Source organism: Canis aureus, chromosome 1, assembly GCF_053574225.1.
Source record: "Canis aureus isolate CA01 chromosome 1, VMU_Caureus_v.1.0, whole genome shotgun sequence".
In the NCBI taxonomy this organism is placed as follows: Eukaryota; Metazoa; Chordata; class Mammalia; order Carnivora; family Canidae; genus Canis; species Canis aureus.
In genome coordinates, this window is record NC_135611.1 from 65,499,818 (window position 1) to 65,571,906 (window position 72,089).

Consider the following 72,089-nt stretch of genomic DNA (forward strand, 5'->3'; position numbering starts at 1 on the left):
TTCTTTTAAGGAGGTAGCGGTCATTCAAACATAAAGATATAGTTTCTTAGAATAAGTTTTTCCCCCTTCCCCTTAACATGTGTCCCAGATCATCTCTTTTTTTCCTACCTCAGATACCCCCTACACTTTTTAATATTAAATGTCTCAATAACAAAAGTAAGCCTCATGTTATTTATGGAAACTGCACAATATTAACTTTGCTAATTACATGGTTGCTCACTTTCCCAGGACCAGATCACCTCCCATTTGTTTCCAACCTCTATGGCCACCATGTGTTTACGAGTAAGACAGAAATAATAAGCTGCAGGTTTCCAAAGTAATCGCGTTATTTCTGCAGCTCACACGGGGAGTTTGCCATCGGGGTTGAAGGGCACATCCTCCCAAGATAGAGAGGAGTGAATTGGGCTTTCCCCATCACCTGTCCATGTGACCATTTGGGAAAATTTGAGGCCAGAATGACCCAAGTTCAGACAGACACCTGATACAGCAGCTTCCCAAATATATGAAATTTTCTGCAAGCAATTTCTCTGCCTCTTGGTTCTTTGTACATAAATTAGGGCGAAGCCCTCATTTCTAGCATGGCTCTGAATCTTTTTTTTTTTTAATTTTTTTTTAAATTTATTTATGGTAGTCACACACACACACACACAGAGAGAGAGAGAGAGAGAGAGAGGCAGAGGGAGAAGCAGGCTCCATGCACCGGGAGCCCAACGTGGGATTCGATCTCGGGTCTCCAGGATCACGCCCTGGGCCAAAGGCAGGCGCTAAACTGCTGCGCCACCCAGGGATCCCATGGCTCTGAATCTTAAATGAGATGATACAAGATGATACTTGGCCTGGGGTCGGTTGCTACTGAATGATGCTTCTAAGTTTCTTTCCACTCCATTTCATGCTCTTCTAAACTCCTAAATACTAAGCTGAGAAGGCCTAAAAGATGGCATTCCTGCGAGGCTTGCTGTAAATTCAGAGTAGAAAGTTCAAGCTGGGCTAAGTTCTGCCACGGGATTTGCTGGCTTCTGGAAGCTACTTTTTGCCCAGTGCTAGCCTATCCTCCTGTCCCTCCTGGGTTAGTGAGCTGGTGCCACCACCTGCTTATTGGTGAGCTGGCATGTTTGCTGGATCCTTGAGCTGGGTTTGAATAAACTCATGTCGCTCAGCAACCCTTTATTGGTATTTATTAGAAGTGGCAGGAGAGGTCAGTCCTTTGTGAAATAATTCCTGTGGTTTCATCAACCACATAGGCCCCTGGATCTATAGATTCTTTCTGCCTCCTCCTCCTCCCCCTCCTCCTCTTCTTCTCCTTCTTCTTCTTCCTCCTTCTCCTTCTCCTCCCCTCTTCCCCCACTTCCCCTTTCCCCTCCTCCTCCCCTCCTCCCCTCCTCCTCCCCTCCTCCTTCTTCTTCCTCCTCCTTCTCCCCTCCTCCTCCTTCTCCCCTCCTCCTCCTCTTTCTTCTTCTTCTTCTTCTTCTTCTTCTTCTTCTTCTTCTTCTTCTTCTTCTTCTTCTTTTTCTCCTTCTCCTTCTTCTTCTTCTTCTTCTTCTTCTTCTTCTTCTCCTTCTCCTTCTTCTTCTTCTTCCTTCTCCGCTCCTCCCCCCTCCTCCTCTTCTCCTCCTCCTCTCCCACTCCCCCTCCCCTTCCCCCTCTTCCTCTTCCTCCTCCTCCCCTCCTCCTTCCTCCTCCTCCTCCTTCTTCTTCTTCCTCTTCCTCCGCCTCCCCTCCTCCTCCCCCTCCTCCTCCTCTCCCCCTCCCCCTCCCCTTCCCCTTCCTCCTCCTCCCCTCCTCCCTTCTCCCCCCCCTCCTCCTCCTCCTCCTAAGGGTTCTCTACTTGGATGCTGTTTCACCTCAAACAGCCAGTTCTGTTCAGACATAGTGGAGATACGGAGCTTCCCTCAACTGACATGGCTTGGCTAGATGCCAGCCAAGAGCTCCTCTAGGATATTTTGGCTGTGGGATAAGTTACAGAGAGTCTGGCCTTGTTATCTTCAGTGATCATTTGTTGTAGTAATAATAACAATACTGGGTGCATAATTGGCTGTTTAAAAACATGAACTTTATTAATTATCCTACATTTCTCCTTGGCTGCTGGCAACTCCGTCTAGACTCTATCTCTTAGCATTCTCTCATCTGTCATTTCTACCGCAAACCCTCCACTGATCTCTAGCTGCCCACTTTCCTCTATATCACTGTGTTTCTTTGAGCTACTGACTTTTGCTATGACTTTTTCACTAAACTAGAGATTTTAATGTCTTTCTCAGCGGTGAGGAAGAGAAACTGAATCCTAAGTGTCTCTCTGTGTCTTCTGTTTTTCTGTGTCAGCTGTAGCCCAGATAGCCTCTTACTGACTGGGGTAGGTTGTGTGTTTCTAGACTCCTGAATCCACTCAACACACCCTTGGTGAACTGACGAACTGGTCAGGCTGCAGGCTGGTCACTGGAGACACAGGTGAAACCCTGTCCCTGCCCTCTGTGAGCTCACATTCCAGATGGGAAGGTAGGCATTTAAACAAACACGCATGGTACAATGTGCTGACTGCTATAGCTAAAGTATAAACAAAATGACTTCTGGGGTATGATTTTGCCTCACCTGTACCTGAAGCAAGCTCTAGTATCTTGACGTCTTCTAGAGTAACAATTTATGTCTGCCCAGACAGTTCCGGTTTTTTAATAGGGCCCTCTGTCATTCTTGGTGTTTCTGTTTGAATGACAAATTGCCTACTTCCTTTTTACAAATTAAGGACTCATACTTGAGGTTAGGTTGATTTGGGGACAATTACATTTCAATTCATCAAAAATTTTTGTGTTGCTGGCTTTACATGAGTGGTTGAGGCAGTGGCACAGGTTCCTGATCTGATTCACCTTTTTCATCAGCAGTAATGATTGTACTTTTTCAGATCACATCAAAGGTAGGGTGACAATCCTTTGCTCCAACACATTTGTGTTTTTTAGTAAATAAGCTCAAAAATAATGTGAGTTATGAAAGGCATTTTTCCTCAGTAATTTGAGTTTTAAAATAACTCCCCAAGGAGTTGGCTAAATATCGGGGGGGGTGGGCGGAGAAGAAAGATCCAAACCTGCATTTTATCATTCTAAGTCTCCTGTACCACTTTGCCCTGGTGGATGGTAGGGAGAAGTGCTTGCAAATATTCCTCATAGTTTAGCTTCAGTGTGAAGGTGGAAGCAAATGCTGATCATGAAGAAATCTAGATCTGAATCCTGTGATTCTAAAGAATCTAAGTTTAAGTTAGCATATGCATGAGATATTGGTTCTGTAGCCTAAATAGAATTCATTAGTTCATTCATTTATCCATCTGCTGAATGATTAAAAGCCACACCAGTTGGCTTTCTTGTGCTGAGTATATGCCCGTCATTCTATGAGGCACACAAAATACAGTGATGATTTATGCAGACATTTCTCTGCTCCCGAGGAACTTGCAGAGGTTGAAACTCTAAAGGTGATTTTCATTTCAACCACCTGGCATTCAGTAGGACCCAGGTCCATTCGTTAACTTAAAAAAGATTATGGATGGGCTACCTGTAATCCTATCATGTGATTAGGAAAATGAAACAATGACAGTAAAGCCCTTTAAAATGCATGTCACCATGAAGCAGTGATGAATAGGAGAAAGATCACTGAAAATTAACTCAGGAAATGTAGATTCTAGTCACAACACTAGCCCTTATTAGCTCTATGACCACGGGGATGTCACTTAGCCTCCCTGAACCTTCACTTCCCATTCTATCATGCAAAATGTGAGTTTTCATAGGCATTGTGTCCATCTCACAGATGAACTCTCTAGGGCCTGGAAATTCCCCAACTCTTCTGTTCAGGTTGACTTTCTGGAAAAGTGCTTTATTCTTAGAGGATTTGATTATTGAGTTATCTTTATATTCTGCTGCTGTCAGTAGATTTACCATAAATGTTTCCTGAGAGTCTCTCTCTTGAAGAGATTCAGGCCCCAGTTAAGTTCATCCCAATTAAAAATAGAACCCTGAGATGCAGCAGCTGTAGCACCTCTTCAACCTCTTCAAATAACATTGAACGACTAAGTGCCTGCTACTGTGGAGATAGTGCCCACGGAACCAGCAGCAGGCCCTCTCAGAAAATGATAACACTCTAAGTGGCTGTCAGTCCTCAGTAATTTCTAGTAGTTCGGGGGCTGTTACCTTATCTTCTAAGAGTTCTAAATGTTCCTGGTAGAAAAAAAAATGCACATCCTTTATTTAAAACAAAAAAAAAAAAACAAAAAAACAAAAAACGCAACCTGCGATCCACAACAACAAAATCCTCCAGAACAATAAAGACAAACAGGAGTGCTGTGGTCTTGCTGGTGGCTAGCAGGTTTGGGGTAAAAGGCCAAGGAAGCAATTACATTTAGAAAATAAGTATTGATTCCTCAGGATGTAGAAGAATTTACTTCTTTTCTTCTCATTTCTTAAAGAAGTGACCAGCTTTCAAAAACATGACTCAGAAATGGAATTTGGCTCTCACGTATTGTCTTTTACTTTGTTTCTTATTTTCTTTCAATTCTTTAAAGAGCGTTTGAAAACCTTCCTTAGCCTCTCCGTAATTCGACTACTAAGAAATTGCCAAATGAAAAATTATGAAAGGTACTTTGTACGTGAGACAAAACTCAGGAAGACCTTGGTATCACATTTCAGCAGCCACTCGCTGTGGGGACATCTTTTCCCCTTTCTAGATTACATGTATCACTATTCATTAATAAGCAGAATGACAGCTATTTAGATTGCCACATCTCTTTATAAACATTTTCTTAGGTGGGTGGGATTTTTATACACTTTCCCAAAGGGCCGAGTTAACAGAAATGGACTTTTGCTTTATTTCCACCGAGCTCTGGATCCAAATCCCTAGGTCAAAATATATGTTATTCACTTCCTACACTTGGTTGTGTGATCCCCATGAAGGCCAGCCCAAGGGAGTCCTTTCTGATGAGACTTTCAGCATGGCCATTAGTCACGAGATAAGCATGTGACCATGGGCCCTTTGCAAAATGAAACCCTGACTAGAGGCTTGTCCTTTACAATAAGAACAGGACCATTTTTCCTCAGAAGCTCATGGCTGCCTGCATGGTGTGATTTGAGAAACCTTAAGCCCTTTGTCCCACATATTTTCCCTGTTGAGCCCCTACATTTTCACTCATAGCATATCACTCCTGTGGGTTAAATCTTTCCAGGCCATTCTCTTTAAAATATGTCTATAGCTCTGGGAAAGGTCCTAAGACTTTGGTGCGTTTGACTTTGTAAATTCCTTTTTCCTTTGACAAAAGAAACAGGGTAGGATGAGAAAACTAGGTAACTGGCAGGAAAAGGGTGTTGAAAGGAGAAAATCATGCACATAATGGAAGATGAAGTGCCAATGTGCCAATGAGAGTCAGCCTGGTTCTATTTATGAGTAGGGATTCAATGTGTCCATGCACTGTGTTAGCTTTTGGAATGTTCCCATGAGCCTCCAGCTGAGTGCAAATGGAGAATATCTTTCTGGAAAAACAAGTTGGAAAGATTTATCAAGGTGATAAAGAGTACTTATATAGAGAGAACCGATAACTTCAATTGCAGTGTTTATTCTAAAACAATAATCAGCAATGAGCAAATTTGGATCCAAAGATGTTCACTGGGACATTATTTATAATTGTACAAATAATGGAACAAGTTAAATGTTTATTATTATTATTTTAAAAAATATTTATTTATTCATGAGAGAGACAGAGAGAGAGGCAGAGACACAGGCAGAGGGAGAAGCAGGCCCCATGCAGGGAGCCCGACGCGGGACTCGATCCCGGGTTTCCAGGATCATGCCCTGGGCCAAAAGCAGACGCTCAACCACTGAGCCACCCAGGCATCCCTAAATGTTTATTAATAGGAGAGTTAATACTATGGGAATCCATTTATTATAAAAGTAACTAATCCATTATTATAAAAGTAACTAAAACAGTATACATGATAAACTAATAAAACTAATAAACTAATAATATGATCTCAGGCATACAAAATATATATGTATAGATAGAAGAATAGAATCTTATTTAGTGGTTGTCTGTAAATGGTTATTTTTCTGTAGTCCTTTATGTATTTTCCAATTTTCCACAGTGGTCATTTATTATATTTAGATACAGAAAAAAGGATTATTAAAAATCTCGTCCAAGAGCAAATGTTTGGGTGAAGGTTATAAGCCTAAAATATGGGTGTCCTTTGAGGAGGTTGACTGTTGCTGTTTAGCAGTTTCCCAGTGGATAATTAAAGATCTGTCAGACTTTTCCTTATGTATGGGTCTTTTATGGTCAAGGGCTTTAATTCTACATAAAGATGTCTACAAAGGATGACATTTGGCACCTGATGTTTGATTTTGGATAGCATTGTAGCTTGCTGTGTCCAAATCTGAGACGAAAACAAGTTGGATGGAGTTTAGCATAGGGAGATGTGTTCTAAAACTTTTCCTTAGAATTGGACAGTGGCAGATTCACGCAGGAGGCAGGGGAAGCCTTCGTATGAGTCCCTCTCAGCCCAAAGGCACAGGTAACAATTTTATCTCCTCACTGGACACACACCTGGCTCATCAAACTCTTCTTCCCAAGTTTGGTTTGCTTTCCATGTTTCATCCGACATATCTGAAGAGAGTATCTGGACTTGCTGTCTGGGTACCATTTTCCTGGTTTTTCTCCACCCGGAATGCATTTCACACTTACCTCCTCTCATGTTCTTTTGGCCCATATTAGTTCCTGGAAGCAGTTCCTGGAAGCCTCTGTTGCTGTCCTCAATGAGTGTGATCTCCCCCTCCTTTGAGCCTCCATGGTACACAGACTTGGAATTTTTTTTTTTTTTTACATCAACTTTCTATTAGATTGTCAATTTCTTTTTTTTTCTTTTTTCTTTTTTTAGATTGTCAATTTCTTAAGCACAAGGGCTGCTATGTCTTCTGTCCCCCATTCTTGCCCATGTGGGCAGAATTGAGCTTATTTGTTTATTTTTTTAAATAAATTAGCTGTTAATTTGGCTGGCCCACAGTCTGCTTCCTTTTCTTCATGCAACTTAGGTATGATTCCCATCATTTAGCTCAAAAAGATCACTGCAAGTAAAGGTAACAGTAAAAATTTCAAAACTTCTCAATGGGGTTATCTTTCTAGAGTAAACTATCTGCAGATGGAAAACATAGAACACAGAACTACAAACTACTCCTGGTTTAATTTACTCTGGCTCTCCACCATGGTTTAACTTTAGTAGTTGGAAAGAACCACATGGGCTTTTGTGTTAGAGAGAACTGCCACTAACCCTTGAACCTAACCTTGACACTTTTTTGATAAATGATTTCTCTCCTTCACACCTCAGTTTCCTCATTTTCTAATATGTGGAATTAATTAATGGCTGTCTCCCAACGTTGTTGTGAGGATTTTATAAAGTGATGCATGAGAACACTTAAGATAGAGCCTGGCACACAGATTTCCATCTCTGTGCTTATAAGGACAGAAGATTCATCATGTACTGGACAATTTATGCCCTCTGAGAAAGCCAGAGCCAAGCACCCTAGACTTCGCAGGGCAGTATTTACTTAATTTCTGGCCTATTGCTCTGAAATCACTGATCTCTTCATGCAACACAGTCCCCCAAACAGTGGCTCCTTTGAAAAATTTGAGGGACTACTGGGCTGGATTATTGAATACATTTCTACAGCAAAAGCTGATCTGGTTAGAATATATAATCTCTGAATCTTTTATGTACTCAAAGCAGGAGAGTTTAGCAGGCTCCAGAGCTACACCGCATGGGTTAAAGAGCCTCTGCCATACCTAATCTCTGTTTCCAAGACAGGTTCTTATCTGTAACTTGGAATGATGGTAATGATAATGATGCTAATAATAACAGTAATAGTAATACCTGCCATATAGAGCTGCTTTGAGCCACTTATGAAAATAAGCTTATGTCTGCCAAGCACTTAGAGCAGTGCCTGGCACGTAGTAGGCAGCTGAACCAAGCTAGAGACCCCTAATAAATTGATTTAAAAGGCGGGGCTCTCATGAATAAGTAAATGCAATCTTTAAAAATAAATAAATAAAAGGCGGGGCTCTTCAAGGGCCATGTTGAGCCAAGCATTCCAATACCAAGGTGAAGCTCCTACTGTAGACCTGGTGCCATCTCTGTGGGGAGGAAGGGAGCTTACACGTTGGAGACTTGTGCCTCACAGTGGTTTGCATTTGTTAACAGCACGAGCCAAGGAACACAGTGTGCTGAAAAAAAATTTGCCAGACGCCAAATGAGATAAGGAGCGTCCTGTGAGCAGGGACAGATGTGGACAGGCCCGCAGATAGACGAGGGAAGCCATGGCTCTTCCTAAGAAGTCTTGTCCTTCAACTCTGACACCACAGATTTCTTTCCCCCTTCAGATGCTGCTGAAACCATATAAATAAACACAGGAACTTCCCGATAATGGAATGTCTTTATTTTCTGATGGAATTTCTACCTCTGCTCACAACACGGGTATTTAAGACGGTGGAAATGAAATGGTGTGTCTGAGCGGATAATCCCATAATTAGATTTTCTGATATTAAGAAACGATTGAAATGTGTACTTTCTTCTGGTTCTATGATCTGTTCGATTTTTTTCTTTCTCTCCTTATGTCCCATCTCTTTTGTCCTTCCTTTGAGGCTTTTTTTTAAGCTTAAACTTCTAATCCTTTGATTGAATAGCTATTTCAGCTATAATAGTTTATGATTTTCAGATGATTTAACAGGTTTTTAAGATTTCCTCTGCTCCCTGCTTTCTTTTTTCTTGGCTTTTTGTTTGTTTGTTTCTGCCTTTCGTGTTAGATTTCCTCAACTGTCTGGCGAACCGAAGTGGTTTATTCATAATTATAAAGTGAGGTGCGAGGAAGGTATCACTGTACCTCCCAGATTAACAAGGGGTAAGTCGGATTTCTCATGGGATGGGGTTCCCCAAATATCTGAATCTTAGTTCTCCCCTGGGTCCATCGGTTTCTCTGGGGAGGACTGTAGACCATGGGGAGGTGTGAGGTCAGATGCTGGTGTTCTCCGGGCTGAACGTGGGCATGGAGTGGGGGAGTCTCACTGCACCCTCTTCCGACTGCCACTTAACTGCCCTCTTTTTTAGGACAAGTGGGACCGGTTGCAGTAAGAGTGCCAGTTCTTCACATCTCTCTGTAGGCCTTTGTCATGCGACTCGGCAGTTTTTCTCACCTCAGTGTAGAGTCTTCTTCTCCCACAGTGGAATCTGGGCTGGTTTGGTACTTATTTTGGGCAATAGGATATGACACAACTGACAGTGTGTCAAGTCCAAGACTTGGACTTCAAAAGCCTCACGTGGTCTGGCTTCCTCTCTCATGATAGTCAGTGGCTTGAGAACATTTTGAACCCTCGTGCTGGGAGTGAGAGGCTTATGGGTCAGAGTGGAGTCACCTAGTCACCCTAGCCGAAGGGAGCCCGGATCAGCCAACCATACTCCCAACCCCCAACTCCAGCTGACCCCTCATTCATAAGCGACCCGTTGTTATTGTTGGACACCATTGTGGTTTCATGGTTGGTTGTGACAAAGCGTTATTGCCATAATGCTTCACCCTCTTCCTCGGGCTGCAAGCCTCTTCAGAACTAACCTCCCATCCTCTGCCACTGGAGAGAAGTCAGCACTGTATGAGGTAGAAGATGGACTGGGTCAACCAACTGAACCTTATGCTAATCTTCAACCAGCCCTCTTTTGAGTCACACCTTGGCCCCCATTCAGAGCTTTTCCAGGGCTCTGTGTCCTAGTTAGTTTGTTTCCTTTTTAATCTTTCTCTGTAGGCTCCAGGTTTTGGCCTTTTCCTATTGGCTAGGCCATCTGCCCATTCACTTTCCAGTGTCTGAATTTTATTGCTTACTTCTCTCTACCGTCATATCCTGCTTGATTCACCTTGTCCTTGGGGGCTTGGGCCCCGTAATTTAATTCTTTCTCTCTCAGATACAAGGATCTTAGGATGGAATAGGGGAGTAGGGATGAACATGTGTTTCAATATTCCATGTTTAACCAGATGACTGTTTTCCCCAATTATTTGTATTTTCTCTCTTATTCTAAGTTCTTAGTCTTTGTGTGTGTGTGTGTGTGTGTGTGTGTGTGTGTATGTGTTTGTGAATGTTTGATAGAGATGATTTACTTCAGGTTTTTAGATAACATGTTTATAAATATCTCTCTGAATAACTTAATGATAACTGACTCCTCTACCAATGCTTTCTCTATTCTGTGTTGACTTTCATATATTAATTCACCCGGTGGCTTTTTATCAAGGATCTACTACAGACCAAGTATTGTACCAATACTGGCGAAACAGTGTGGAACTAAATGTTTTTCCTCTCCTCAAGAAAACTACAATATGAAAAAAAAAGTAAAACTACAATATGGAGATCTATCAGCAGTCTTCCCTAAGCACTTCTTTCTGTGTTGTCCTTGTAAATATTGTTGAGGCCACCAAGCAGCTACCTCCATTGTCCACTGGGGTTTATAATGTGGTCATCCAGTTTAAGGGTGGAGTCACATGGTTGTCAGCTTAAACATTGGGTAGTAACTTAACCTCTGTAAGCCTTGGGATCTTTGGTACAGTTGGAGTACTTAAAAAAAAATCTTGTCAATATTGAAAAATCAAGATCAAAAAAAAAAAAAAGAAAAATCAAGATCACTCTCCTCTTTCTCTCTAATGCGTATTACACCTGCATAAGTGTGCATGCGTGCACATGTACACACATTCTGATTCCTTATGAAAAATCCAAAGACACTACAACATTGGGCCACCTTCCTGCATGGAAGTAAGGGCCTACTAGTCTACTACTACTACTACTTCTCCTCCTCCCTCCTCCTCCTCCTCCCTCCTCCTCCTCCTCCCTCCTCCTCCTCCCTCCTCCTCCTCCTCCTCCTCCTCCTCCTCCTTCTTCTTCTTCTTCTTCTTCTTCTTCTTCTTCTTCTTCTTCTTCTTCTTCTTCTTCTTCTTCTCCTCCTCCTCCTCCTCCTCCTCCTCCTCCTCCTCCTCCTTCTCCTTCTCCTCCTCCTCCTCCTCCTCCTCCTCCTTCTTCTACTGGGAAAATACCTTTATTTTGTTTGTAGGCATGGGCAGATATCTAGTCTGAGAATCTGGAATTGCTCTTTGGTGCCACCTTGGTGACCTTGAGCACACTGAAGTGCACAGTTCTGCTCAAGGGCTGGCACCCACTGTGACAGTTTCACCAATCCTGACATCCTTGAAGCAGGGGAACAGGAACACGGACACGTTCTTGAAGCAGCTGTACTTGGATGTAGTAGAGGTAGTCATGGGAGATGACCGTGGTCCTCTGCATTTTCACTTTGGTCACCATGCCGGACCAAATCCACCCTTGGATGGAGACATTACCAGAAAAGGAGAATTTCTTGTCAATATAAGTAGCCTCAGTGGCATCCTGAAGCCCAGACCAAGATTTTTGTAGTATTGCCAGAGCTTCTGCTTGCCAGTTTCTCCAAGCAGGAGGGGCTGACTTCTTTAGATGGAGCATGATCTGTGCCATTTGCCCAGCACTTCCTGTTGTAGTAGAGCCAGCTGATTTACACATTTACGCTATTCGTCTGGCCTTGTGTGCATTTGAGGTTTTCACTTGCTCTAGAGATTAGGAAATTGGAATCCTATTTTAAAATAATTTTTAAGGAATATTTAGTTAATCTGTGACTTTCAAAGATACAAAATATTCTAATTCTTTGCCCAGAGAATAATGTTCCTTTTCTATTATTAACAAGATATCCCTAAATATGAATGTGTTTGTTTGTATGTGTATTTTAACATATTTCCTATTTTTAAAAAATATTTTATTTATTTATTCATGATAGACACACACAGAGAGAGGCAGAGACACAGGCAGAAGGAGAAGCAGGCTCCATGCAGGGAGCCCAATGCGGGACTTGATCCTGGGACTCCAGGATCACGCCCTGGGCCAAAGGCAGGCACTAAACCACTGAGCCACCCAGGGATCCCCATACTTCCTATTTTTAAATGTATTTCAATATTTGTTTCACCAGTATTGGTGAATGTCTGGGTTGCAGATTCTGAACAGATTTTTGTCCTTCTTAGGTATTTAAATCTGTGAAATCCCTCATCTTTCTGATTTCCAGCCCCCCCCCCTTTTTTTTCCCATATCCTTGTACCCGACTACCCTGGTCTTTAGTCTTCTCCAAATTGTTTCTGACCTGTTTTTATTTTCATTAAGTCTCCACAGAGTTCTGAATTCATGACTCCATTTATCCAACCTTGTGCTCTCCCTTCAAAACCAGTCTTCATATTTGCTCTCCATGGCATTTGGGCTGTGGGAATCCCTTAAAGACCCCAGGGTGAATTATTCTTCCAGTCTTAGTACTTCCATCACTTTAGTGGTTCAACAAAACCACTCTGCATCTCTGAAGACCTTGGACTGGTCTAGCCCAGCTGAGGCCCACCCCTCCTAAGATCAGAAAATGGTTTCAGACATCCTGTAACCCTAGAGTCCTATGCTAGTTATCATATTGAGCAGAACACTCATAAGATATTAAGATTGATTTGAGCACTTGAAATGAATTTTACAATTGGCTTCCACCTATGGAAACCCATGAATAAGGGTTGATTTTCCTCACCTGCTTATGAAAAGAATAATAAATCTTTGTGTTTTAGGTACTATATGGTGCCTTTATTCCTATTCTTCAAGGGACATGAGGCTAATGAAAGCAAATATGATTCTTGGGCATTGTGGTAAGAGAAGAAGGAGGTTGATGGGTGGTCTCATTCTTCCTTGCAGTGTTCAGTCCACTTCTGAACATTGTGTTTCAACCTGTGTACCCACCAAAGCAGGGGGATGTAGAAAAGCTAGAGGCTGTCTAGAGGAGAACCTTCAGAGTGGGTTGAGAAGTCTGGAAAGAGTAAGCTTGGAGAAGAGAAGCCTTGGGGGTGGCTGAGAGAGGACAAGGGATGTAGTTATCATCAGAATCACCAAATTGTCATGTGGAAGAAAGAACAGATGACTCCAAGGGGTTGGAGTTGATTCAATGGGTAGGAACCCCAGAAAGACATGATGGGCTCTTTTAAAAAAAAGAATAGTGTAGAGCTGAAATATACTGCTCAGGGAGAAAATTCTGGGCCTCTAGGCAACCAAGCATAAAGTGGATGACCACTTGGTGGGGATGTTGTAGAAGAGATTGACTCATTGATGGGATGATCTGACCAGATGATCTTTAAGGTTTCCTTTTATCCTGAGATTCTAGAATATTTGAAATTGTCATGACAGGAGATTCCAGCACATTACAAACACTCAAATCACAATACAGTGCATGTTTTTAGGTAATCTAGGAATCGATTTATTTCTATTATAATGGTAAGGAAATATTAATGTGTGGGTATGTTCTGTTTACTCATACAGCAAATTAGACCTCTTTTTTCATCAACAAGCGCTATTGAATATTGTTGAAATAAATCTGGCTGCTTTTCCACAAATTAATCACTTGGGCTCAATTAAGATAAGAACTTAACAGATGTCAGCTCCAGCCCCAATTTCTGGGTTAAAAGTATTTATCTCTTTTCCTTTTTCCTTTGCTTCTTCCAAATTAGTAGAGAAAGGATATACATATTATATTATCACTGACGCTTCAGACTATGGTAAATCTGGAAACTCCAGTTAGGAGGACCTATTATTGAGTAAGTCAGTCTCATTTCTTTCATATGCGCTGAATCTCAGCTTTATTAATTTCTCTCCCCATAGCCTTACTTACTCTTCTCAGTCTGAGTTCTTTCCATTTATCTGTGTCCCTGTACCACTTCCTGTATTTGACTGGAGATTGGTTATTTGTGAGCATATTTGTTTTTCCCGATGGATGGCAAGAAGGAATCTATCTTGTATGTTGTTGTAATCCCCACAACACCTATTGCCCTCTCCTGGATAAGGTGATTCTCAATTGATGTTTGCGGTTTCAAATGATTTCTATCATGAGCTGCTTCTGTTTATTTACCACAGGTCTGGTCTAGCAGTTAATATGCCAGCCCTCGTTAAATATCCCCTGTGAGATTGCGATGAACTTGTTTTAGAAGTTATAGGTCACTCCCATTATGTGAGAAGATGACAAACCTGGTGGCTCTGAGCATAGAGGAGAACGACAGAAAAGAAAGTGCATTTGACAGGTTTGTTTAGCCTTGGTTTTTAAGTGGGGATGGCCTTCTCCTGTGGTCTAGAGCCACTAGTTCCCAGTGCTCAGACCGAATTGTAAGCGAGCAGAGAACACCTGGATCTAGTCCCAGCTCTCCCACCAATTAGCAGTGTGGTGTTGGGTCAAGCACGGAGTCTTTCTTGTCTCCATCTGTAAAAACAAGGGAAGTGAAACTCACTGGATTTGCAGCTTCTGACAGTAAATAGAGAGATTCCCCATATCTCTGCTATTGCACCCTCTCCCTCTACTCCTTACGATGTGTGCAACTTTAGACAAGTTCTTTATCTGAGTGGCTCAGCTTCCTAACTTATAAAATGGGGGATTCCCATTTCTTGATGCTGTGATCAGGATCCATGGGTTGATGCATGTGAAGTGTTCAAACAGTGTCTGATGCAGAAACAGCACCAACTTAATGTTAGCTCTTTTATTTTGCTACTTTGCTAAAATATGTCTGTAAGTCCATCCCCTGTTGTTAAAATTACAAACTAATGCCTGGCATAGGGAGTCTTTCCAATGCTGGTTTTAAATCTATTATTTATTCCTCTTTCAAAGGAGCATTATATAAAGTTGTATTCAGATCATCTTGATCACTCACTTACTCTGGTCCCAGGTTGCTATCCTTAATTTGTACTCTACAGTGGTCAGTGTGTCTCAACCTGTCTTTGGGTTCTGACCTCATTGTCCCATGTCCTGAGACCATGGAGAGACTTAGACCTTGCCGTTTCCATGTTCATAGGACTCATGAGTAGTATGTAGAGACAACTGGCACACAGATATAATGTCTAAGGATCTCGGAGTCTAATATTCTAGTGGAAGGCTCAGCATCAGAATGCTCTGATCTTCCAGAACTTTTATTTTGGCTTGGGCATGATGTTACATGGACATGACTGAAAATGACATGGTCATTTCAGTTCAATAGATTAGAAGCTTAACTATATCTATTTAGCATTTTGATCTGTGATAAATTCTGTTCTAGTTTTGTGGATATGAGGAAATATATTTCATAAAGGTAGGGGAGAGAAAGATATGAAGGAAACAACAGTGGGGTCTTGAGTCTTAAGGAGTTTGCACTCTTATTTGATGTTCTAGGCTTTCTGAGTTCAGTATGCCTTAGAAAATGTTGCTGACACAAAGAAACTCATTGCATACAAAATCCTTTTGCATATGTAATACCCTTCATGCCTTATTGCTGTTATTTGATTTTTTTTTTAATCTCAGGGTCAACTAAATTTCAGAGAGGTTAAATACCACGCCAGCAGGTAGCCAAGCCAGAAATTGGACTTGGGTCTTCGGACTCTGGGGTATGAACTCCAGGGTGTTCAGAGAGGAGGATGTGATGCTGTTTCTGCCAAATAAGTCTTGGGTAAAATGCAGAGGCTCCTTGTACGTTGTGCTTGTTTTATTATTGTTAGCCTGTAGTAACATCTCTGATTGTCCAAAGTGGTTCACAATTTTCCAACTTTAAATTTTTGACAGAGTCATGATTGAAAGCTGCAAGCATATGATTATGAGATGGTGGTTCTCGACATTTACCACAACCTCCCTGCTAAACCGCACAGCAGCCAACTCTCAAGATTTCCTCTGGGGTAGAGGGATTTTTCTCCCCACATGCAGTCCAGCTCCATGGGAAAACATTAGCAGTGACAAATGACTCTCCGAACCAATGCTCGAATCTGAGGTAAATGTGAACCTTTGTTCTTCCACAAGAGGAAGCCACCACCAGAGTATTCTCTATGAATACATTTGAAAGACATCATCTGAACACTTTCGGTCACTGTCTATTAGCCTTCAGGAGAATTGCTGTAGTTACTTAGCATGCAGTGGGAAGTGGTGTATCTTGGAGCCGAGTCTGTGTACATTGATCTTTATAGATATTTATGTTTATTTCTTTTGGCAGGCATGGACAAAGACATTTTTAAAAAATATTTCAAGTCTGTGGAAAAACAAAGCAGAATATATTTTTAAAAATCTACCACAGAAAGGATAATAATAGCTTCCTTGACTGAAGACAACAGACAGGCATAAAATATAAGGGAATTATTTTATCCTGGACAAGAGAATTGCTGCTACAGCAAATTTTGACCTTGTCACAATCTGGATAACTCTTAGGTTTAAAACTTCCACGCCCACAGACCCCGGTCCACAGAGGAGATAACTGATCTGGGGCTTAGCAGTATTGGCAAGGTGGTGCATTATGGGATTTAGCTATAGAGTGTTTGCTCCCCAAGGAGAGAACTGCAGGAATTTTAAGAACTTGCATCAATTCCCTTGTGTAGAAGCAGTATGTCTAAGTATATTTCATGTAAATCCTCAACTCAACACATAAAGCTGTAGTTCCACCACGCCTTTAAAAGGAAATTAGAGCACAGGAATGAGGCCAGACTGACCTTCATCCACCGTTTATCTCTTCAATTGCCCTGTCAGTCCATTTCAGTCACATGTTAGAGAGGCTTTCTGTCTCCCTGAGAGTGCTTTCACCTCCCCTCCCACCCACCCCACTACCTCATCAGTGTGAGGTTCTCGATTTTTCTTTTAGGCCCCTAGCAGGATAGCAATCTGGATTGTTTCTTTAGACATTGTTTCTCTAGCAAATAGATGCATTTCACAACTCTTCTTATGACAAGTTTTTCAATACTCATTGATCATTTCTCTCTCTCTCTCTCTCTTTCCTCCCTTCCTTCCTTCCTTCCTACCTACCTTCCTTCCTTCCTTCCTTCCTTCCTTCTGAAGGTAGATTTGATCTCGTGAGTAGAAGGTAGAACCTCAGTCCTTGACGAGTGGCCCCAAATGCTAATAAGGATGTAGAGAGGAAAGGGAACCCTAGTGCCTGTTGGTAGGAATGTAACCTGGGACAGCCACTACAGAAAGCAGTATGGTGGTTTCTCAAAAAGTTGATGGAAGTACCATATTGTCCAGTATCATATTGTATTCTACTTCTGGGATTACATCTGATGGAAATAAAAATCTATGTTGAAGAGATACCTACCTGTGCCCCCATTTATAGCAGCATTATTGACAAAAACCTATGACATGAAAACAGCATAAGTGTCCATTGATAGATGAATGAAAAAAAATGTGATATCCATGCTTATATCTATATAGTGGGATATTATTCAGCTATAAAAATCCTGCTTCTGACAACACGGATAGACTTTGAGGACATTATATTAAACAAAACAAGTCAGACAGAGAAAGACAAATACTGTGTGATCTTACTTACATGTGGAATATAAAAATAACAAAACAAAAAATCAGAATCATATGTAAAGAAATCAGATTTGTGGTAACCACAGGTGAGAGATGAGGGAAATGGTGGAAGGTGGTCAAAAGGTCCAAACTTCCAGTTAAGATGAATAAGTACTAGGAGTGTGAAGTACAATGTGATGACTGTAGTTAACACTGCTGTAGGAGATATGTGAACATTGTTAAGAGAGTAAATCCTAATGGTTCATGTGGAAAAAAACAGGATAGCAATACAAATAATTTCACAAACTCATAAAGCTAACGGTTTATCTATTTGATACCTACAATTTTTATTAATTTTAACCCCAATCACATGTTAGAAATAAATGTCATTGCTTGTAGAGTTTAATGATAACATTACCATCTGTGTGTGTTTTGGGGGGGCGACTTTGAAGACAAACATAAGGCATGGATGGCATAGGACCTAGGACCTGTCAGTTGTTGGACTCAGTCCTGGGTTGGCCATTTGCTTTTGCTTCTAGTCATCTGCATCAAATAAGTACATTTTGAAATATTCCAAGCAGGTCAAAATTATCTGACATTGTTCAGGTTGTGCTTTGGTGTTCTCCTGTTGACCTTTTGTCTGTTACTTGACTTGGGTTAAGTAGGGAGTCACAACATGGATATCCTGTCATTTCATATTCTGGCCAGGTCTTATATTTATCTCAGTGTTTTTCTGTAATGTAGTCTAACTGTCTGATAGGGGCTGCTAGTGATAAATATATATTATGAGTTTAAAACGAAAACTATTTTTATTTTTGTGGAGTGATGATCAATAAACCATTCAATCTATTTGACTGAAACTGATCACAGTAGTAGGTTATGGTCTCTTCAACACGGTACTGACACCACGACTGTTTTTAATGTCTTCCAACATAGCAAGAAAACTAAGAACTCAGAACTCAGGATGGGTGTGGTAGGGGAATTATAGTATAAAATCCATATGTTTTAGAATTGGTTGCTCTATACGAGGTTGGAAGAGCTCAGGTATGTTTTGGGTTAGTTCAGTCCCTCAAACTATTCCTTTCAAATGTTTTCTTTCAACCAAATCTGAAACACATTTTGCCAAAACCTTTTTTCCCTTAATTTTTAAAGCCATGTGTATTTAAAGGGACATTTAATCCATATGTTTTGGCTCATTTACACTTAACTCATCAAGATATTGTTTTTAAGAGCTATTTGAGCTCCACGAAGCCCATTTTATAAGTCTTTTCTTCCGCAGTACTAGGAAGTTGTGTTTTGCTGGAAACAGAAATTGAACCCACAAAATAATTAAGTTCGGATGAAAATTGAGAATGTACAAGATTTTTGAGAGCCACCAAACTTCACTTAGAAAACTATGTTATCCTCTTGCAGTTTTTTTGTTATTCCTCCTAAGTGCCAATATGCTTTAGACAGGATGCTAACTTTGATCATATATTAAATCTTTATTTTGCAGTTAAATGTCTGAGTGCTTATTGCCAATGTCTTCCTTATTGTAAAGGATAAGAGCAAGTTCAAAAAATAAGAAGGATATACAAAAGAGTGAGCTCTAAACTCCTTGAGAGGTTGATGGTGGACCTATAAACTTGGGCCTTCAGGGGCCTTCCTTTTCTGTTCCCACAAGGCCTGCCTGCTCTTTCCTTCAAAGTTCCTTCTGCTGTGTTGCAGGGAGATGAGGAGCTTCTGCGGCACAGGATCTCACTGTGTTATATATCCTCTGCCCTCCAGGATCCTCACATTTGTCTTGCTGAGTAGAGGGATGACCCTAGCGGACTTATGACACATACAGTAGGATTGCCCATCTGTCTGGCATTTCCCTAGAGGTCGGGTTCTAAAGACGCTCCTGGAGAGAATTTCAGAAAGACACTACACGTTTTATAGAGAGTACACATAGACAGTGTCCCTAGAGAGTTGTGAAGGCAAAAAGCTTTTCAGGTCAGTAATGACCTACAGTTTAATCTCATCATCTCAGGGAAGCTGAGCACCTCTGAAACAAATTTTGCCCATTGAGCCTCAATATCCAATGAAGAATGACCCTTCCATTGAGAAATTAGCAACAACAAAAAATTTCTATGACTCAGTTTCATCCACATGCCTCAGAATTGCTTGAGCAAGATTTCTAGAGGGCACTGAAGTGTTGACACTCTTTTCTTCTCCTGTGTGAGTAGACAAAGAGTAAAAAACTTTTTTTTTTAAAGTTTTATTTATTTGAGAGAGAGAGAAAGAGAGAACAAGAGAACAGAGGGAGAGAGAGAATCTCAAGCAGACTCCCCACCGAGCACAGAGCCCAATTTGGGGCAGGATCTCATGACTCTGAGATCATGACCTGAGCCGAAAACAATAGGTAGATGCTCAACTGACTGAGCCACCCAGGTGCTCCAAAATGTTTTTCAATTAGAGAAGATGTGAGTAAACATGAACATGATTTTTATAGCTAACAGTAAAATGCAAGAATACACGTTATGATTAGGTGAGTATCAGTTGATATAAATAAAAATCTTCAAGATCTTAACAACCTGAGAGTAAATTATATTTCTTCAAACACTACTTTTTACCATAGGAAATCAGATTTGTTGTGCAATATTAGTGGAGTGTAATGAGTTTGAGAAGGTAGTTTTGTGTACTTTTTATTGTCTTTCCTTTTAGATGAACTTGGGTTCTTTTCTCTCAACAATGGATTGCATGTGGAGTATATTTATCATCTGAAGCTCACACCAGGCCTGCTCCTGACAATTAGGTGTACTGCCCATAAAGAAATGAGTTGTCACTGTACACGAAGTTCTTGAAAATGTTACTATTATTTTTTAAGGAACTATTTGATTTGGGAACAGATATCCATCATTCTGAGCTTTTCAAGCCTCTGACAAGTACATAAAGGAACCTGGTTACCAGATGTTTAATATCTATGAGAGAGAAAGAGAAATTCAATGATATAGCGGTCTCTTCTGAAAAATAGTATTAAAAAGTTTGTCATAATCTTGAATAATAACTTTCCTTTTTTTCTCAATAAACCTATTTCATTGACTTGAATTTATAATAAAATTTTTATATTTTAATACTAATGAAGTTGTAGGGAAATCACATTTAGACATGTATGTGAATATATATACAAACTTTTCCAGTCCTTGGCCTTAATATTCTTAAATTTTATTTATCAAAATTTAAAAATGTTAGTAAACCAATTCTCATAGACATTAACTCAACAATAAAGCACACTTAACAGCAAAGTTAGCTTTTATGAGCTTACGTAGTATGTGCTCCTTTATTTTCCTGATGTTATCCTGGAGTTCAGTAATAATGCAAACTTTAAGAAATAGTATAGATAGTATGAAATGTAGAAATAGTTAAAGCTCATTCTTGTATATTTTCAATTTCATTTATTAATATTACTAATAAATATATTTAGACCATAAAACCCAAAAATACAGGCATATGTCATCTTATTGCACTTTGCTTTATTGTGCTTTGCAGATACTGCATTTTTTTTTATAGATTGAACATTTGTGGCAAGCCTGCAGTGAGCAAGTCTGTTGGCACCATTTTCCAACAGCATTTGCTCACTTTGTGTCCCCACATCATGTTTTGGTAATTCTCACAATTTTCAAACTTTTCAATTATTATTATGATTTGTTATGGTGATCTGTGATCAATAATTACAACTCATTGAAAGCTCAGATGATGGTTAGCATTTTTTAGCAATAAAGTGTTTTTAAATTAAGGTATGTACATTGTTTTTTTAAAGAGATAATGCTGTTGTACACCCAGTAGACTACAGTATAGTGTAAACATAATTTTTATATGCACTAGGAAACCAAAAAAGTTCATTTGACTCACTTTATTGTGATATTTGCTTTATTGCAGTGGTTTGGAACTGAACTGGCAATATATTTGAGGTATACCTGTATTATAGATAAAGCTACATTCTTCTTTGGTCATAACCATCAATCCTGATTCTTTCTTGAGAAGCATCAACAATATTTAAATTGATATGTATCTTTCCAGACCACTTTATTTTTACTTACGCGAGATATAGTTGTGGCCCTAGGCTATCCACAGCACTTTAAAAAAAAAAGTGTATGTTTTAAAATGTAAATTGTAGTTTAATGTGTACATTAATCTGCAGTTTCTACTTGACCACCTTGATAAAATTTCTAATAAGCTGTAATAATTTATAAGTGGATTTTCTTAGATTTTTTTGATAAATGGTAATATCATATTTAGATAATGATAATTTTATCTTTTCCTTTCTGATCTTTATATCTCCTCTTTTTTTCTTGGAGAGACAAGGATAAAGAGTAACCATTGAATATACAATGATAGTATCAATATCTTATTATTCCTTACTTATATATTGTTTCTAATATTTCATCTATTAAGTATGGTACTTATCATATAATGCCAGTACTGACGTTTTATTAAGGTAAAATTTTCATTCTATTCCTACTTTGCTAAGAGAAAAAAAAATCAGATGTTAAATTTCATCCAGTATCTTCACATCATTTAGCTTTTGTCTTTTGTCATCTAATATAGAGAACTGATGGATTTTTTTAAATAAATTTATTTTTTATTGGTGTTCAATTTGCCAACATATAGAATATCACCCAGTGCTCATCACATCAAGTGCCCCCCTCAGTGCCTTTCACCCAGTCACCCCCCACCCCCCGCCCACTTCCCCTTCCACCACCCCTAGTTCGTTTCCCAGAGTTAGGAGTCTCTCATGTCCTGTCTCCCTTTCTGATATTTCCCACTCATTTTTTCTCCTTTCCCCTTCATTCCCTTTCACTATTTTTATATTCCCCAAATGAATGAGACCATATAATGTTTGTTCTTCTCCGATTGACTTATTTCACTCAGCATAATACCCTCCACTTCCATCCACGTTGAAGCAAATGGTGGGTATTTGTCGTTTCTAATGGCTGAGTAATATTCCACATATACATAAACCACATCTTCTTTATCCATTCATCTTTCGATGGACACCGAGGCTCCTTCCACTGTTTGGCTATTGTGGACATTGCTGCTATATACAACTGATGGATTTTCTAATATTAAACCATCCTTGCATTCCTGGGAAAAACCAAATTTGATCTTAATGTTTAATTTTTGAAAATACGTCTATAAATTTTATTTGCTAAATGTTCTATTTAAAGTGTATATGTCTTAATTTATAAATGTCATTGGACCCTAGTTGTTTCTTTTCTTGTGCTTTGTCTTGGTTTGGTATCAGTGCTATATTTGCTGAGAAAAGTGGGTCACATGCCTTCTCATCTTTTTCTTTGCTCTGAAAAATTTATATATTAGGGGAACTATCTGTTTTTAAGGGTATGATTAAATTTCCAATTGAAAACTTGTATTGGGTGCCTTTGAAGTATATCATTTTGACAATTTCTTCAGTGGTTATTCCTTTGTGTAGATCTTTTCAACGTTCTTTGAGCCAGTTTTGGTGATACACATATCTTTTCTGGAAAGTGTCCATTTTAGCTAAGGATTCATCTAGGTATGCTAAATTTACCACCTAAAAATAAAAGATGTAGCATTTCTTTCCTACATATCAGGTGAAGAGTAGAGGAATTGCTTTTCTCACCAAGTTGATTTTAGCTTTTGTACCAGCAAAACAAACTATAACTACTCCAGTTTTTGTGATGTTCAATGAAATCAGTTGTTTTGCTGTAGGAAATAACTGTAGGAAACTTTGCCTTCTTTTTTTTTTTAACCAAGTGGTAATGCATTTAAATAATGCCATCCCCAACTCCAGGTTCAGGAATCAGAAAATTCCACAATACTTCTAATTTTCTTAAGCACTCTGTGTTTCCTATAAATAAAACTGAAAAAAATATCTTTCTATCATACAGAGATAGTAGCTATATTAAAGCATATAATGACTCTACTAACCTCTATCTAGAGTTTGTGTATGTTAAATTATAGGAATAGACTTTTTTTTATCAATGTATACCCTTTGTTTTCAAGCAAATATACTTAGTGTAAGCTGTGTATTTGAATAAGAGAGTTTTCCTCATTGGATAAGTAATTGAAATTGGATCTAGAGCTTTGGACTGTTGTCTAATCATCCTAATTAAATAGCAGCATAAAGCATAAGTTGACTACTTTGTCTAATTTGAGTTCTCAAACTTAATTCAAAGCAAAGCAAATAAAAAGTGATTGTACTTAATTAATCATTGTTCTAATCAATGTAATCAGTCAAGTAAGTTGTCAAAAGTGGTGTGTTTTAATACACATAGTCAATCAGTGAGAATGATTTTTCCGACTTAGTAGAGGCTCTATGAAAGTAGCAGGTCTGAAGATATTGTGCAAGCATAAATCTCTAGGTTTCTCTGCTGCTGCAAAAGTTAAGACGTATTTGGCATAGAAAGAAATTTCTCTACTTTGAGCCTGCCAACCCTGGCATGACAGTAAAGGTGATAAGAGAAGAAAAGCTTGGGGGAGGAGGTCAAGAAGCTACATTAGAAGTTCTGTTCAGTTTGGGACATGTAGCTAACTAACTTAAATCATTATTTTGTAAAAGGTATGTGTATGGCATATATTCAGTACCAGCTCAAGAACCTTTCTTCAGCAACACTTGCTCAGTTTTGCCCTTTATCTTTGACCTTCTTAATAAGATAGATGCCTTTTATACTAAGGATGAGTGAAATCTAGTCTTATTAATTAAATAACTTTTTCTTTCTCTTAGTGTGGCCTTAAGATTTCATTATTCCAAGTCTCTTTCTGTCTTAATTTTCCTTCAATTTTTAGTATTCCTTTCTCTTTTATACCCTACCAGGAAAAAAGTTCTACTTTCTCCTAGCAGGACCATTTGTCTTATGGCCCTAAATTTTCAGATATAAGACACAAAATTACATGGTTAGAAGTTTGTGTTTTTTAATACTTCCTTGCATTATTCTCAACAAAGTTAAACTGTACGACCTAGCAGTAAATCTGCTTTTTATTGGTGGAGGTCCCTGACTTTTTTGTGATGAGATTTATTTCTGGATTGCACCAACTCTTCATCCATGGAAAAAAATAGGTGATCTATAGTGAGAAGAAATCATATATTGGAGAAAGGATGGGAGGGATGATTATTAAGGAAATCATGCTTGAATTGATTTGTGGAGGAAGGGCACACTTTTAGCTCAGCTATGCCATATCCTTGAGAGATGTTTCTCTAAATGGGGGACTTACACACTGGATGTATTATGATTGCATGTTGGCATTTGGCTTTGATTGTACTTGTATTAAATTACAATTTCTGAGCATCAATATCACCTATTTTATTTTTAAATGTGTGGAGTTTTCCAATCAACTAAACTTGGATTTTGTGCAACTAAAGGCTGCAACTTCCAATTTATAGGTAGAAATGGCATCAAGAAATAGAGAAGGAACCTGGATTGTGTAGTCAGAAAACCCATATTGGAACTCTAGCTCTGCCATATTTTAACCGAGTAAGTTTGATGAAGGCACTTGCAATTTCTGAATTTCAATATATGTATCAGTAAGAAAGATAATATCTGCCTCATAGAGCTGTTGCAAAGATAAAACAAAATGTTCGTAAAGCACTGGTGAGGCCTGGTGTATAGAAAACCTTCAATATTAATTCCTCTTTTTCTCGGTAGCTGTATTAGCATTGCTGGGAGCAAGGAGATCATTCTGTTCCAGTATCTAGTTCTTACAGACTATATGACCTTGCTGATTCCCATATGTGTTTCTTTACTATGAAATGGGAAGAAATATTTTCCCAAATGAAAGGTGTTTTAAGAAATTTTGTGGCTTTCAAATGAGAAAGTAACATACAATAAGCTTTGAAAATTGTTAAGTACTAAGGAACTATAAGCCATTATCTTTAAAAGCTGATAATAATTGAGGCACGAACATGTATATATTGTATATTGTATATTGTATCTTGTATCTTATCACACAATAAACACAATAAAGTATTCAGGAAAGAGGATATCTTAATATCCATGATCACATTTCACCACATTTATCTGCTGTCATTTTCGAAGTCCACATGCAAATAAGATTCTAAAAAATGATTTGTTTCTGACTATTGATGTTTGTTCTTTTACAAATATAATTGTGGGACACTGAAGGCCACTTCACTTCCTGAGAAACAATTAAGAGCATACTGTATCTTCTTAGAAAATACATACATATAATTGTAAGAAGGTCAGGAGTTTTATTTTGAAGGAAAGTAAGTTGAAAAATTTCAGTTGAAAGAGAAATGAGATTTTTACCAAAGTCAAATGAAAATAAATATTGTTAGAAGTTTTGCTTTTAGAGGTAGTACTCATCTTGAAGATACTGCTACTTGACAGAATAAATTTGCTTGAGTAGCAGATTTTTTGTTTTTGTTTTATTGTTTGATTATTGCATCAGATTTGAAAAAGAAACAAGAACGATCTCTGTTCCTGTCATGGAGACTCTTTCTGCACAAAAGAACTGATTTACCAACATGCCAAATCCCTGACTGTAGCCCTAGAAAAGAAGAGAAGGGTTTGATTTTTTGGGAGGGTTGGGGGGTGGGTGGGTGGAAATTGGAAGAACGCACGACATTGCTTTCTGTAATTAGGTGTCGACCCGGTTGTATACATAAGCTTTGTGCTGATAAATAGAGAGCCTGTGATAATGCTTAGAAGGACTTCGAAGTCTGGGCTCTATGATGGGGCCACTTGACTCACTGTGATCTGAGTTGGAACACACTGCTTTATTCCACAGCCATCTAGACCAAGAGCAAGAAGGAACAATTTACCAGCTAAAGCAACAAAGCGCTTGAGGTAGACAGAAAGTAATTAGTTTTTAATGATCTTTTGGAAGTCACATGAATAGATTGATTTCTGTTTTGATCTTGCTTGAATTAATGGCAGCTTTTGAGTCTTCAGTCCCACTTGGGCATGCATTGTTTCTCCATTTCACGGTCTGGCGCTCCTGCACTTCAGGTTTCACTTGGACCATTGTTCCATTTTGTAAGGCTCTGCCCAGTGTTTTTGTGCTCTTCAGCTTTAAACATTGCTGTGGTGTTTTCCTTTTATTTCTATAGCTGTTTCCTCTTGGGAATCTGATGGGGCTATTATCACTTCCAAGGGGCTAACATCCAAATTGGAGGTTCGCCGTCAATTCATTTCTCACTGAGACAAGCTCCGTCGTACTCCTTGGGAAGAGTGGTTTCAGCCCTGTCCTGGGGAGAGCTCAGGCTTTCCCTTCTCTCCTTTTTGGATTATCTAAGTTCTTTCCAATCAACTAACGAGGTTGCAAGGACGCAGTTTGTAGGACTGGAACAACTGTTGGGACTAAAAAAGTTTTCCTCAATAATAAATTTAATTCTCCCTAAAGCTTTCCAGATGACAAAAACAACATCCCCAGTTTCTACTCAAGCACTGTCACCAGCTCCCTGTTTCACTGTCCGACAGATGTCTGCCTTCCTCTACTCTGTTTCCCACTTGCCCATCCAATTCTCAGATGCTTTTCCTGGTCAGGAAGGTAGTAAAGGCTTACAGTTTTTTCACCCTTTTTTGTTTGTTTGTTTGGTTTTGGTCAATCAAGCTATGCATGTCTATTCTTTCAAAGTTTTGTTTTGTTTTTTTTAGGAAAACATGGAAAATGGAGAAAAAAAATCAGGCGAATTTGCAGCAGAGACTTTCAACATTTTAAGATAGACCTCCTGGTTTTTCTATATAATTATCTTGTTTAATATGTTCTTCAATTGTTGTAGAGCTATGCTTTGGAATAATTTTCCACTTACGGAGATCATCTTTCTATGTCAAAAAAGAATACAGATCTCCATGATAATTTTCAGAGACTGCCAGAAAAAGTATTGTATGTTTATGGTCCTGGGCTTTAGGATGGGTATAGGAAGAAAACAGAAGTGATTTGAGACTGGTAAGAGGTCAAACACCACTACTAAAGTCCTTCTGGAAGAGAAAAGTGAGAACAAACAAGCTTAGAAAGGTCAAAAGAAATTACCTTCTGGCACGAAGGACAGATTTTAGAACAGTAACAAACCCTACACTTACATGAAGTGTGAACTAGTACTTTGGAAACGGAAGGCGCAAGTGGAGTGCTGGGATTCTGAATCTTTTTGTCATGCCCCCCCCCGCCCCGCCCCCGGCCCCGGGACAGACAGGGAAGTGGAAGATGGAAGAGAGTGCAGGGAAAAAGGAAGATGAGATGCAGGAGCCAAATTGGACAAGGGAGAAGGAGAAGGCCGGGCTAGCGTGTTGGGAAGAAGCCTTAGGAGAGGAAAAGGGAGAGGCTTCGGGATATTTACAGCCAACATTCCATCTAGCACCAGGCACCCAGCGGAGAAAAGGCAATTTATCCTTGTCATAAAGCTGGCTGCACCGCTTCTCCTGCTGCCAGGCATTTTGTTCCCTGAAGAAGGGGCTCCCCAGGAATGTGAGGGGAGGTGGGGGGCAGGGAAGGCCTGGGAAGGCTTCCACGGCCACCACCCTTGGTCACTTCCAGGTTAGAGTACAGCCTTGCCACTTTGTCTTCTGTGTTTATGACTCTCCTTTGGTTTCCATTTTGTGTTTTGTGGAGTTGAGCATCTCCAGCTCTCCATTTCCTCCTTTAATGTAGCCGAGGGTAGTCCTCTAAACACCAATTACGAATCCTTTCTAACTATGCCTTAGGTACAATGCGAACATGGTTTTCTTCAATCCTTTACCCGATAGAGGTCAAAATCTTCTGATTTTGTCCAAACAAATCTTCAGCCTGACTGACACTTTGCATGAATCTACCTTCTTTGTAGTTTTAGTGTTTCAGTGGCAGGCATCCACCTGATTTTTAAAATTTATTTATTTATTTATTTATTTATTTATTTATTCATTCATTCATTCATTCATTCATTCATTCTGCACATCTTATTTCATGAAGATGTCTGAATATGGTCTGTTCAGTGAGTCCTGGAGAACCTAACCTTTGCCAAAGGACATATGGTGGCTCCCCTTTGCATCAGTGACTAAATTTTCTGTACACGTGATGGCAGTGTGCAGCTTCCAGTGGCCTTTGGGGTCATTTGGACTTTAGGCATTTTTTCCAAATTACAGAAGGAATTATAACAGTCACCTATTGTTCTTATGAATTCAACCTCATTCATACTGCAGCATTTTGAAAATTTTCCACCTTTCCCAGCAGGAGTTACCTAGCTGTAGTGAAGATAGCGTCCTCATCAAGAGGTACAGTGTGTGGGAGAAGTAGCAGCAGGATTAGGCAGTGGATTCAAATTGTGGCTCTGTCTTCTGGCAAAATGATCTTCTGACTAGAATCTGGTTTCCTCATGTGTTTAAGGAGGATGTAATAATAATATTTGCCTCATGGAGTTGTGGTGGTGACTCAATGGCATCTCTTATGTGCCCGGTATGCAGTAAGTCCTCTGTAAATAGTCAAGTGCTGGCTCATTATCATCGTTCATATTAATAACAACTATTAGCCATGACTTCAAACCTTATATGCTGTTTAGGGGTTAAAATGAGCAGACATTAATCACCTGGAGGATATTTGAGTGTTAAACTGTAAGATAATAACTGTTTTCAATTGCAGGCACTGGGGTGAAGGAAAGATTTATGTGGACCAGCTGATGGGGAAGGAAGACTTCCCTAAAGAGGTAAGAACTGAATTGGGCCTTGAAGAGCAGATAGATTTTAAAATATACAAAAGGGAATTTAAGGTTCAAGACACAGGAAGTCAGGGAGAAAAGTGTGAGTAAGCACATAACAAACATACACCAAAAAAGGGTAGCGTTTCAGAGCCGTTTTTCTGGGTTATGTGTCCAGCAGTTATTCATTCTTTCCTTTTTCCAATCTAGCAGTGCCCTGGTACTAAATTTAAATTAAGGTAGGTTCGTTTGCTTGTTTTAGCTGTTACCTGCACCGAAATAATAAGTATGCTCCTTGGATCATGCCATTCTCGATCCTTAGGAACCTTGATTAGTTTAGCAGTCAGCGTTGCTTTGAAAGCATAACCATTTTGGAATAAATTCTAGGGAGCTATGTGTGCAAGACGACATATATTTTAAGCAAATCGAAAGAGTTGATGTTCCCAGGGACCACATGAAATTGCTAAGGAGAAGCGTTGCATTTCGACAACTCGTCAACGCCATCTCGTGTCTATGCCAGCTGCCCCTCCATCCACTAAAGGAATCATACTGACTTAATAAGGAACAGTGCTCTGTCCCGGCAGTCACCTCTTGTCCTCTGTGCTCCCCCCACAGTTCCAACTGTGAAGGACGCTTCTGAGGTGGGGACTTACAGTGACGTGGAGCCACCCACGGAGTCGGGGGTGCTGAGGACTCTACAGTTGAAGCAGGTTAAAAATATAACCCAGATGGGACGCCAAGGTGGCTCAGAGGTTGAGCGCCTGCCTTTGGCTCAGAGCGTGATCCTGGGGTCCCGAGATCAAGTCTTGCATTGGGCTCCCTGCAGGGAGCCTGCTTCTCCCTCTGCCTGTGTCTCTGCCTCTCTCCGTGTGTCTCCATGAATAAATAAATAAATAATCTTAAAAAAAAATCTATAACCCAGAACTTCACTGCAACAGTAAATGGAAGATTTGGGAGGTGTTTTTTGTTGTTGTTGTTGTTGTTTATTTTGTTTTTTTTTTTAAAGTCCTGAGATTGTGTGATGCTCTGTGTAATAAAGCTTAGGGAGAGGTGAGATTAAATTGTACCTAATGACATACTCATTTAGTTCTTACTCTCTAGAAATACCATTTATTCCGGCTCCTAATATTGCCCGGCTGGTCTCTTAGTCGGCCTGGTCTGTGGTCTGTGACTGGCCAGCCAGGTGGTGGGGTCCTGACCAACACCACAGCCCTCAAGGCCCAGCCTGTCAGCTCGTTTTTACCTTTAAACCTTAATTAAATGTAGGGGCAGTTTACATGATCTATTTAATTATGTGCATTCTTTCCCAAAGCCTTTTATTTTCCATGAAAGCCCCTGTATTGAAAGATTCTGTTGGCCACTGTATCTGAGCGTCACTTGGAAGCATATCAGGAAAGGCAATATAGCTTAGTGTGTTTGAAACTAAACAGATGTGGGTTGAAGTTCTCCCTCAATCACTTGTTAGCCGTATGATTTGGAGCAAGACATTTAAGCCTGTTTTCTCCCTGGTACAATAGGGCTATTTATTGTGAAGATTTTTAAAAAATAAAGAGTGAAAGAAGAAGTGTGTTTAGGCCACGAAGTAGAGTGATTGATACATAGTGAACCAGCATTAAATGAGATTGATTATTAATCAGCAACCAATCTGTTCATAATAAATGTGACTATTCATGATAAATGTAATAATATACTTCTCTTGTTAACACATTAATTTTTTTAAGATTTTATTTATTTATTCATGAGAGATGCAGAGAGAGAGGCAGAGACACAGGCAGAGGGAGAAGCAGGCTCCCTGCAGGGAGTGCAATGAGGGACTCTATCCCAGAACCCCCGGGGTCACGACATGGGCTGAAGGCAGATGCCCAACTGCTGAGCCACCCAGGTGCCCCACATTATTTAATAAATATAATAATTAACATTGAAAATACCTACTGTTAGTTACTACTACACTTGTTATCCTAATGTTGATTAAGTTGACTCTGTCAGTCCCCTGACCTGTAGCAATGAGGATAATATTACCTACAGGCTGATGCTGTGAGCTACACCCAGAATTACCGGAGAGACAGGGTCACGGCTGTGCTTTACAGACCACGCAATAATTATTAGGGCAAGGATGAAAACAAGTGGATGGTGTCCGGTAGCATTTCTGACTGTAACATATATGACGGGAACCTGCAGGACAGAATTCTGGGTTCTCGGTGGGGGCTAACCTTTCACAAGTTAGGGCCAGTGTCTCTGGAGAGCCAAATGGATGGTTTGTGATGGAGCACAGTGCTGTGTCCTGAAGGCAGGCCGAGCATCTTCCGATTCTGTTTCCTTTGCCTGGCACAGCCACTTCAGCGTTAGCCTAGCAGCTAGTAATTACGTGGCCACTACGTAATTACAGAATTTGTCATCTTCTAAGAGAATTACTTTGCTAAGGAGTACTCTTTCCTCCATTTCTTCTTTTGTCACCTGATCGGGATAATCTCACTGGGCATCCGCATTGGGTTAGACACTTCGTGAGGCCTTTGTGCCTGCGTCATTTAATACTATCCTTATAATCACCCTCTGAAGTGTGCATGATCGCCTGTGTTCACAGGTGCATCCCTAACGTCCTAATCATGAAGGGTAGAGCTGGGTTGAAAACCTTTATCAAACTGAAAGGTAAGGCTGTTCTTTCCATGGCATTAGTTCCCTGATGCTTCTGTGGCTTAAGCACAAGTGTAGAAAAAAGGGCATAAAAGGGAGTGGTTCTCCTGGGAGAGTGGGGCTGCTTCCCTACAGAGTGTTTGAAAGCAGACAGGGGGCCTTATGGTCACGGTGACGGGGGTGAGGAGGTGCTGCTAGATTCCAGAGGCGGGGGCTGTGGGAGCCCAATGTTCTGTGGTGCTCTGGACGGTACGACTGGAGACGTGTCCCCCCTGAAATGCTAGTTGTATCCTTAGAGGAGGGACGAGGCGATTCAGAAACGTGTCTTCCTCTTTCTTCTGAAGTGGTAAAGGGGCCGTGGCTGGGGTCATGGCTGTATGCTGTAGTTTCCACTCGCGTGCGGCCTACAGGGTAGATAAACCCAACCCTCACTTCCTACGTGAGACTCTTGTTTCTCTTAAGGTAAGTTTTGCTTATACACTGATAACACCCTCAGCACAGCGTGTTCATCTCGGTGCCCCCCGCGAGTGTGAGTGTGCACTCCATTTTGTCCATTGCTGGTTCTAGGGGTGGCATAGGATCCGGCTAAGAGTAGGTGCTTAAGGGATACTCATTAATATGAGGCCTGTCTATCATGAATAAAGCCCAGAAAACAAGCTTAAGACCTCAGGTTTCTTTGTGCCTATTGCGCTTCCTCCTCGCCTCACAAATAAGCAGAACCGGACACCTTAACTTGGCTTAAAAAAAAAAAAATGTAAGCGTTTTGGTGATCATGAAGTATACTGCATGTTGTTATTTCTCAATTTTTGCTCCTTTCCTGATTCCCGGACGATAGTTTAGGGTTGTCACTTGGTCACCAGCAATCTTCTAGGAAGGCAAGTTCAGCGTTTGGAATCTGGTCGAGCAACTGGTGCCTTAAAAAGATTAGTTTTCCCCCTTGCTCCTTAGGCCGCAGCTCCACGTTCCCCTTTGGGCGCTTGGAGCCGTATGGCGATTGCCAGAGCCAGGATCTGCTTCACGAAACGGTTAGTTGATTTTTCATTTAATTTAATTCATCACAATCATTGGTTCCCGTTTGCTACCCACTGAACTTTGAAATATTATTTCTTTTCCCTTGTGGCGTCCGTCTATACACCAGGGTCATTTCCCCCTTTCCTAGTGTTTAAATAAATAGCCTTTCGTATATAGTGAATGTACGGGACACTTCACGTTGGCACGGGTACTATTTTTTTAAGATCTATCTATCATCTATCTATCTATCTATCTATCTATCTATCTATCTATCTATCTATCTATCTTATTTATTTGAGCACTCACACATGGGGTATGGGGGTGGGGGGTTAGTGGGAGGCAGAGGGAGAGAGTCCTAAGCATTCTTGGCCCTGAGTGTGCAGAGCCGGGTGGAGAGCTGCAGCGCCATCTCAGGACCCCGAGGTCAGGACTTGAGCAGAAAACCAGGAGCCCCACACTCACCTGAGTGAGCCACCCAGGTGCCCCATGCACTGGTACCTTTCCATTACTAATTAAAATACCTCAAAAGCCTTTGAGAAAGAACTACCTAATTTTCCATCTTATTTATGAGACTTTAGCCATCATGCGACTAGCAAGTAAGTTGAGAGCTTAAGACAAGGGCCAAACATCCTTGATCCTTAGTTATTTGGCTTTAACAATTTTTTTCCCTCCTTCCTTCCTCTCTTTCCCTCTCTCTCTTTTCTTTCTTACTCTTTTTCTTTCTCTCAAGGAACTTCATTCTTTACTTTCTCTTACATCTGACATGGAATTGCTAACCTTCTTGTTTCTAATTATTACCTTAGAGGTCAGGGTAGGGCTGAGTGTAGATGATTAGGGTGGGCTAGACAGTGTCAGGGAACCTGCTCCCCTTCTCTCTCACCTTAGTGTTATGTCTTCCACATTCTTGATGCCCTTCTTCAATTTCTTGGGGGGAAAAAAAAAGACCACTTCTGTCTACTATCTTCTTTCTTCTTCTTACTCTTTTACTCTTATAACCTTTTCTCATCAAAGCATCTTTTTTTTTCTTTTTCCTGTGGCAGGCACCATGCGTCCTGGTTTTGTTTGGTTTTCTCTCTCTTTCTCTGGGGGGACAAGCGAGGTAAGGGTGGTAACTGGAGTGTGTCTCCTCACGGAAAAGCTTAAAACTGCAAGCTGACCGAAAACTTTATGACTTTCTGAAATGCGAATTAGGTTGTGCTGTGCTGGCTCATTTTGGATTAATGCATTTCATCAAATGGCTGGGGAAAAAAATCAATCAGCTTGCTTACAATTTCTGAAATCGTTTAAAGAAAATGTGTAGTGAGGAAGAGGACAATGGACGCAAATGCACTTCACCCTCTGATGGCCAAAGAGAATTGTCTTTTACTTGATAATGTGTTTGGAAAAAAAAAAAAAAAAAAGACAACACATTGACTTGGGAAGTTACTGCCCCTCGCCCTGAGTAGAATCCAAGGATTACTGGCATTAGGAGGAGAGATTGCAGATTATGGTTACTAAATGGAAGGATTACGGAGACACACAAGCCTCAGGCTCCAAGAAGACAATGGGAATTAAGAGATTACAGTGAATAGAGAGTGGTATTAACTGTTTTTCCAAGGTTGAATACTTTACAAAAGAAATGAGAACAACTATTTCTCAGGCCAAAGTGTGGAGTGGTGCTGGAGCTGGGGTTGCTCTTATATATTCTTTCCAATTTTGAGCCCCCAAAACTTTAGGTTTTGTACAGTCGTCTCAGGAGAAAAATGACTGCTGTGCTGATTTAGATATTATTTCAAATTCAGTCTGGATTTGTTATCTTCATGTATTCCCTTTTTGTCCTTCCTCGGTCATCGCTGCTATAATTCAAATAGTAAAGGATGCTGTAGGAATTTGAGGCGCTAAGGCAGGGAGTGCAGGGTCCCTCCCCTGGTTTCCAGGGACTCGGAGCCTAAACCCGGTTCCGATCCAGAGGTGACTGAATGTCTCCGATCTTCAGATATTTCATCTGCAAAATGATGATGTCCACAATTCCAGATGTTGCCAAAAATATAGCTACCTCTCGAAGATCTGCCAGCGTAGGAATTGGAAGCATTGGAAATCTACTCAACTGTTCAGTGTGATCATACTTGGGAAATCTCAGGCGACAGTTCATGAATGTTTTTTTTTTTTTTTCTTTAAGACCATAACGTTCATGAGGTTTAGACAGACTGTACTGGGGCAACTGATTTCAATTTAAAAGGGCCAATAAGGGCGGCCCCTCAGGGGTTTAGCACTGCCTTTGGCCCAGGGCATGATCTTAGAGACACACAGGATCGAGTCCCACGTCAGGGAGCTCCTGATGTGCTCCCTGCATGGAGCCTGCTTCTCTCTGCCTGTGTCTCTGCCCCCCTCTCTCTGTGTCTCTCATTAATAAATAAAATCTTAAAAAATGAAAGGGCAAATAAGTCTCCATTTAAGGATAATAAAGCAAATTCACATATAAAATGTCAAACATTTAAACATTTCCCTAAAAAGTGTGTTTTAGTCCAAATGCTGCTAATTTGTGGGAACCAATAGATGAAACTCTTGACGTTGAAATAAACTGAAATGATACCTGATTCGGTTTCAGTCAGAAGTATCTTAGTTGGTTTCACAATTCCTATAAAGAGTAAATCCACGTTTTGATCATGATATAGGATTAAAGGATAAACGTTATACTATCAATTATAATATGGAAAAATGTAACTAAGCAGATACTGTTACTTTAAGCCTTTTCTTTGAAAAATGCTAGGAAAGTTCTTCGCGGCCGGGCTTGCTTTATTTAGCTGGGGTCATCTCTCAGTTGCTAAGGGCAGATTGATTTGTGTATAAACTTGTTAAACCCGATCTGCACACAACCACATCACAGACCAGACAGTGGGAAGAGACCACTCGCATTGTCAGTCCGCAGACACTCACCACCTCAGGCTCATCAATGTCTAATTTGACTTTTTTGGCGATGTATTCCGCACTGCATGTTTTTGCAAGTGGCGTTGGCGTTTTTAAAGGATGTGCCGATGACGATTGTGAAGCACATGCGTGGGTGTGGCTGGAAAGGACCCGCTGGGTGACCAGAAACCCCTTTCCAGTGACCCCCCCCCCCCCAGCCTGGGCTACTGTCCTGGTCATTGTGGCCCCGCTGATGCCGGAGGCCCCCGTGCGGTCCGGGCCAAGCGAGCTGTGTCCACCTTGGGGACCCTGGGGCCGAGGGGGGCTGCTCTCAGGTTACTGGCAGTGAAGGCCTCTGTCCCCAGGTCGGCCTCCTTGCAAAGCCCCCCCCCACCCGCCCGCCCATTTTGGAGTTGAATTTTGTAATTTTCAGATACGACCAGAGCTTTTCCACCTGTCAGCTTGAGCTTTCCACTTGTGTGATGTGTTGTCATCTGACCCACGGAATCCTAAAGCTCATGAGATTAAAAATTTCTTAAGTGTCACGTTTCATTTTCCTAGCGATGTTTCTCCGGCTGTGTTATCGTCCAGAGAGTGTCAGATAGCAGTGCTAGGAGGTAGCGAAGCTGGGCGTGTGCGTGTGTACGGGTAGTGGAAGGTTAAAGGGTAGGTGAAGTGACTTTGTGACAGGTGACAGTTTAACCCAAGTATGGAGAAGTGCTACCTATTATAGCAGATTGACATGTGCACACAGTTTAGGAAGGGCAGAAATGTGATTTTTTTTTTTTTCCCTAAAGAATCGATCTCCGTTTCACTCTTCAGGCCCTTCTCTGCCTAGAGGAGATGCCTTGATTTCTTCCAGCCCAGGAGCCTCGATTTGATCCAGTGATTTTTTTTTTTTTCAGCAACAATGAAATATCTTAGTTACCTGTCATTTCAAAGGTTGGTCACTTTTCAATGAAGGGCATGGGGAAGGACCTCTTTCCGTTTCCCTCAGTGGCATCTGGGAGCACGGTGGGAGTCAGCTACAGTCAGAGCCGTGGCACGGGGCGGTGGCTCTGGGTTATTCGCGGTCCCCCTGGTCCCCGAGGGTCTCCCCACGCTGTGCCTGGCCTGCCCGGTCTTTTGAGCATCCTGCTCATTTTCCTGACCGATGCTTGTGTACCTTTGGTTTGGAGACTCCCGATCTGGGCTGCAGGTCCCCTCGGGACTCAGGTTCCGAGCACGTCTGCGTTGCCCAGTACCGCCGTGGGGACCTTGGGTTCGGTTCTGCACGCCTCAGTGGAGTGGAGCTGGCCCTTCGGCTCACACGCAGGCCCTGCCTTGGCGGTGGAGACTCTTCCACACCTCCTCCTGCTGCCGTTTGGCTGCTGAGCCATTCCCAATTCAAGGCCTCCCCGACGGCTTTGTGACGGGCTCAGTCTCTGCCCAGGAAAGCCCAGGAAACACCACCAGTGGCTCCTCAGATCTCCCTGAACCTATGTGGTGCTTCTCTTTGACGACTGACCTCTCTGCCCCTGCGATTGGAACCCTGAGTGGCGAGGAGGGAAGTAGACCCCCTCATCTGACCCCTGGTCCCTCACTTCCTCTCGCTCTCCCTATTGACCCTAGCACTCAAATGCTTTCTCCTTTCCAATTCCCGTCCTCTAGGAAGTGACATGTAACTGTCGACCCGAGTCCTCTGGGGTTGGCTTTTATAGGCCAAATGCTCAGCTTTCAGCTTTGGGAAGTTTCAATAAAGCCCTTTCCTTTCTCAAGAGAGTCTGGCTCCTGCTAAGTCAAAAGCCTTCGTATCCAAGCACTAGTCTTGCCGTGGATGTAAAATCTTGTAGAACCGTAAGGCGATTGACGATCGCTCTTCTTGGCTGTGTGTTGCCCTTTTCTTGAAGCCACGATCTCCACGGATTAAGAGGGTGTGGGAAAGATGGGGAACAACTCTCCCCATGTGAGGGTTAGACTGTTCGATCAAGAGGCACATGATATCTGATTGCCAGTTTTCTTCATGATCTTAGCCACTGTTGATATTTAGTGCCTAAGTTGATTATATAAGAAGCCCGTTAGGGCTACTTTTATTCTCTGGAACCTTCGTATATATGCGAGATTCAGAAAACGGTGGGTCAATTGGAGATGAGTTTTCCCAAACGCTAGTATAATTTTTAGAGCTTTGGAATATGCTTTACTTGTTTATGTGTTTGGCATAAACTGGCTTGCCAAAGCCACATCAAGCTTGGGACAAATGCAGAGCCACATGCTGGGGAGAAACCAATTTCTCTGGCTCTGTCCCTCACCTGCCATTGTGGAACTTCTCCCCCGGAAAGGCCTCTTTCTGTCATCACTTACCACTGGAAGTCCCCAGGAAGTATGGCCTGTATGCTCTGGAAAACAGCATTCTCGGCCACCGTGGGGTCTCCTCCTGTCCCTTCCCTTGTTGCCCATACTGGCTCTGACTCCCTTTGGTGTTGTCTTCTTTAAAACTTCTGGACTCCATGAACTCCCGCATAGGTGGCCCTTTGTGGCCGATGTAGGTGACATCTTTTACTGGAGCTCAGGGGCAGCGTCTGCCAATCGTCCCCCCAAATACCCATTTTCTCTTCCTCCCGGATACATAGCTGTATTACATTTCTCAGTCACCCTTGAAATTGGTGTGACCATATCACTGATTCCTAGACAATGCTAGATATTTGGGAGTGGTGTGTGCCGTTGCTGGGAAGAGCTGCTTTGCCCCCTCCATACTATCTTCCCCCTTTCGTTGGTTAGATGCAAACGATGGTGACACCCCAGAGCAGAGAGCTGTAAATTTCTCCTGGAGCAAGCAAGATCGTAAACAGGTGAAGTCGTGAGGGTCATATGGTGCCTGTCCCACGTACTTAATTCAGCTGTTGTGCTGCAAGAACAGCCCAGACAGTGGGCATAACTGCATAAATGCCCCCTGTGTTCCCATTAAAGGTTATTTTTAAAAAGAGGCACGAGAACACAGTCCATGGTATCAGGGTAGGGCTGTACCAGGACGGGTGGCAGCTCCACTTGCAGTTAGCCCAGCTTGATGTCTAAACTTGTTAAATCACTAAGCTGTACACCTGAAACTAATGTAACGTTGTGTGTGAACTATATTTTTTAAAAACAAGAAGGCATGGGCTGTATAGTTTGTTGGCATTTGCCATAGCAGGTGGCAGAGCCACAAGATGGAAAGGGCTTGGACACTGGGTACGGAGGAAGGCAGCCTGTCAACCAGGAACACCCACCTTCACCTGCCACATGTGGGAGAAATAGACTTTTATTGTTTTTGATACATATATTAGTTGCTGGGGTAGGACTCTGCCCTAACGGACGGCAAGCAGCCAGGTGGCTTGACATCATGGAAATTCATGGTCTTACAGTTCTGGAGGCTGGAAGTCCACACGTGGGCAGGCCTGTGCGTCCCCTGAAGCCCCTGGTGTCGGGTGGTGGCTGTCAGTCCCTAGGCTTGAAGCTGTATCACTGTGGTGTCCGCCTCTACCCTCACATGGCATTGTGGTTGTGTGTTCATCCCTGTGTCTCTTCTCCCCAACAAGGACACTAGTCACGTTGGATGAGGGGCCTGTCCTACTCCAGTAGGGTGTCATCGCGATTTTCACCTTACTTGCATCCACAAAACCCTATTTCCAAAAGATGTCACAATCACAGGGACCAGGGGTTATGACTTAACGTATCTTTTGGGATATAAAATCGAATGAATGTGAAGCTATTATACATTTTTGGGGGGAAGGAAGAGTTTTGTTCTGACTGAGGCCCACTGGACTGTGAGCATTTGAGTGGCATGCTGTTCTTTGTTGGGGAAAATTATTTTTCACACTTTGTATCTCACTTGATGTGTCTCAGAATTGTGTGTGTGTGTGTGTGTGTGTGTGTGTGAAACGACATATTCACTGGAAAGAAGAGCCACCATCTTTCTAGAGCTCACAGCCCAGGCCACAGGGGGTGGTGATGCAGAGCTAAGAAACGACAGCATCTCAGCAAGAGGCGGCCTGTGCGCCCGAGCACCACTCCACCTGCTGGTCCTGGGGCTGCTCGGCTCCGTGTCCCCTCAGTTCCCTCTGCATGAACGTTCTCCAGGAGGCTCATTAGTCAACGGTACTCTCGGCAGAACCGCTTCCTTCTATCCTGACCCCTCTGCTGGCACCCCCCACAGACATGACAGGACAGGCTTAATCCTAACCTGAGTGCAGCAGACACCCCTGCTTGGTGTCCTTTTACTGAGAACTATATAAGGCGTTAATGACAAATGTCAATGACAATGTCACGGCCATCTCCAGCCAACAGAGTTCTTCTAGGTGCAGTGTAACAGAAGTAACTGGTGCACAGGAGTCTGTCAGGAAACTCACTCAGGCAATTTCCTTCCAGCAAAATTTCGAAATGAAAGGTATAAACCAAGGTGAGTCCAAGCATGGAGTTTTTATCCGTGTATGGGACACCTTGGCAGCCACCACCTGGTAAACTCATTATTTTAGTTCTTAAACCCACTAATGTGCTATTATGTGAACAGCAAATGAAAAATGAAATGCGGGAATTGGTGAATTTTGAGAAGGCCATGTTGGTGCACATGAGGGTCTGTGTTGAATCATTAAAGTTTCTTAAATTTATGCAAGTGATCAGCACAAAAATGTGTTTCCTGGTCTTCATGTGCTTGGAGGCCAGCCTTCTTTCTCCTACCTTGAGGAGGCATGTGCTTCCAGGCTGGCTTACTGATTTGTGATCAACCAGCAGAGATGCTCGCCATGACTTTGGTTTCCAGCCCCGTCTGGAAGAACTCTAGCCTGGGGGCATCTAAACACATCATTCAGAGGCCTGTGATGATGGAAAGAAAGGTTTTGGATGATTTTTGTTTTTGTTTGGACTTGGGTCAGGGCCTCCCATTTACGGCTGGGATGCGTACTGGATGGTCTCAGATGTGCTCTGAAGACCGGCACGGGCCTTAGGGGAGTCAGCCGCAGCGGGGCCTTCAGGCAACTCCAAGAGCAGGTTATCATCCGAAGAAATGTGTCTCTTGATCAGTGAACGTAAATGCTGAATAATGAGGCTGTGGAAATCTTCCCCTTCCCCCCCACCCCGGCGATCTTGCCCCCCTCAGGCAACCTGCATAGTTAGACCCTATGCCGAGGTCATGAGCTCTTCTCTGTGGCTTCTCCATCAGGCTTTGACTCCTAGAAAATAAGGGTTCCCCAAGGGATTGCAAGTCAAAACCCAAGAACCAAACTTACTCTTGTAAATGACATGAATGACATATTGGTGAAAGGAAAGAAAAGTGTGCCCGGTAGGTAGAGATGCGAGGACAAGAGCTGGCAGGGAGGCTAACTTTCTGCCCGCGTATGCGACTGATCACGCAGGCCTTCAGGTGAGAACCGCCGTCACACCACCTTCCTGGGATGGAAAGATGTCTTCTAAAAGGATGAACCATTCTTGCTTTTGTGGGGGGTGGTCTACTTGCAGTGAGTCTACTTGTCTCATGCCTTCCTGTCCACCCTTTTCCCTTTTGAGCCCCCTGCCTAACTTTCCATCTTCTCTGATAAAGAAAAATCAGGGTCAAAAACAAGGTTGCTGACAGTTCTTTCAGAACAACAGCAACAAGAAGTTGAGCTCGTTATTGGCGTTTAGAAATCAGGCAATTGCACCTAAGAATCTGCATTTTTTGCATCTCCTGTAAAATAGGTACACATGGCAGCAGGGGGCCTGCATTTCTGCATGTTAGGAAACACTGGGGCCAGGTTCAGATGGAACAAGGCAGATGTCCTTGTTCAAGCTCTACGCATGGGCGTGACCTTCCCTGTCCTTGCATGCATTTGAACTTGCAATGTCTGATCTACAGGAAAGCAGACTTCAACAATTGTAATTTTCTTCCTTGAGATTCCAAGTCTTGTTTTTGTTTGGAAATGAGCCACAGCCAGGTAATGGAAATGGCCAGTGAAAAGAGGAAAATAAATGGACTTCCCTAGCCCCACCACCTGGGTACCTCTCACAGTAACGGGGTTCGGAATTGCCCGTGTCTGAAAGGCTGGCAGGATGGGAAGACCTAGCTGGAGAGTACGTATTTACGTCCATGGGTACATGTCAAGGAGAGAGGTTTTCCCCACAAGACCAGGGTGACTGGTCCTGGCTGCCAGGAGCAGTTTGTGAGGCCGGCCCTAAGGCTTCCAAGGAGACTGTATCCTGACCTACGGTAGAACCTACGGTCGCCTGGCTAGACAAGAAAGTTGCTGGGTAAGACCACTGGAAAGCTTTTGGATTTAGTTAAACTTTGCCCTCTCTTCACCTTCTTCTACCTAGCGGATTTCCTCTTGCAGATGAGTTCTTGCTTCCTTGCCCAAGACCATGCCCATTTTCCAGGTTCCAGTTGTTTGCGGAGAAATTGGAATGTCTGCTATTTTGAAAATATAATCAGAAAGAAATATAAAAACCATGATAAATGAAATACAACCCATTTTCTGGTTTTTAATACTAAATAAGACAAATATTTTTCTATACGTATTTGTGTTCCTGACTCTTAAATGCCCCGCCTCCCCATGATTGCTATTCTCTTATGATTTATTTTATATGGTCTTTTTCCAGGAATCCTTCTATCCCATTGGGTTTTTCCTTTCTTTCCTTTTTTCTTTTTTTTCTTCTATGCTGCTATGTTTTCCTTTTATTCTAGAATCTGTGTTTAATTTTCTAGCTCTCTGCTTTTATTCTTATTTTTCTTTTGTCAGCCTGATCTCTTTTATTTTCTGTTATTGTTTCCTTTTCTCCCTCTTGGTGCCTTCATGTGCTATTGTACATGGTCTGTTTATTTCTCTCTTCTGTTCAGTTTGTTTTATTCTCTTACCATATATTTATGCCTCCTGCATACAAACCAACCATACAAACAAAAAACACAAATGGACTCTTACTGGTTAATTGTGGCGATCTCCCTAATTTCTTTACAATAACCACATACCATAAATCAATCTTTATACTCTGAGTTGCTAAAATCCCATTAAAACAAAGCTTAGGACCCCCTCCCCCATATTCTACAGAAAATTATAATATTTTTATTAATTTTTTCTAAAGAAATAACATTTTCTTCCCTGTGGTAGCTGCTGGACTGGAAGTCATTATGTAGGTTCTGGTGCCATTTTGTTCATTTGCTGCCTGTCTTACCTTAAAAGAAGAGTGTCTTTGGATCTCAGCTTCTTCCTCTGTTACAACTAAGGAGGACTTGCTGCTCAAATCCTGGTCCTCAGACCAGCCACATTGAAGGCAGCTGAGAACTTGTTAAGACTCAATTAGCTCAGGTCTCCTCCTCCTCACACTTCTTGACACAGAATCTACAGTTTTTACGAGATCTCAAGGTGCTTTATGTGCTCATCAAAGTTTGAGAAGCACAAACTGATGATCTCCAAGATTTTTTACAGCTTTGAGTTTGCTGAACATAAGTGAAAACTTATTTTAGCAAGTGAAACAATAAAGTGAAAACTGCCTTGCATACATGCCATAGCAAAGTCCTCCCAAAATCTTTGCTAAAAAGCAAGTAACTTGAGGTCCTCCCTTAGAACAACTAATTCAGAAGCTCCAGGGACTTTTTTTCCCCCATGTCTGAGGTAATTTTTAATGAGTGGACTGAGAACCATTCAGGTATCCTACTTGGAACTTCTTTTCTGTTGCTATCAGCACTGCTTTCTTGTGGATGTAAGGGGAGTAATTACTGTGGAAAGAGGAACTCGTAACTATTTGGTTTTACCAAACCCATCAAAACTTGTTCTGGGGAGGATAAAGGTGTAAAGAGATAATTATTGAAGGTGACCATGTATTTTTATTGCATTCTGGGAGCAAAAAGCAAGGTTCACTCAATTTTTCTCTCAAGTCTCACTCAGACCTCTGACAATGGGAGTGTTTGTGGTAACAAGAAGGAAGTAACCCCTGGTGAGTGATAGATATGACATCGTATCCCGAGAGTCCCGGGGAGTGGGGGTGGGTATTTCAGCAGGATGGTTTCATTTCATCATAGCTTGGTGCTGGTGTTGACTGGGTGAGCACAATTAGCCACATGCTATGATTGAGTTACCAAACATTAAGTTCCAATTTATTTTTAATTATTTCAGGTTGTTGAGCTGTAGCTGATTTAAGAAAAATTGAAACCAACTGATTTTTTTTTTTCTAAAACTTCCATTATAGTATCTTTACTGTGAGAACTGGGGAAGGAATAGTCATAAAACTGTTTGTCACAAGAGCAGACGATGTGCCCATACCATCATGGGGAAATTCCTTTATGTTACAGTTTTTCAAGCCAGACGTGAAGAAACTGTGTCTTTAAAGATTAACTTTGCTTTTCTTTTACAGTTAATTTTTTTCTTCAGTACTCAATGAGACCACAAGCAAAGGATTACATTTGGGGAGTGATTGAATTACTTGATTAAAATAAAGAAAATATGTATTTCACTTGAACATTTTTTTGCTTAGTACAGCACTTTCTTTTCTCAGTTTCTAGGTCCTGAATTATTTCTGCGTCATTAAGTTTAGCTGAGGAGCCAAAATTCTGTCATTGCGGGGGGTTTCTGAGGTGTCACATCGAAGAAGAGAGATATTTAGAATAAGATGTCACCTTGATCTGTTCCTTGAGTGTTAGTCCAAGAAGTTATGTGAGCAGAGAAACATCAATTTGGCTGGACATCTGTCTCTCCCACTGGGTAGCAGAGTCCCCGGGCAGCATCTTTAGTTGAGGATGGGCCATGGCCTCATTTCACCAGGTCTGCAGAGAGTCTCTAGAAGTTAGGTGATTTTTTTCTTCCTATATTGGTCAGAATCACATGAAGATTTAACAAATATGTCCTCAAAAATGATTCCAGCCCTGGTCAGAATTGTGAAGTAGGAAACTTCCTCTCCAATTGCATTCTCTCTTTGATTGAAACACTTTTCCCTAGTGTTGGTACTTTTTGTCTCTTAGGCTCCCATCTCTGACCTACTGACACCTGCTGCCTACGTATGGTATCTTTGCAATAACTTCCTCGAGCCACTCTCTCATTTTCTTCGAGCCACTCTGCATTTTTTTCTGGGTAAAGAAATCACTAAACTGACATATTTTCCTTATTCACAAGGTATGTATGTATGTATGTATGTATGTATGTATTTATTTATTTATTTATTTATTTTTACCACGTTTGTAGATTTGTATAACGTTCTCCTCAGCTTTCTTAAGTCTTTTGTAAAAGGGAGGAAGTTGAAGAGTTTCCTATCAGGGGCGCCTGGGTGGCTCCGCTGGTTAAGTGGCTCAGGTCATGATCTCAGGGTCCTGGCATCGAGCCTCATGTTGGCTCTGTGTTCAATGGGGAGTCTGCTTGAGGATTCTTTCTCTCCCTATCCCTCTGCCCCCTACTTGTGTGCACTCTCCCTCTCTTAAATAAATAGATAAATAAATAAATCAAAAATAAATAAATAAATAAATAAATAAATAAATAAATAAATAAATAAATATTTAAAAGAAATGCTTCCCATCAAAAACTGGATTGGGGCCTTCTAGTATGGCTGATTTGAGTTCGGAGAAAAAATTTCAGAATATTTCTTGAAATCTCATCCCTAATCTTTAAAGAAAATAAGTCTAAACAGAAGTGTCATGTTTTCTCCTTTTCTTAGAGCTTTTCGAACAGGATATATCTTTCCCAGAGTTCCTGAGGTAGGATGAAGGGTGATGATACTGGGGGTAACTGAGTGATGAGCGCCACAGAAATATGGATTAAGCTTGAAAATCAAACAAATCAGAAATAGTCATTTTCCTTACTTTAATCCTCAGGGCATTTTGTATCTTTCTTACTCTTTGTTTTGTTTTAAGATTTATATATTTGAGAGAGAGAGAGAGAGAGAGAGAGAGAGAGAATGTGTGTGCACATGGGGAGAGGGGCAGAGGGAGAAAATCCCCAAGCAGGCTTCCTGCCAAGCTCCCAGCCCATCCCATGACCCATGAGATCATGACCATGAGAAACCAAGAGTTGGACACCTAACCTACTGAGCCACTCAGGTGCCCCTCTTTCTTACTCTTTGAAACCATGATGTCAGATGGAAGTATGTTATGTGATGTTAAAATTTAGCTACATAAAAAAAATCTTATCTTTACCTTTATATGTATTCACCATATATATATATTATATACACATATATATATATATATATATATATATATATTTTTTAACAATAAGACTGACTTTGAAAAAGTTACCTTTATGGGTTTGGAATCTGTGATTGTGAATTATTAGCTACATTCATATTCATGGCTTTTGATTCAGCCTATATACCAACAGATAGCAAATATAGTTAGTTTGAAACAGTGATCTGCACGTACAAACTCTCATGGCATTTAATAGAAGTTACTTCTAGTGCCTTTTTTTTTTTTTTTTTTTTTTTTGGAGGCTGTTGCTAAATTGTGGTGTGACCACTTCAGTTAGAACATACTCGAGCCTTATGAAAATTCTCATATCCTTGTTAATGCTTTGGAAAATTTAAAGAACAACAAAAGTAGGCTTGATGCTGGTGAGAATGTGATTTCTCCTGAGAGCATTTGGAATTTGCTGTGGGTTAATGAAAACTTCACCCACTAATCCAGTTCACAAGTTTTCCCACTGGCTGGTGGGATTTTTCCACTATTTCCAGATTGCAGAGGGAAATATGAAATAATGGAACCAAAGCTTGAAACTAAAGGCTTGTTTTTTTGTCTAGTTGTCAGATTCAAATAATTGAGTTGCCTGAGCTGTTAGCTCAAGAGCTGGCAGAGAGGATGAACAGCGTTAGGATTCACACTATGTCTGAACCAGGAAGCTCTGCTGGAATAAGAAGCCTGTTGGGCATGTCAGGATGGGCTGTCCCATGTTTGGGAGCCCTTTGCACTTGGGTTAGGAAAGGAAAGCTACCTAACACTACCTGGTGCTATTGAAGATAGCCAGCAATGCAGTCTCCCTCTCCCCCATCCATTCCACTAAGTGTCCCATCTTTTGTTCTCTTCCTTCTAGTTAGTGGCAACGTGCAAATAGGTGTCTGAGGAGACCAAATACTTTTTTGTTCATGGACTAGTGATTGGATTATTTTGCTCTTAGAAAGCTCTGCAGGAAAAACAAAAAAAAAAAACAACAACAAAAAAAAGAAAGCTCTGCAGGAAGAGGACATGCACAGGAGAGGTATATTTTGCTCATGGAGTGAAAGGGAGAGTCCAACACATGAGACGCTATAAAAAGATGTCAACCTTTTGTAGGAGGGGGCAGAGAGGGGGAATGGGAAGTCCTGGAGTACCCCTGAAGAATCCACTTTTAGAGTGAGTGATTCTTCATCATTTCTCTGCTCTAATACCCTGTAGCAGTGTCACACCCCTCACCTGTAGCAGGGACTTCCTTATGCACTCATTACAGAAGTGATTCTGACCTGGGGCATAACAGGGCATCTGTCAGATCCTGGGAAAGGGTATAATCTGGAAAAAAATCCTGTTTTATTTATTTTTCAAAGGTTTTGTTTTACTTAGAGAGAGAGAGAGGGAGCACAAGTAGGGGTAGGGCAGAGGGAGAAGCTGACTCCCCATTGATCAGAGAGCTCGATGAGGAGCTCTCGATCCCAGGACCCTGAGATCATGACCTGAGCCGAAGCCAGATGCTTAACCAAGCCAGATGCCACCCAGGTGCTCCTGGGAAAATCCTGTTTTAATAAAATAGAAGAGATTACGTCATTGTGGGCATCATTTACATAAAGCAGTAACTTTTCTGAGACAAGGTTTGATTTCTTAGGCTTTCATCAACACTGAGGATGGGTAGACTGAATCAGCAAGGTGTGGTTTGTTTTGCTTAAGCCAGTCTTTGAAATTAGTTTATCCTGCTGTAGAGGAAGGATCCTTCAGTGGCTGTGTGTAGTGTCCTTAGAAAGGACAGTGGTGCCATAACTTTACACTTCTTCTAAACTCGTGCCACAAATTTGTCTCCGATATCTGTGAGATCAGGGAAAATGAAGAACAAAGGAGGGACATAGGAGAGTTGAGGATATCAGGAGGGGATAGATTTGTGCAGAAGAGAAGGGAGTTGATAAAATGCGGGGAGAGTCAGAAAAAGCTGGCAAGAGGTGAGCTGGATGTGTGTAGTAAATAGATCTCCAATTCACCCCGAGTTCTCACAGTGCCTTCGCTGATCTCATGGTTGGCCAACTACCGGTAGGCATCGTTCTGGGTGCTGACGATACAGGAGCTAACAGAATTCCTGCCTTCAAGGAGATCACGATCTTGTGAAAGAGTTCTCCAGCTCTCATTAAGTTTGAAGTGTCTGTTTATAGCAAAGAGGTTTAAATGGGAGTTGCTTCAGGTAAGATCTATTATTTGTCTTGGCAAAACATTCTTGAGGAGAAATGAGGACAGTGGGGAGAAAGAGAGCACTGAATAACATTCTCTCCGTTTCCACCTTTCTGTCAGGTGAAAGACATAAATGACAGTTCTGGCCCTCGTTCACCCTCACATAGCTCTCTGGGATTCTTTCCCATTCTCTGAACACAAGAAGAATGAGGAGGTTATTTGGAAAGTCATTGGTCTGAGGAGTTGTCCTGCTACAGTTACCAGAGAATTCTCGAATTTCACTTGCAGAGACTGCAAGGCATCAGGGGCAAACACACCATGAGGAGTCAATTGGAGAACAGACCCCATGGATGAGAAGCATATGGAAGGTCGACTTCATGATTTGCTTCTTTAAAAAGAATAGGCTGCGGGTGGATTTTAAATCTTACTCTAAATACCAGGCTAGCGTCGGCAGCTGTTCTCAGGAAAAGCCACGGAACCCAGCATTCCCCAATGTGTTACAGAGACTATGTGGCCTAAGCAGTGAAGCAAGGAATTCATTTTCCTGGTTTCTTTCTCAAACACCAATCCTGGAACCCAGCAGAATTTCTCACTGTGCATCTGGTCCTTGGTATGCTGTTGAGGTGATTAGTGTGTCACTGTGGACTCTCTCTCTGGCCCAGGAGAATATCAGAGAAAAATAGGAGCAAAGTTCCACATGGGATTGGGTGGGTTGAAGAACTATTCTTGCTCAGTAGCAAGCGTAAGAAGCTCTGACCCACAGTCCTTGTCACTCAAAATGTGGTCCTGTGAACTTGCTAAATATGCAGATCTCAGATCCCCCCAACCGCCCCAGGATCAGGAGATTAAATCTGGAGCACTGGCCTAGGCAATGCATTTTCCTGCCTCACCTTCACTCCCACTGTCTCTTGTTCCCCATGGGCTACCCTCAGGAATGGTGTTGGTGGGTCCTGGGTGAGGGAATAGGCCACAACACTCAGTTCTTTACTAAACTGAGACTCCAAACCCAGAAGAATCTGAGTCACAGAAAACAAAGAAATGGTCTCATTTCACACACATCTAGAGTCTTTGCTGGTTAAACCTCAGGAAGCCCACAAAAAAGCCCTTAGACATTTTAGGGTGTGAATTTTAAATCTGTACTTCCTGACATCTGTTTGGCTGCCATGACCTTCAGTTTACCAAAATATGGAAATTTCATTATGGCATTCTACCCAAATAATGAGGAAAATGCTGGTGCTTGTCTCAGCCCCAAGCCCCTAAAGCAATACTATCCCCAACCACACTTTCCTATATAGCACTTTACACAAAAAAATAAACCAAGATGTTGGTTCCCTGGAAGTTAATATAAATGAAGTTTCCTTTCTTGTAAAATAGGAACAATATTCAGTCCCTTTGATTATCACAAATCTCTTGAGTAGGAGTCAAATCTCTTCAATGAGAATTTTATCTAACTAAAGGGATTTCCTCCTCTTCAGTTATAGACTCACCTGTTGGTAGTTGGCCAAGTATAAGAGTAGTGAGAGCATTGTGAGCATTCATGGTGTATCTTATACGGTCCTGCCCCTTTAGTTCTTTGTGGGTGAAAGGTAAAGCCACCCTTGCAACTTTCGTGTTATAATTGTTTCTTGGGTTTTCAGAAAGAAAGAAATAGAGAACAAGAGCAAATTGAAAAACGCGAGAGTGAGAAACAGAGAGAATGAGATGAATAAGGCACCTGGTGAGCCCCAACCACATCCATTCTCCATGGTAGTGATGGGAGCACAGATAAGCGATTCCTTACAGAACACCGTGTCAAAGGAGTCTATTATATGTGCAAAGTTGACACAGCTTTCCCAGACTGGTTTCAAACTATCCAGTTGTGATATTCACGCATACCCCCAGTCAGTAGGGACACATATCAATATATCAGTATTTTATATCATTGACTGCTTTTCCTGTGTCTGTCGACCACACTGTCTCAAACTTACAGCATTTGTGGCAGGAATGACCCAGGTCTTCCACTCAAGAATGATTGATGCAATTTTTTTAGAAGTAGACCAAGGTAGAAAAGAATGAGATCTTGCTATGGCTTGGTCTGTTTTGGGATTAGAGTGTTCAGGATCCTCTCCATTCTACTCTGACATACTTGGCTCTTTTTTTTTTTTTTTTTTTTTTTTTTAACATAGGTTTAGTAAGTTTCATGTGCATGTGTGGATATTTTTTCATTCCTGGGTTTTTGGCTTAATCGAGAACTCAGTTGGGGAGCCAAAATACCAGGGAGGCTTACTGTTTTTGTAGTAGGAGTTAATTTATCTCGTGATTAGGGCCCAAAGAGAAAAAGCTTAGAAATGCCCTAAAAAATCAGATTTAGCTGATTGCTAGTTTATGTAAATCAATTTGTAAACTTTGGATAAGCATTATTTACACAATAAGGGCAACAAAACTCTATTCAGTTGTGTCTACTCTCATACCTGACTCTCAGGCTGAATGCTTTTGGGGTTCCTTTCAATCCTTCCAGAAGCCTGAAGAGTGAGCATAATAGAAAAAGAATTTCACTTAGTTACCAAATCCAAAACCAAGAACAGCAATGTTCTTGGTAACTAAGTAGTAACATCGACTCATATATTTTTATTCAAGTTAATACCCCACAGACATCCTTGTTGGCATATTTTATTCTGGGGGATTATTAGAACTGAATTTAGCCTAATGACTTAGAGCAGTGACTTTTATACATGTCTTCTGAAATGAAGTTTTGGTACTAAATGCTCTGAGATGATTTGACTGTAGATATTCATGAGAATTTCACCCACCATTGCTCATCAGAAAGACCACCTCGGTCTCCTTTCTTTCTCCTCTTCCAATCAGATTAACTGAGGAAGCATTTTTAAAAGTATTTAGTTTTTGTTAGGAAATAACATTACTAAACAAGTTTTGCTAGGTGGTGTATAATTACTGAAAGGCCCATTTGTTCAGGAAACAGGAATTAACACCTCCACTTGAGTGGAAAAAAAAATGGTACAAGACTTTAAGTAACTAGAAATGATGGAGTTTGGATTAAGCCCTTCAGCAGAAAAGGAGAGATCTGGAGGGAGAGCAACCCTGAGATGGCAAGCATCATGAACAACTGCTAGCCCTGAGTATCTTTTTATCTTGACCTAGAGAAGTTAAAATATCAGCACAATTCAATGTAATCTACCCCCTGCACTCCAAAGGCCAAATAATTTATTCAAGAAAAAGAATCCATTCAGCCGGGCCATTATATATGGCTCTCGAGTTCTTGGAAATAAACCAAGTCAGCTTTGGAAGCAGAAAACTAATCCAATTGACCACATGAGGGAGGTGGTGGGTTATCTTATCCGGAAAAAGGAACCTAGTTCGTTTTTAATAATGTGCAATTTTAAGAATTTGAAAATCTGTGACCTGTGGAGGAGAGATCATAGGAAGCCAGACAATGGCCTATTCTCTACTTGGATCCATTCTCTAATTTTGCTATTAAAATAAAGGGAATAAAATAGATTTATTAAGCACTTGTTATGGCCTGGTTGATGGATCACTTTAAAAAAAGAAAGACGGGGTAAAGTATGGATAGTTTATTTTCACAAATCAGTTTTAGTTTTTTTTCTATGAAATAAATGAAGGAGAAGCCCATTAAGATGGTTGTTACAATTCTTCTTTTTAATTGTTTACTCTATTAAGGTGACAATACCTGACATGTTGATGTATGAACAGTGTTCGCTTGCCTGACATGAACATAAATTATAACATGAGAATGTGATGATCCTTCAACACTTCAGTCACTCATCCAGGTTAAATGTAGAATTTGGAAAGAAATCAAAATTAAAGTTACATTTACTTAGACTCCCAACAGCTGTTTCTTCTTGTTTAAGGGTGGCTGAAGAAAAGTTAGCTGAGCTGAAGGGCAAAATGGGTCAATTCCAGGAAAGCCATTGTATTTCATCAGAGCCAAGGGAAATCAAATCATTAAAGCCAGCCCTAGCTGCAAACACCATCCATTCACTGAACTTCTTTTTTTCCCAGGTGTGACCAAATTCACTTAAATGTGAGTTCATTGCTCATGAATTGAATGGCAGCATTCTAGATCCAAATTTTTAAATTATTATGGAAACAGAAATTTGAAATTAATATTTTTATATACATATATGTATGTGTCTGTATGTATATATACACAGTATATAAAATATATTTATATACATATATTATATACATGTATACAGTAAGTATATATATATATACTTACTGTAGAGCCAAATAGTATAAAGTTTGTAATGAAAAACAGCAGTATCCTGCTCCACTACTTGTCATCCCAACTCTTGCTGCACAAACAAAACCACTTCCAGTTTGTTCAGCTATTTCTTCTGGCCTATCACTCTGAATGTCTAAATAACATGTTGATACTGTTCTTTCTTATATGTGTGTGATTAAGCTTAAAATATATTCTATTGCTTCTATTTATAGGAGAAAGGAATCCAGCCCTACCAACCTTCCCTATACCACTTGCTGTATATTTCCTATTTCCTCATCTTCTATATACAGTTAAAATCATCATTTTTAACCTATGTCCGGTGTTAACTTTATTATGACTGAATAAATGCTGTATACAGCTGAGTTTAGCAAGGTGCTCTGACCTCTCTTTTTGTTTTCCTAAATGAAAAATTGCATGATTTTTTCATTAGCTGACTTTTATTTTTTATTTTATTATTATTTTTAAAATATTTATTTATTTATTTATTTATTTATTTATTTATTTATTTACTTACTTACTTACTTACTTATTTATTTATTTTAAGATTTATTTATTTGAGAGAGAGAGAGCACACACGCAGCGGGAAGGGGCAGAGTGAGAGAAACTTAAGTAGACTCTGCCCTGAGTGTGGAGCTGATGCGGGGCTGGATCTTACCACCCCGAGATCAGGGCCTTTGGCTGTGGGGTGCTTAACAGATTAAGCCACCGAGGTGCCCCATCATTAGCTTATTTTTATGTACTTAGTACTGATTCATCCCTCAGATCTCAAAGAGCTGTACAACACCTCTCAATACAATCACATATAATCCCCCTAAGCCCTCACACCACAGGTGCTTCTTCTTTTTTAAAAATTTTATTTATTTGAGAGAGAGACAGAGGGGTAGAGAGAGAGAGGCAGCATGAATTGGGGGGCGGGGCTCATCCCTTTCTCAGGGAGAAGCAGACTCCTTGCTGAGCAGGGGCCCAACATGGGCTCATCCCAGGACCCCAAGATCATGACCTGAACCAAAGGCAGATGCTTAACCAACTGAGCTCCCAGGGGCCCCACCACAGGCGCTTCTTATGCTTACTAATTCTTATGCCTTCTTGTCCTGAGGCTTCACTTCACTATCAAACTGGGGATTCTCTGTATCCTTTTATGCTTTTGCTTCTCTTCCTTCAATCACATGTTTTTCCTGGATTATTCTCTCATTTTTCTGGTGCTCATTCTTAAATTGGTTCCTAAGGAAAGCTGAATGAGAGGAATATGTCTTTTTCTACCTTCACATTTTATTGAAGCTTGGCTTGGTATTTTGGATGGAAATTATTTTCCCTCAGCTTTTAAAGATGTTGTTCCATTTGTTTTTATCTTCCACTTTGTTGTTGTGAAATCCCATGTGGTTTGAATTCTTAATCCTGCACATGGGATCTACTTTTCCCTCTGAAAGCTTTTAGGATCTTTGCTTTATTTCTAGTGTTTTGAAATTTCACACACACACAAAATTATGTCATTTCTCCTCTCATTTATTTTATTAGAGATTTAATGGGACTTTTCAATTTGAAAACTTGTCTGTTGTGACCTTTTGGTGTTATTTTTGTGTATTAGTTATTTCATTATTTTTTTCTCTTCATGTTCTCTGTTCTCTCTAGAACTCCCATCATTCAGATATTAAATCTGAATTGTTTTCTCCCATTTTTCAAATTCCTTTTATTGATGCTATTTCCCCCAATTTTTCTTTTTGTTTCATTTTCTGGATTATCTTCTCCATTTTGCCTTCCACATTTTCTGTGGAATTATTTTTTAATTTTTGTTATTATATCTAAATTTTAAGAGCTCTTTTATGTTCTCAGATTACTCCATGTTAAACAAACAAACAAACAAACAAAAAACCCCAAACCAAGGGGCAGAGGGAGAACATGGCTCAGTGGTTGAATGTCTGCCTTTGGCTCAGGTCATGATCCTGGGATACTGGGATAGAGCCCTTCATCGGGCTCCCTGCATGGAGCCTGCTTCTCCTGCCTGTGTCTCTCATGAATAAATAAATTAAATCTTAAAAGAAACAACAACAACAACAACAACAACAACAACAAGCCCAACCCAAACCAAACCTAGATAGCATTCTTCTGTGTTTCACCAGATAACAGTACTTTGCTTTTGGCTCTCTAAAGATATTCATTATAGTTTCTCTGAAGTTTTTGTGGTGGACACTGGGATGCATCACCCAGGTCCCTCTTTAAGGAAAGGCTTGGTGCCCCTTCTGCTGGGAGAGCTATGGGAAGAGAATCTGTGAGCTGTGGGCCCCACATGGATCATCTCAGCTGCAGAGCACTGCCTTGACCTAAGATGCCCTCCTTCCTGGGGTGTCCCATGTCCAAAGAGTGTTGTATGTGAGATGTGTATGCTTGGCCATCTTGGCTCAACTGGCTCAACTCTGAGAGGTTCTAGCCTCAGAGACTGAGGCTGAGCCTACCATGGGACAGCCCCTGCGGTTTGACTTCTCCCCATGCCCATTCCTGCTTTTGTGCCACTTAAGGACACTTACTGGTAAACTCCATCTGACAGTCTGCTTCCAGGGAAACAAAGCTCTGCCTGTGTTCTCCTTTATGCAATGTATCTGTTTCTCCTCTTACCTTTTTTTTCCTGTCTATTCATTTTAGACTTTGACTTCCATGCTAGAGGCTTTCTATTCAATCTCATTTGAAAGCAAAATTGACTTAAAGTCAATTAAACTTAAGTTTGTGTGGTACATGTGTCCTTAAGGTCATCAGGTAGAAAAAGTCAGGAAATCAGCTATTTCTGTGGTGTTCATAGGTCCTTTCTCCTGGCCCCAGGCAGTTTCCTCCTTTCTCCTGGTTGGAGAACATAAACCTGACTAGCAGCTTTCTAGGGCCTAGTGGGACAAGTCCCTGGTGGTGGTGGTGTTGGGTGGGGGGGGGGGGGGTGGTGTCCCACTGTTCATATAAACATTTTTACTTAATAGTCTAGATTTTTAGTTTGGAATCTCAACCCCAGTTTCAGCTCTGCTGGCCAACCTACCAAATTCTGTTTTGAACTCTCTGGAGAATTCTTTTTACTCTTGTTCTCTACTAGTGTGCAGGAGGGGTAATCTCAGGATATATGGACTTGGAAAGTGATTTGGGATGTGTGTCTTTTTCTTATATAAATTTTCACCCAGTTCCTTTGCTGTCAGTTGCCCCGACCCTTCAGAGGGACACCTCCAATACTCGGTCCCTTCTAGGGATCTGCAGTGGGAAACTATGCTGTGGCTTTGACTGTGTTCTTGTGGGCTTCCTCCCTGCGAAGGCTTAGAGCTCTCTCCTCTCAGCAAAGTCACTTGCGGCTCCTCCTTTCACTTTTCATCTTCCAACATTTTGTTGATATTGCTCACCTGCTGTGGTCTCTGCTTTCATTCTCTTTGTTTACGTGGGTTCAGATCTCTTTTTTTATTTCTTTATTGTGATTTAAGTGGAGACTGAAAGGGAATGGGTATACACACAGGCTTTGCTAAAACTAATTTGAATCAGAGTACTCTTACTATACTGAATCAGTGACATGTGGCAATGCTGATCCTGTCTTCTCTTTAGAAACACATTCTTGTTGGCTTCCAGGACAACACACTTGCCTGATTTCTTCCAACTTTGTGTGGCTGTTCAGTCTTGCAGGCTGGATTTTAATCTCTTATTTCTCCAAAGACTATAAAAAGAAGATCACAATGACAGTTCTAAAAAATAATAACCCAAGTACCAGAATAGGTAGCTTTCGATGACAGCGCTGAAAGACAAAATGCCAGATTTCACGCAGAGCAAAGAGTAACCGTAAGACAATTCACGAATGAAAACAAAACACATCCTTTTGGAAGATATTTAGTTAACACTCAAGCGAGTGAAAATGGGTTTAAAATTTCTCTTTTCTGAAATATTATTGTGAATGGCAAACACTGTAAAAATGTGAACACATTTTAACTTACCGAGCCCTAAATAATTAAGGAAGAAAAAATTTAAAAACACGTAAATTGAGATTCATGCTATTCCCTGAGTTTCTTTTCAGTTACAAACTACTTCTGTGGACTGTATGTGAACTTTGTCAAAACCATTTCTGGGACAACAGCTTTTTTGTAAACTCTGTAGTAAGTAAGAATCAATATGCCTGAATCACTAATAAAACTTAAAAACTGCTTTTTTCCAAAAAGAATATACTATGTGGTAAAATGATGAAAGATACTTTGGAGTGAAAGAAATAGGAACAAATATAGCTTTATAGAAAAAACTTAACTGATTATATGTCTTGATCATTGATCCAGGGATTCATATTTTCAGAAATAGTCAACTTGGTCTTCTTAGATAATCTGCACAGATTACCTATTGTGAATATGAATCAGAAATTTAAAATACGGCAGCCCAGGTGGCTCAGCAGTTGAGTGTCTGCCTTCAGCTTAGGGCCTGAACCTGGGGACCCGGGATCGAGTCCTACGTCGGGCTCCCTGCATGAAGCCTGCTTCTCCCTCTGCCTGTGTCTCTGCCTCTCTCTCTCTCTCTCTGTCTCTCTCATGAATAAATAAATAAAATCTTAAAAAAAAAAAGAAATTTAAAATATAGGTGAGTATAGTTTGAACTTTTCAAATTGGAATTTGTGCCAGAGAGCTTGGTATTTTGCACAATTAGTAAGTACCTTTTCCTTAAAATCCAAAGCAGAGTAATTATTGCCATTAGCCTGGTGAACCTGATATGACTTTCACTCATTGGATAGTTTATCATGTTTACTAAGGAAGCATTTGGCGAGGAAAATTTAGTGTTAGTTATAAACAACATATTTCTTAAAATGTTAGTCCTTAAATTGATTACTTTAGAGAACCTAACAAGTTTAGGCCAGAGTTACAACGTGAAGAAGTGGGATGATACATATGCTTCCAATACAATTGTAAAATGAATAGTTGCCTATTTTTCTTAAAAATTGCATATGCGTGCGGCAATCTGAGTCTAAGACAGGTGCAGATGCTTCAGTTACTTGGCTACAGATTTCTATGGTTTATGAGTCATGGGAATTGCTTGTCTTAATCTGACCAGTAAAGCTCGGTCCTATTGTCTTTTCATGTAATAGAAACATGGCTTTAATGACAAAGCCCAACTAATTACAAAACTTAATTTAATAGTTTAAAGCGCAAAGGGCATTCCCTAAGCGGTAAAATCTTTTGTTTGGAAAATTTTAAACAAATTATATTTTACTTTATGTTTTATTATTTACGTAATAAGTGTTTATAAGAACACAATTTTCTCAAGATTTAAACTGCTCATTGTTCCATAAATAGGACACACATTTAGAAAGATGAGTTTTTTTTAAAGAAATATTTTAGTGATTACCTCTGGTTCAAAACATAAAACTTGTTTAGTGCTTAATGTTACCGGAATCTTGCCCTAGATTATTTCTCAAATCTCTGTAAGGTTAATAATAGGAATGGCTTCATCCCCAGTTACAGCTTTGAATCACTACTTTGAATTTAGATTTTGTGTCTGGCTGAAATATCCTTATGGCTTAATTACTGAACTTCTACAAATGTCTCACCTAAATCCTCTATCTTCTTTTTGTTCGAAGCATTCATAATCCCAAACCTTACTATTTAGTAGTGCACGTGATGACCTGTAGTCTCATTTCTGTCCCCAGTTTTGAATTCCCCTGGCAGTAACCTTGCTAAGTGTTGTTGCCCAACATCTGTGCAGCTTCAGCGAGTAATGGAGAAATTTCTGTCCATTTTAGGCATATCGGGTCATGCTTGGGTCATTACCAGCTATTTTCACCTTAATACAGATTCCTACCTATCAAAGTGTTTTGTGGGTTGGACCACAAAGCAAGGAGACTTAACCTTAAAAACGGTCAGGAATGTAAATTGACCAAAGTGAACTCTGACCTAGAAGAGAAGGGCACCATTGTTCCCATGGGTTTGTGATTGTGCTGTCAATAGAAAAGATTGTCAGCCATGTTGGCCCTGGGGTGGGGAAAGGAGTGTTTCCCAAGACTCGGATTGATGTTGGTCGGTGTCCAGTGAGTTGAGAGTGTCCTGGGATTAGGCCTGTTTGCAGAACTGAGGCACTGAGATGGCTTCCTGAGCCAAAGTGCTCACTACACTTCTTTTCTTCACTCATTTCTTTATTTTAATGACTTCTTGTCAACACTCTGAGGCAAGCAATACGATCTGCTAAAAACGTAGCAAGTCATCCTGTCAGATGACAGATACTTTAAGAGTGAACCCCTTGGGGGTAAGAAGGGAAATTCAGAAGAAATTGCAGACAGTTCCTCCTATCAGTGAATTTACAAACTGGTGGAGATAAGAAAGGAGACAACCGACTCATAAATACAGCACATAAAACATGAATGATTTTGTAACTTTATAGAATGAAGCGTTGCATACTGACATCAACTCTAGAACTCACGCATTCGTCAAGGCAGACAGGGGTTGAGAAAGTTTCTACAAAAGAGAGGAAAAGTATGATTTTTCAGGATTGGGGAGGAGCTTGTGGGAGGAAGGAACAGGTGTTCTGTGGAGGCGTAGGAGAACCCTGAGAGGACCGAGAGAGGAGAGGGGTAAGGAAGCTCTGTGCTCGGAGCCTTGCGTGGGCAGCATTTCCTCTTCTCCGCCTGTCACTTTCTGGTGGTCTTTTCCTCAAAAGAATTGGGGTCCTTCCTACCACTCAAGGGGATCTGGCACAGAATTGTTTTGCTTTGCTCCTGGGCTAATGGAGTTCGATAGGTGAAGCCTCCAGCAATCTCTTTTTGATCACTTTTTGTCATCTTCCCCCATGAAGTCTGTGCTTGTGAGTCCTTACTTGCCTAAGGCACTGCCCTCCCCCCCCCCCCCCCCCCCCCGCCCCCAACCAGCAACATGGCCTCCCTGCTGAGGGTCTGGGCTGCCTCCCTGGAGCACCTGTAACATGGTAATACCTTTCCTCCTGATGTGAGATCTCTGCCTTCACTCCTGCTGCAAGGAGGCAGACAGCTTTAAAAATTCACTCTTCGGAGAATCATTTTGATGACTCTTAGCACCCTGGGGGATGTCCCCAAACAAAATGAACTGAATAATTGCCTGTGTCTTCAGGCCCTCGGATCACCTTTGTTATTTTGTAGTTTCTTCCTGGTCGTGAGGCATCAGCCTGCCTGCACCACTGGGAATGCCTTTGTATGTTCTGTAATGAAAAAGCCCAATTTCAAATGCATTTTAACTGGGGCTGTTGCACCTGGTACAAGCGACACTTCACCTACCCCCCACCCTCCACAGGGAGGTGAGGTTGGCGACACCAGAGAGCCTGAACAACAGAGGAATTCATACCCCCCCCCCCCCCACCAACACCACTCATCCACACACCACAGACTTCTTGAACTGATTTATGACATTTCCTAATATAGCAGGGGTAAGATGACTTATTTTGAAAATAGAATTAAAACTTTCCCTTTTTAGGAGCAAAGCACCGCTTTGGCAACGCCATCAGCCCCGAGCATATTAGTCCTTATGGTCAAAACATTAACAGGGTGCTTTGTTAACAAAATGTTCAGGTCATGATAAGGCCAACAAAGGAATTGTAAGACTTTATGAGCTGAGTCTTTCCAAATAGTGCTCCAAGTCCAAAGGACTGAGAGTAAAACTTTCTCCTGTAAACAAGGCCCGAGCCAGCTGGGGTAAGAGTTCTCATGAGTAAGCAGAGGTGTCAGGGTGTTGCGTTGACCAAAACGAGCCACCTCATGAAAAGTCGGAAACGATTGATCGGTCCACAAAACGTGCAGCTCTCTGAAATCTGCGAGTAAAAGATCTGAGATAGGCTCACTAATTAGCCTTCTTGGGTAGTGTAGGAGAGTGGGGAGCCCTTTAAAGAGGTCCCAGGGAGTGCTAAGCACTGGGAAAGTTTATTGCTGTGCTCATAAACAATGGCACTGGACAGGGAATTGAAATGAGGTCCTGTGTGCTGCAGAGCACCTGCTCTGAGCACTCATCTTTGTGAAACCTTCCCTGACTCCAAACTCTCATTACTTTCCTAGTCTCTCACCTCAGAGTTTTAAACAAGAATTTGAGAGTAATTCTTCATCTTTACATGGTGCTTTGTCTTTTTAATGAGAGGGAGGGAGACCGCTTGAGGAGAGAGAGATGGCAGGGTGGGTGGGAACTGATGCCAAGAAGCTGGGAGAGAGGCATCTGTAGACCTCAGTGCAAATCCCGGCCTTGACTGGGATGTTATTAGATAATCATGAAACCTCTCTAGGGCTCTGTTTTGTCATCTGTAAAATGAGGACACAGGATGAGATATGACTTTGTTTTTGAAAATCACTAAGACTATCATACATTTACTAGTGCCTTGATACATTTTATCTGGCTTTATAATAATCCTGGAGGTAGGCATGATAGAAAACATTCTCTGTGCCTTAAAGAGGAGTAAATATGAGATTCAGGACAGTCAAGTGACTAGCTTATGAACCATAGCAAACATGTAGCACAAACTCGGGCAAGAACCCAGGTGTTTTTATTTCCAGTTCTTTCTACAGTTCTCAGAAATTATAATTAAAATAGTCTGGGTTTCCTCTTTAAGTACCTGAAGGCAAGGAGAGCATCCTGTGTATCTAGTATGTACTATTATGTATCCGGCTCTAATTCATCATAGCTTGATAAATACTGCTCACTGCAGTTTTTAGGAGCTTAGGTGATAGTCTTCTTACTTTGAAGTCCAGAGTAGAATAATGCTAATAGTTATACATTTTTGAACTGCTACACCATGCTGAGATTATTACATACATTTTCTCATGTGTTGTTTCTCATTCTGAAGATGAAGATCCTAAAGCTCAAAGGCAAGTCACACACCAATATAGTAGAGATGGGATATGGACTTTAGGCTACCTGTTTCCCAAGATGTCAGTCCTTTGTCTCTCTGACCTTCTCTTTCTCGATATATCATATTCTCTGTGCTTTCCCCAGGTTAGAATTCATACTCTCTCTGGCTTTCTGAATTGGAAAATAGCTAAGAAAGTTCACAGGCCCAGTCAGTGTTGCAGGAGGATTCTGTGGGACTCATGAGTTCTAAGAGGAGGGGAACCTGGTCCTGGCCCTTGGTAGTGTTTCTGTGGAGAAGTGAGAGGCTGTGTAGTAAGTAGAGGAAAGTGGAGCCACATGTAGCCTCAGAAAGGATTCCTTGGTCCCAAAGCATGACACAGGGACAATAGCTAGTCAGGGATCAAGGAGCAAAGAGTGATGGACATTCTAGTGGCTATCTGAGGATGGATGTTTGAGAGCTGGGTCTCTTTGCATAACTCCCTGATGAAGGGGCACAAGGAAATGCCTTGTAGCACAGTTCCAGGGGGAAATCTCCTGGAAGTTTGAGGTTTCATTTGTACTGTCATCTTGGTGGAGCTGGGGCTTGGAGTTAGAGAAGAACTTAAGATATAGAAAATAAAATTTTTAATTTTTAGCATATCTGAAGTTATAGACTGAGATACATATTTTCTACAGAAGATTTCACAATATTCATATGGAGACAGATGATGGAGAAATTGAGTCCCTATTCAGCGCTCTATACTTTAGGCATCTGAACTCAAAAGAACTCATGCCACAGGATTCAATACTATATTGATGTTTTGGCTAGCAATTAATGTCTATCCCTTGAAATTAATGTTGTAAGTTTGATTTTTACTGGTTCATTATTTCATTTAACTTAATATTAGTTGTAAAGTCTTTTGACTCTATAGTTTCATAAGTTATAAAATACTTATAACTGGATTTATGTTTGCACATATTTAAACAACATTAAGTCTATCCAAAATCAACATTAGAGACCTTGAAATTATTTCCCTTCTTCAAAGCTCACTGAAGTTTGAGGAACAATGTTCTATTCAAAGGAGTGATTCTAATTACAGTTGTGGCTGTAGGTCAAAAAGGAGGAGAAAACCTGGTAGTTCAGTGGGACAGGTAGTTTGGGGGTAGTCCCTGGAAATAAGTAAGTCACCCTTCTTTCTGTATTCAAAATGTTCCACAGATAGCTTAGATATGTGTTGAAATATTTATTTGGTAATGAAGATTTATCTCTAAGTGAAGAGTAAAGTCAGTGAATCCGAGAAATAGACTCACGCATATACAATCAATTAATTGCTGATCCTTCCAGGCACCCAGTCAGTGGGGAATTCAAGGAGCAAAGGAAAGTCTTTTCTCCAAATGGTGATAGAACAATTGGATATTTGTGTGGAAAATGTTAACTTCAACCTTTACCTTTGCATTATAAATAAAAATGAATTTTGAGATGAATCATAGACTTACATGTAGAAGTTAGAACCGTAAGTGTTCTAGAAGAAAGAAAACACAGGAGAATGTCTTTGTGGCCTTGAGATAAACAAAGGTTTCTTAGGACAAAGAGCACAAATTATGAAAGAAAAAAAAACTTGTAAAATAAACTTCATCAAAATTAGCAATCTGTTTAGCTAATGAATAAGTAAGCCACAGACGGGGAGAAAATACTCATAATTCATACATCTGATGCTGGACTCACATCCAGAATAGATGAAGATTTCCTACAAATTAAAATAAAAAGACAACTCAATAAAAAATGGGCAAAAGGTTTGAACAAGCACTTCACAAAAGAAGATATTAAGATGACCAATAGACATATAATAAAAAGGTTTTAACATTGTTAGTAATTAGGAAATTCAATTTAAAAACATAATGAAATATCATTTCATACCCACTAGAATGGATAAAATAAAAAAATTTTGACAATCCTCAATTGTAAATTGGTAAGAATGTGGAGCAACTGTTGCTATTGCCATACTAATTTAAATTTCTGTTCATGTCAAATTCTGTTTAAAATGATTTGATTTTGGATAAAATTTTATCTAGAAAATGTTTATTCATTCATGCACTTACTTAACAATGATCTATTTAGAGTTCACAACAGTTAAGACAAAGTTCTTGCCTTCAAGGAGTACACAGATGGTTTATAAACTGAAACCTTTTTAAGTTAGCCACCAGATAGGTAGTGTTTTTTTTGTTTTTGTTTTTTTTTTTTTTTTACCATATTTCCTTGATTTCTAAACACATGTTTTATCTTACAATTTCGAAATGAATCTGACAACTTCAACTTCATTGATCTTCTCACCAAGCAGTTTTATTGAATCAATGGTAGTTGAGGAAAGGCACTAAATAAACCTAGCTGTTATATTTAAATCAGGCAGCTGTTCTCTCTAGTTAATTTGCAATGTGAAAAACAAAACAAAACAAAAGAGTAAAGGTAACCTCTTATCTATTTCCCTGTGGTTAGGGGGAAAAAGACATAGGAGTTGTAAACCCTTATATTTTACTTACTTGTGTTGAGGGGTTGGTTCTTTCTGGTTTCTTACACACAGAGACTGGAAGCAGAGCCTTTGAGTGCCGAAAGGTTGAAAAGATGATTTGGTTAAGGGGTAAAGAAATAGACTGGGATCAGCAGACCTGAGTTCAGTTTAGTTGGGTGCAGTTAGTTGACTACAGGCCGGTTTGCTCACCCTTACTTCCTAAGGGTCTCAGTTACCTTCTGTATAGGCCGTGGTGAGCTTTAATGAGGTTTCATATAGAAGGTGCTCAGGACAGTGTTTTCCATACTGTAGGTACTCACTAAATTGCAAATCTTATTAACTAAAATTTGCCTTCTGATTATTATCAGAGTCTTAGTTAAGGTGAACTGAGCTCAAGACACTTATGGCTGAGGCAGTGTGTTGACTCCTTAGAGATTAGTAGCTTATCAGAGGCCCCTTCACTACTGAAACAAAAGTAAATTCTCAGGAACAACTTTTGCCACTCGATGAATATTCAAGGCTGATGAGTTAAGGAAAACAAAACTAGGAAGTCTCCCAATTTTACCAGATGAGAGAGCCTCTTGGAATATTGTTTGCATATATAAATTGATATAGCCCCAGAAAACCAAATGATACTTTTCAGAATATACTAATTTTGTTTTTGATGGCTATAATATATTATTGACCAGACAGTTTTCTATCTTGGCCTCTTCCCTACCAGGGAGAGAAAGTCACACAGAGTTGGCCAATTCCATCTCTTCCATTCAAATGTTTTTATCCCGCAATGCCGTGGATTCACGATTAAGGACTGGCTGCACAAAAACATAAATGTGCACCTGGGGTGAAGCTATACTAAGAAGTGGTGTGAGTGGCTTTGGATCTGTATGCAGAGCAGTTCTGGTTCTAATAGTCTATTCCCGGCTCTACTGTGGTGTTTTGATCACACAAACAAATGACTTCATGTTTTTGACCTTCAGCTGCTTCATCTTTACAATGCTGTACATCCTACAGGGTTGTGGAGGGGAACAGAGGGTTTGGAGTTTCTCCTGGGGTGTAAATTACTCTTTTGAAATGAGAGAGGGCTGAAAAGAGGGACTTTACCAAGGAAGAAGACTCCATGAGGCATAGAAGGAAAGGGAGTGGAGAGGAAGTCTGGGTGCCATTTAAGAAATGATGCCAGGAAGGAAAAACGGGGATTCTGTGAGTCTGTGGTCTTCCCATATGTGTCATTCCTGGCCAACCAGAGTTTGGGAACCTGGACAAATTCAAGGCACTTCACTAGATACTGAACATACAAAAATGACTAAGACTTGGTCCTTTCTTTAGGAAGCTCCTTGTATACAGGGGCTTCAGACCAATACTCTTAGGATGCAATGGGCTAAGTGCAACGGAAACATTAGAGCATGAGGAGTTCTTCATTTAACTTGGGTAGTAAAGGCAGGCTCTTTAGTCCTTGAAAGAAAGGAATTTCTCAGTATAGAATGGGGAGGTCTTGGAGAGGAAGGAGCAACATGTAAAAGAAATAAGTGTGTGAAAAAGTGAGTCACCTGAGGATGATTGATTTGGAGTGCCTCATGGGTGATAAAACCGACCGGCAGGCAAAGCCCGCGGCCAGTCAGCTAGATCAATCAGCACCTCTGAGGAGGACCCATGACTCTTTTTCAGAACTTTGCAGTGTGTGTGTGTGTGTGTGTGTGTGTATAACATTGCAGGAAAAGAAAATTGGAAAAATAACCATGAAAAATGTCCCTCTGCCAACATTTCCCATTCAAAGACTTTGGGAAGCACATCAAATAGGCAATGAAGTTTTTTGAGAAAGATGTCCTTAATTTTGAATGTAATTTGAAAGTCATAGGAACAATGAACAATGTCAGCACGCTGCTATGATATTTACCAGGAAAAGGAGAGATCAGAAATTATTGCTTTTGAATACAAAGAGCTGAGTGGAGCTTAAGTCGAACGTCCCTGCAATGGAACATTTATGATATAGCTTTTTCATTGTGCCTGATTGTAAATGCTCACAAAGACATACTTGTGTGGTTTTTTGTTTTTTTTAACTTTTCTTTTATCAATATGATTAAGGGCACCTCAGATCTCTAAAGGAGATGGTGGTGGTACCACTATATAATCTTTGTCAATTTTATGGGCAAAAAGATATTTCTTTAAAAAAAATAAATCCACTAACATTCTATTGTTTTATGTATTCAAATGTTTCCCAATAAAATTTTACAGAAAAAGAAAAATTATTACTTAATTATTTCCCTGAGGGCTAAGAAAATGTAGGCCCCATGTATCTGCATCAGCTTCTGAGGTTTTGATTTCTTATATGGCCAATAAATGTAAAAATAGATTTCTCTTTCCTGTGGTTCTCATAATTGACTGTTTGGGTTTTTGTTGTTGTTTGTTTGTTTGTTGTGATTGGGCAGGGTTGGGGTAGTTCTGGTCTACTAGTAAGGTAGTGTATTAGATTTGTAGATAAATTTCAAGTATAGTACTTTATCATATAATAATCTGAAATTCCTACTTGTCTCTCAAAACATTCATTGTTTATTTTGAATGTCTGGTATTCACATACACCTTTTGGGATTGTCATTAATGAGATACAGACAGTTGTACTATGGTTTTACAGATTGCATGTATATCAAGTATTTTGGCAAAATTTTTATCATCTTTTGTTTCTTGTTACAAACTTTGAGAAAAAATTTAAGAGAAATAAGCAAAAAGAAGAATGTAAAAGCCGCTTGCAGACATAAACATTCTGGTGTTTTTCCTTCTAGGCTTTGGAAATGTATATTTCTGGAGACACTGTTGATTTTTTTTTTTTGTCCAGTGTACATCCCCAGCTACCTTTAGTCTTCCTTCAGAATCTCAAATGTGTCCAGATATCCTCCCCCATCTCCATGGCCATGTGCTTTGGAAGGAGGGACTGACCTTACCATCAGTCCCACTAGTGAATCTTCAATCACCTAAACCAATCATGGTTGTTTCCCTGGTAGTTATTGGCTTAGGTGAGTGATGGAACTCTGACTGAGGAGATACTAAGGGAAGTTGGCTTGGCATCTCAGGGAGAGGGTTCTCTTTTCTGAATGATACACACAGGAAGAATCGGCTTCTATCTTTTCTGGAACATTCTCCCATCTGTGTGTGGCCTGCAAGTACAGTTCTCATCTTGCAGCCAGGGTTGAGCTAACCTGACAGCAGAAAGCTAGAGATAAGTTGAATCCCTGATGACATTATCAGGTTGCTCAATGAACCAACCTGGGAACAGTTTATCTTTGCTCCTTTGTTCAATGAGATAAATCATCTGATTATTTAAGCCAGTGGTTTTCAAACTAATTGCCAGTAGCCAGGAGAGTCATGGGCTTTTCGTGGAATAAATGGAATTGGTTAGCTTTAGAGAAATCAATTTCTGAGTTTTCAGCTTTTCTGAATACAATTTCCTAAAATTGATTGGCCTTTGCAACCCACATGAAATGCCAATGTTGTGGTGGTTCTCCTTTGCCACCTCCTCTTTTAATTAATTAATTAGTTAATAAAATTTAAGGGCTTTATTTATTTGAGAGAATGAGGATGGGGGTAGGGCAGAGGGAGAGGGAGAAGCAGACTCCCCACTGAGCAGGGAGCCCTAGGACCCCGGGTTCATGGCCTGAGCCAAAGCCACACTTAACCAACCGAGGCACCCAGGTGCCACATCTACCTCCTCTTTTAAAATCACTTCATTTCCACTTTGCAAAGGAGTGATTTACCACTCACTCATCCAAATATTAATTACTAGGGTTCGTTGTGCAAGGTGTAATACAACTTCAAGAAGCCTCCTTTAACTATACCAAAAGCAATCTCTCACTTATCTTAGAACTGCATTTACAATACAATTTTACTTTTCATGTTTAATAATTAGCAAAATTTGTAATCATTTAAAACTTTGATATTTTAACTAATTATGGTAAGAATATTTGACTTAATAACTCATTTAGAAGAAATTTTGATTCCTTAGAGATGTTTTGTGTTACCAGAAAATTAATTTTAAAATTTAAAATGTTTAATATATTTTTGCTGCAGAGAAGTATGATAGAAGATGAGTAAAAGATTTTCAAGCCTAAGAGTATTGCATTCATTACAATAGTCGTGAAGGAGACATAATAGAAATACAAATTCAAGAGGGAAAAAGATTGATTATTAAGGGAGACGTTGTTAATGCAGCTTTATAAGGGATGACAATGCTATAAGATTATATCTATATATTATAAAATGGTATTTCAATTCCATTTCATACACTCAAAGTTGGGACAATATTTATATATATATAAATATTTATAATATTTCATCTGTTATCTCCTTTGTTAACAGAAACTTATGACAAAAACAAATTTAAATGTCAACTTAAAAATGTGAGAGGATACATAATTTTTCAAATTATTTTATGGAATACACTAGCCAAAAACTTTGAAGTTTACCCTATAAACTATTTTGAATTGCATTTTGTTAATGCCCAAAACACATATGCATCTATCAATCAGTCAGTCTCTATTAATATTACATGTATTTAGCTTAATACTCCTTAAAATTGCATGACCCTGGCCACCCTTCTTTGTAGTCACTTGAGTTTCTACCTCCACTGTCCTACCTGGCCAGTTATTGCTCCTGTGTCCACTGTCCAGATTCCAGCATCTGTTGACATCTCTACTTAGTTGTCAGGTCCTTTCCCTTTTGCTTTTCTTGTTTGGATTCATACCATAGAAAAAAAGTTTCGTTGCTAGTTGAATGGGATTTCAGGTTGGAGCAAAGATAAATGAATCATTCATTCAGTCTGCCCTATTTCATTCAGAGTTGGCAAACTGTTTTCTGATTTATATATTTTTTTACTTAATCATAGAATAGGAACATTTTTCCATAGTGTTCAGTGTCTTTGTTCACCGCACATTTTAAAGGTTACATAGTATTTCATGTTATGGAAGGTTAACAGTGCAATTTCTAACAGCCCAATCCATAAGAGTTCTATATGTTCCTCAGGGTTTTTTTTTTTTTTTTTAATCTACTATTTTCACTTCATTAAACAAAGCAGACCTGCTTCTGTTCCTTTCCTTCCATCTAAATCAGTCTTATTATATCACTGACAAGATCATTTAGAGATTGGGATGTGATAAGGCCACAGATACTTAGGTTCTTCTTATTCAGACTTCTGTCCTCTGAGTGTCATATCCTATCGTGTTTGTGTGAGTAAAGGTATCCCAGTCTTGCTCTCCAGCTGTCCTCGGCTCCCCCAAGGTGAAAGCTCATAAAATCCAGGAGGCAATGAAGGACCAAAGAAAACATGAACACAAAGGACATATACCAGTCTAACAAAAGGGCCTCTCTTAACAAGTAGACCCTTTCTTATCCAGGTGAGAAGAAATAATAAAAGCTCCTTATCAGTCAACTTGATCTGGAGTGGAGAAGAATGAATGCAGTCTTTGAAACAACTTAATAAGGCAAATAGACTTGGTGGGAACATTTTAGACATAGCTTACATTCTACTCTTAACCTTTCAGGACACAGTCACTGCCCTCTGTCAATTACTGCCATCTCTTCATTGACAGGCCTGATGGGTTACAAGTACAAGAATCTTCCAGATGCGTGGCAGAGAAAAAAAATCGACCTCTAACACACCGGTGGTGCTTCTGGCGGCAGGAACTTAGGGTCAGAAAGGGAGGAAACCATTGTAGGGAAGGACAAGGCTGAGACTGCTTTCTGTCAAAAGAAATTTATCAGTGTCTCTCCCTTCTCACAGTGAGCATATATGCAAGGAGGTTCCTCTTCAAGAAAATTTTTCATGGGTCTTCATGCCAGCTAAGAGAAAGTTTGATTTTCCTACCATTTCTATATCTTGTTTTCAAATAAGTCTGCCACTGGATTCCCACCTGAACCTGATTCTGATTTCAGTAACACAAAGCCTGGATTCTTTGTGTTCACGACGTTTATTCTCTTTCCATGAGCTAAGGCTGTAAATCCCACAGTGAAGCATGCATAAACACAACTAGGCAGGATTAGACCACACTATTTAGTTAATCTCAGTTTACAAAACCCCTTCTTTCTTTGTCTGACAGGCTGCCACAGAAATTCAGCAAATGCAATTTGCAAACCAAACGTGAGAACTTTCTGCGTTATGGGTAGAGAGACGGTGAAAGAAAGAAAGAAGAAAGAAAGAAAGAAAGAAAGAAAGAAAGAAAGAAAGAAAGAAAGAAAGAAAGGAAGGAAGGAAGGAAGGAAGGAAGGAAGGAAGGAAGGAAGGAAGGAAGGAAGGAAAAGAAAGAAAGAAAGAAAGAAAGAAAGAAAGAAAGAAAGAAAGAAACCAACCAAAACCAAAACCAACTCCTGACTTTTATAAGCTGTTTCTTTTTGAGAAACCCTTAGGGATATGTTCCAGGGTGAAAGATCTCTACAGTGAATGCTCCAAATCATCTTCATGAAGGGGAAGAACACAGCAGCATTTCCCTCTAAAATGTAAGCGTCACAACCTCCGACAATCTTGACGTGTATAGTTAGAACCACCGAGAAAGGAGCCCCTCCCTTGACCTCCAGCTTCCAGCTCACTGTTCTGTCCTCATGGTGAAAAGGGTTGTGTATTTGGGTCTAATGACAATAATACTAGTAGGACTTTCACTAAAGTACTTTGAGTTCTAGGAGGAGAAAGAAAGAATGGTTTTCTGTAGCATGTTCGCACAACTGGACATCCATTAAATCATTGCTGTGCAGCTGGGGAGCTGCACAAGCCAACAAAGGACCTGAGGGCTGAGCGTTTCAAATATGCTGTCACAATCACCTGATGTCATGAGCACCTGCTGTATAGCAGAGCCACTACGGTAGAAACACCCATGTGTCTATGTGCAGTGACAAACAGTCCATTTCAATTCCATACTTAGATAAAAGATGCTCTGGGAGATCCTTGTTTTGCAACCTTCAGGCCTGGTGGCTCTGCAGGCTCCTCTTTGAATGTCCCAAAAGGTCGTGTTTGCTTTGGTCAAAGATCAGATACACACCCCCGTGTTCACATTTTCTGCTCTCCCAAGTTGGAACAATTTGGAGTTGCTTTCAGAGTCCAAATGTGCTAGGCTCCTCCAGGGCTCTTGAAGTGTGTTATAAATTACGGAATTTAGTCTGTCACAGAACGAAACTTCATTTCAGTGAAAACAGTGACCATGTGGAGATGTCTTAGGGGAAGCTAATCTGCAGGAAACCCACGAGAAACTAGAACAAGCAGAGGGTAGTGATGGTGGCCATGTGGCAGAAAAGTGAGTATGCGTGTGGCTCGTAGAAGTTGGAAAGATAACCACATTGTGTGCTAGGCTGTAATTACTGTAATAGTCTCTGGCCTTAATGTTTACCTTCTCCTCCTGCAGAGCCCAGCAGTGTTAAGTTATTTAAAAATACAATGTCAGAAGACTTTGAAAACCTCAGCACTATATTTTAATCTCTGGAGTTTATTATACCTAGTTGTGGGTTCACTGCTAGGCAACATACAGCGATAAAACATTACTCTTCAGCATTTAAACCTTCAACCTGGCCTAACATATATTAATAAAGACTGACTCATCATTGGCTCGTCCCGATGTTTCTGACAAGGACTAGTTCTCTCCAGTGAAGCACTGGTTTTCAAAGACAAGGACACGAGCACATATTCTTGAAACACTGAGGGTAGGGAGAGTTTAGGCAGGGATTGTGGAGATCTGTCTGCGAACATGGTTTTACATGCAAACCCAAGCAACAATCCAAAATGAGCTGCCTGCCAATATCCTATTCCATAAGAAATCTTGGCATCTTTAACAAATGATATATTTATTGATTCAATCTCCTTGGTAACTGCTTGGTCCATAGACAAGTGCTCCTCTACGTCTGGGGTAACTACTACAGCACTTATCATAAAAGTGTGGCATATTGGCCATTGATTTTTTTAAATGATGACGGTTGTGTTTCAAGTGTGCTTCTGTTAATAAAAAGAAAATCCTAATAATAACATTTGACATAGATTTTAATTCGAAACCACTCTTTGGACAGATGACTTTCCTCAGATAAAGCAAAGGTGTAAGAGTTGGCAGTCAGCAGGCATGTGATCTTTAGAATGTGTGTCCTGTGTGCTGCTGTTCTGTGTGCCGTCATCGTACTCCATATGGGACCGTTGCCTTCCAAGAACCGGAGAGCATTTCCACAGATGTCCTATCCTGTGGATTGGGCCTAATTCTACCAATGACACAATGGACCCAGGAAATTACAGAATAAGCCTGCTGTCCTGTTTTTGCGCAAGTGATATTTCACAGACCTCTTTCTCCACTTCTTCCTTTCTGGAGCCATTTGGCCCCTCCGTCTCTTTGGTCCTTCATCACAGTCCCTTTCTCCTTTTTCCTTTTCTTCTTCTTGCCCTTCTCCTAGAATTGTTGCCTTGTATTCTCTCTTGTTTTTTCTTTTTCCTCTGGATTACTTGTGTGCCCCTTTCATTATGTCATTTCCCTTTTTATTCCTTATTCATGTGATTCAGTTATTTCTTTTTTTACTTCCTGTAATTAAAATCCAATTTAGAGTACTTTTATATTCTGTGTTTGACTGTATGGCATGTCCCTGTGGAGACTTACAGCCTTTTCAATGGAGCCTCATCACATTGCATTAGATTGTAATTATTATGGAGGCTCTATATCCCCCTCCACCCTTCTATTTTATATCCCATAGGAAAAGCCTTATTTGTTTTTTCTGTTTGTGTATTTCCTTGAGTCTAACATGGGGAAGTT

The 72,089-nt window shown here is 40.6% G+C and overlaps 1 long non-coding RNA gene across 1 annotated transcript; it reads left to right on the plus strand.

The window, feature by feature from the left end:
- The first annotated feature begins 15,657 nt into the window (after positions 1-15,657).
- Positions 15,658-44,830, plus strand: LOC144286219 (uncharacterized). Its single transcript, XR_013354294.1, has 3 exons — positions 15,658-15,855; positions 28,935-28,998; positions 44,453-44,830. It is a non-coding gene; the product is annotated as an uncharacterized LOC144286219 (long non-coding RNA).
- Positions 44,831-72,089: the final 27,259 nt, after the last annotated feature.